Consider the following 70,543-nt stretch of genomic DNA (forward strand, 5'->3'; position numbering starts at 1 on the left):
AATTTTGAACTCAGTGGACTTCAACTATTAATATAAGTGTATATAGGTACTAGGCAATATAACCGAGACAAACTAACCTCTGCTGAAGCAAAGGGCAAACTCACATAACTGCTATTCAAGAAAGTTATGGACTGACATTACTGTGGGTCCATAATGTAGAGAGATTATAAAAGGCTTTCTTCAAAGAACTTTGATAAGGACAGAGAAATCTGTAGGCTCCCCCTTTTTAAAGCTACAGTAACCTATTCAAATGCTCAGTTGGACACACTGCCCAATTAAGGTTTTCTAAACAGTATTCCTGTCACTTTTGTAAATCCATTTTCCCTGGCATCCAAACATCTCAATCCAATTATAGGCAAAAAGTCATCTGAGTAAACATTCACTTCAGTAAAGCTCAGAATCTTTAAACTTGGAGATATTCAAAAGATGTCAGGGGGAGAAGGCCAAATGGTTCAGGTTATTTTTATTTTCAATAGAATGGAAGAATCAAACCAACTTACAGCCTCTTCCTTCTTTTGCTATTCTATTTTATTTCATCTTTTGCTTTCCTTCTGTACTATAATGGATCTCAGGCCCAATCTTCACATATCTTTACATAATTCCTCGTACAAAAACTCCAGATCAATTTGCATGCTAATCAAATTAGAAAAAAACTTGAATGTAGTATGCAGTTCACAATGTCAAACTTTTTTAATAGTCAGTGAAGTTTCATGGACAAAAACAGATGCAAGGATCACCATCATTGTTGCCATGAAATCAACTGAGATTTTGATCAGAGTAACTTCCATTCCTCCTAAAAGGGAACCCACAGGCAATGTTATGTGTGTGCCCTGAGATTTATACCAATGAATACACCCATGTTTGAACATGGACCAAATTCTAGATGAGAATCATATAAATCCATGTCATCAAGTCAGCAAAATAATGACTTAAGAACATATTATTGCAGCATTTCCAATCAGATAAAATTTAATACACTTACTCGTATGTATTATCCACAACAAGCCATGATCCAGCGTCTCTACAAATATCTGAAATCCTCTACTCACAAAGAGAGGAAAGAAAATAAGAAAAGCATATAGAATATCTCTAAGAAACCAAACAGTTTATTCACTCAATCAACACAACAAACTTTTTTGTATGCATACACAATCACAACAGCAAACTCTTTTGTACATAGACACGAATTGAGAGAGAGAGAGAGAGAGAGACCTTAAGAAGAGGGTCCGGAATATAGGTTCCACTTGGGTTGCCAGGATTAACAACCGTAACAAGTTTTGGGGTTGGCTTTGTTTCCGATAAGGTTTTCTCCAACCAGTCTGAAATAACAAAGTAGTATATATGATGTAAAGAAAGAATATTCACTGGACATACTCTACAGTCAATCACATTGCTTTATCTCAAATTCCACAAACATATTAATTCTCCAATCCACCTGGTAGAGAATTTGTGTGCCCCTTTTAATTCGTTCAATTTTAATCTAACATCAAGCACAAGCCCACCTATTTATGGGGCATCAATAGAAGATGCAACTTATATGTATAATGTACCTTAATTATGCATAGAAGCAATCAGACAATCCAATGCATGACAAATGATCCAAGTTGTAACTATCATGCCTGCCCCAGCACGTCCAAGATGGACTGTTGGAATGCACCAATAATTTATCACGAACCTAATGTAATATGTTATGATACTTTAGCAGTCTCAATATAAGTGATTAGACAGGGGAACTAAATATATGCAGCAGTCACAATTTATCATGCAATGACAACAGAAGATAACAAGCCTTTTTACTTGATTCGACCAATGGCAAACATTACACCCTTTCTGATACTGTGTGCTTATATTTATATCCAGATAGAAAGAGTAGAAATATCATTCGATGGAAGTTCAAAAATGTTGTCATTCTTTTATGTCCCTCTGCAATGAGAAGTTCATTAAGCTTCTCACCTGCATCTGGGTAAAGTGTCTCTGGGTGGCTAGGACCCACCAATATATTAGTGACTCCGGTCATCTGGAAGGACATGTAGGCATTGAAGTAGTATGGTGCAAACATAACCACAGAATCCCCGGAATCACACAATGTAAGAACAAGGTTCACAAATGCCTGCATTGAAATTGTTACAAAGTTATCCCAGATTTCTTGAAATGAGTTCTATAAAACTCAATATTTGTTGTCATATTCAAAAGGCTGAGCAACTAGAGATCAAAATAAATTGCAAAGATGACCATAATGTATGATTTTTTTAAGGTTATGTGTCTGAATCAGATGGTGCTACAGCTGCAAATATGAAATTCACCGGGCAACACAATTTTCCAGAGAAATATTTTATTTTTATCCTAATAGGTGCTAATCACTCGAAGTTTAGCAGGGAAGTCAATTTACTCCTCATTTCGGCTGCTAAGTTGCACAAATTATAAAACAAATAATTTGCCTTTCCAAACTTAACTTTGGTTTCTTTTCAAGATAAAGATATTTGTTCTTTTTTTATATGCAAATACACAACATAAAATACAATGATAATCACCTGATTTGCACCTGAAGTAACCATCACTGAAGATTTGTACAACTTATTTTCATTATGCAACTGCAAAATAAAGAAGGGAAAAAAAAAAGAGATGATAAAAGATGTTATAAATTTGTAGTTGCATTGTCATATTTTCAAAAATATTGATCTCAGACAAAGACAACAATCCTTGGCATAGTCCCTAAAGGGTAATTGTTAATAATGACATATAAAACAGAATATGACAAGCCATATATTATTCGAATATAACATTGAACAGAGAACCCCAAGTATCTCAACCGTATTAAGAGATTAAAATCGATCATAATTAGGAGAAACACTGAACTATTTCTAATCATACCTTTTTTACCAATGCCTCCCTGAGTTCAAGTATACCTTCATCAAAACCGTAACGACTAATTGAAGGCTCCCATACAAGTTCTTTCACCTTATCCAAAGCCTGTTTGGGTGGTTGCCAGTGAACTACTCCCTACAGCACATTTCAACCAAATGAACATTTAAGCCTATTTTCCAAACCTAACTAAGGGATAGAGAACACATAAAATAAGCAGTGATGCAAGAAAACTCCAATGTGATGAACAAATTCAAACTGCTTTTTAGAACATCCGTTCTGGCATGCATGCATATAATGCAACCCTCCGTTAAAAAATAGATAAATAAAAATAACATAAACAAGTTAGCAGATTTGGCAAAATATAGATTAAAAAATTGGTCAGGAATTTGGTGAACATAAATTAACATATAACAAAATAGAGTGTTTTATTTCATTAAGTTAACAAGTTGGCTCATGTTTGACAATTGGAACGGACTGGCTCCAATTAGTCATGATTTCAGAGATATGTTATTTGGTTCTCTATAATAGTTTTCAACTTGAAAGATGCATGTTTCAATTATTAAAATATTGGCACAAAAACTACTATAGGAAAAGGTTGCAATTCTTCTCTCATTTTGTGTTTCTTAAAAAGTATTTACAGCCAGAAAAGTAAACCAGATATGCACACACAAAGAGCTTGTTCACTCTTTAGGTGCATAGCTTCCTAGTCAAACACTCATTCTAACATGAATTATCAAATGCCTCTTTTGTATCACATTCATCGTTTCCAGCAATCAGAATCAGCACCAAACACGCCCTCACCCTCAAAGAACAAACTAAACGGTTTTCATTGTCCAATAACTTGGGTTTATCATTTATCTCAACGCCAAAACCAAATAAAAAATCATTTTCACTTCTCAATGCCTCCATGGTTACAGCAAAACATAAAACCAATCAAAATGAGATTTTAGTCCTTGGGATAAGAGAAACAAACCTGGGCCAGTGACATAGCATTCTTGGCTCCTCGAAACAATTGTTGTATCTGCAAAAACAACTACCATTTTCACCAAAACATATACTTTGGAACTACACCACAAACAATTCACACCCAAAGAAGAAGACCCAAAATTTGGAGATAAAGCAGATTTAGTTCAAAGAATTACAAAAAACCCAGTTGGAGTTTTTGCCTGAATACCTGAACCATGATCGGCATCTCAGTCTCCACAGCCCTCTTTGCAAGTTTTCCATATGAACCCATCTAGCCAACCAAACCCAATCCTCACAAATGATCTCCAAAATATAGCTATGCAACCCAATTACTGACCCTCCTCAAAACCCAAATTCTGAAACTTTCCCAGAAGGCAATGAAGAGAAGAAGAGATAAAAATAAAAGCTTTTTGGTTTTTTTGCTTCAAGGATAAGACCTCCACCTACCCAAAAAGCTTCCACCCTCACAACGTTTGGCACTTCTCTATCAATACGTTAACAAAGTAGGTAACGTTTATCAGCTAAGAGAGGAGACCATGTCTGCACGCGTCAACAACCCCAATTGCGTATTATAATTCCTCTCTCTGCATAATAAACAGTCCGAAAAAGATAAGGCAATTATACCAAACGCTTTTCTTTTACTTTTATTTCTTTTTCTTTTCTCTGTTCACTTTCAGAAAACAGATACTGAGTTGCGCATGGTATTTTTGGTACGTTTCTTTGACTTGCTTTTGTCTCCTGCTTGATGAATAATCTCATTTTCTTTTACCTTTTAGCTCTGCCGGAAAAGAAATCCACCGTTTTCACTTTTGCCTGGATGGACTTTAGTTAGGCAAATAAAATAAAATAAAAGCTCTTTCTTTTCCTGTATTTAAATTTCATTTTTGAACCAGAGTAAACCAGAAGAAAAAAAAACCCCCAGAATGAGCAAACTGACAAAGATGAATTATCTCAAATGGAAAATTATGGAATGGTAAGTAAATTATTTTTGAAGTTTATGACCATTTTTTTATGATTGTAATGTGGAATCTCCGAAAATTATGCTTACATTTACCAATTTTTTATCTTCTGTTTTGTTTAATGCAGTTGGGTCAAGTGTCGAAAACAGAGTAGCAGAAACAGGGGATCTACAAGACTTGGAGTTCCCATATTTCTGAACCACCCATTTTCTGCACCAGAATTTGGAGAATAGCAAGCAAAATAAAACATCTTATTTAGAAATTTCAAGGAAAAGACTTTTCCTGATTTGCTACGAAATTAGAGCCCCTCAAAATGACACAGCATAGTTTTTAATTTTTGCCTGCAAGAGATTCTCTATCACAGACTCTCGCCATCTTTTAATTGCAAAATGCAGAGAAAAATGGAGTTTTGAAAAAAAAAACTGGCATCTTGGAATCAGAGCTTAGGAGGCAAACAGAACCATTTGGTGTGATGTTCTATTCTGCAATATGTCCTCTTGATCTAAAGTCCGTATTGTATTTATTTTTATTGTACTTTAAATTTATTTTGTGCGAAGAGCCCTCTCAATTATGTAATTTGCAAAGTTATTCTCCTTTTGTTTCCCAAATTTTCAACTTTACTAGTATGTTTAGTTTAGTTATCTGAAATGGGCATCAGGATTATTCTGCTTCTTGACTTCCATCACGTTTATTGATTTACACAATTCATGACTTTCATATTTCATATAAGTAAACATATCATATGGTACATATGGAGTTATGTCTAAGTTATCGAATACTTGATAACTACTCTCTTAACATGTCTAAATTGTCCAATAATTTTTTTAAAATATTTTTTTAGGATGAGTAGAGTTTATTTAGATGTGTATTAGGTATGATTTATTATGTTTTACAAAGATTTATAATTGTTGATGCCCAAAAATGGATGATTACTGATGGGACCAACTTAAAGGTGTCTTGCCTTCGATTATGGACCTCCTTAGCGCAAAGACGGTGAGACCTTGGCACCAGTGTGGTATTGGCCGAAAGCTCTCTTATGCTTAAGTTAGCTAAGTATAGAGTGAGTAGGTAATTTAGTAAAGTAAGGGTACAATAGCCAAATTACTATTATTTTGTGCATTTGGGCAAATGCCCTATTTATAAAGGAGATGAGAGGAACCTTGAGGTAATATTTCGATGTGGAACTTGTGGACATCACTTGTGGGGCTGCTAGGTGTCCTTGGTCTTAGGAGGGCCTTTGTTGGTCTTGATCAGCAATTGAACTTGCTGATGCTTGTTGTTTTTGGTCTCTTGGTACCAAAGAGGCTAATCAGATACGATACAAACAATAATTTAACATATAAAAATTATGGATTTTTAGTAAAGACATATTGGTGAAATTACATTGCAGTAGTGTTGTGAGGGTCATGCGCAACTATTATACAACAACGTAACTGCGCAATCGGCAAGTGTTATTGTCAGCAAGGTCTAAAATATCGGGAGTTTCAGAAATATCGGTGGTCCAAAAACACGGATATATCGATGGAAATATCAAGGAAATATCGATATCGATAAAAATTGAATAAAAATCACGGAAATTATGAGAAAAACTTGGAAATTTTTATTGACACTTTAGAGGATGTTTACTTAGTCAATTGTCTATTATTTTATCACAAAAAATTGGAAGGAAATGCATGGCATGGTGGGTTTGAGTGAGTTAAGTTGATTATGTAGCGACCTGACAAACACTGTGACTTTAGAAAATATGTAGTAATTAATGAAAGAAAATTAAACACACCATAATTTTTTAGTTATAATAATGTACTTCAATATATTACACTTGATACATATGATAAAATATATGAGCTTAACCAAAAAAACAAAGATAAAATGTATGAGTAACTTAGTACCACATAGAAATAATTCCTATTAAAATTCAAACTTAGTATCACATATAATGAACAATATTAAAACTCGAAGTGAATAATAATAAAACTCCATAATATATAACAACAACAAAATACTACTCCATTATAAAATAATAAATAACATTAAATATATGCTTAAATTTATTCTTAGGGAATTTTTTTAATATGGAAATTTATCTTAGATAATATTAGCTTGCAGACATTTTTAAAGACTTTATAAATATTACAAGTTGAAGGTGTAAACAAAAACTCAGCCACAACTGAGTTGGATAAGGCGCTGGCTTTGATGAGAAAGGGAGGGGGTTCGAATCCCTCTGTGCGCAAGATGGAGGCTTTTCAACATTTTTCTTGTCTTTTTCAGTTTCATATCGCGATATTATCGATATATTGACCATTTCAGATTGAATTTGAACGAAAATATCCTGATATTTCGGCGATATTATCGAGGATATTATTGATAAATTGACGAAATATAAATGGAATGTTGAGAAAATATCCCAAAAAAAACGATATTATCGCTGAAATATCGGCGATAATATCGAAATTTAATTCATTGGTTGCCAGTTGCCAAGCATTATCCTATAAACCTTTTTTGTGTTTAGGAGGTCAAGCAAACTAAAACATAAACATGTGGAGAGAATATAGCAGCTTTTACATGTTGTAATGGTGGTGATGAAAAGACAAGAGAAAGTTTACAATGAGAAAATAACTTTTGTAAGCCAATGTATATGGACCTACTCTTATTCTTCTATCTTATTCTCTTTTTCATTTCTTTTTTTCTTCAAGAGTCTACAATTTGGCATAGTCATTTTCATCATTATGACTAATAGTGGATGCAGAAAAAGGTAATAATACCTATATGTGCACATTCTTCCTTAGTTCCTCGTATCTGTATTGAGACCTAAGAATGATCATTTCCTATATATGCTAATTAATTCTAAAATTCCTACTAGACCATCTTAAAAGGTAACCAAAGAGAGGAGGAGGAAGAATAAGCAAAATAATAATGGACATTGTCCTACATATTACTATGTTGATCTTGTAGTCTTTGACTGCAATACAAGCATCAGAACCCATTGCAAAGTCAAATTGTGATCTTTAACTGTAATTTCGGCCGAGTTGGGCCACCCTTGCCTTTAGTGGGGTTAGCCCATGCTTTACCTAGTTACAAGATTTTTTGGCCCATAAGGTTGAATGGACATAGACGGGCCCTATCCATGTGCTAACATCTATCTCTGCATATTAAGGTGGATTTCTACATTTGGCTTGTATATCCATCATATTTTACCACATAGAACTTGAGAGGACAAGTAAGCAACCTTATTTTGGTATAATGGACTAAATAGTTGCAAAAGAGTTAATAACAACTATCTCTGCACCTTCTTCATCAATTCTTCATTTCTGTATTCAGACATGAGAATGATCGTTTCCTATATATGCTAATTAATTCCAAACTTCCTACTAAACCGTCATAGAAGGTAAACAAATATAGGAGGAAGATTAAGAAGCAGAAGAATGGACATTAGCCTTCATATTACTTTGTTGATCTTTAACTGCAGTACAAGCATCAAAAGCATCCATTGTGAAGCCAAACTATGGTATTTGACTGTAAATCAGCCTAGTAGGGACAGTCCAGCCTGCAGTAGGGTTAGCCTAGGCTCTACCAAGTCACAGGATTTTTTGGCCCTTAGATTGAACAGACAGGGTCGGACCCATCCTACCTTGAATAGGTTAAACCCATGCCTGAACAACTATCTCTGCATATCTAGCTGACTTTCTACATTCGGCATGTATATCCATCACATTTTACCACATAAAATTTGAGAGGACGAGCAAGCAACCTTCTTTTGGTATAATGGACTAAGTAGTTGCAGAAGAGCTAATAACAACTATCTTTGCACATTCTTCATCAGTTCCTCATTTTTGTATTGAGACATGAGAATGATCGTTTCCTATATATGCTAATTAATTCTAAATTTCCTCCTAGAGTGTCATAGAAGGTAACCAATTAGAGGCGGAAGAAGAAGAAGTAGAATAATGAACATTGTCTTTCATATTACTCTATTAAGCTTGTGGTCTTTGACTACAGTATAAGCATCAAAAGCACCCATTGCAAAGCCAAATTGTTGTTTTTTACTCTAAAATGGGCCTAGCCAAGCAATTCAAACCTTGAGTGGGGTTAGCCGAGGCCTTACCTAGTCAAGGGTTTTTCTGGTCCTTAGGGTTGAATGGACATGGTCGAGCCCCACCCTATCTTAAATAGGCTAAGCTCATGCTTTAACAACTTTCTTTGCATATCTAGTCAGCTGTCTACATTTTCCATGTATATCCATTACATTTTACCATATAAAACTTGAAAGGACGAGCAAGCAACCTTCTTTTTATATAATGGACTAAGTAGAAGAAAAAGGTAATAACAACTATCTATGCACATTCTTCATATGTTCCTCATTTATATATTGAGACATGAGAATGATCATTTCCAATTTATGCTAATTAATTCCAAAGTTCCTACCAGACCATCATAGAAGGTAACCAAAGAAAGGTGGAAGAAGAAGATGCAAACGAATAGACATTGTCCTTCATAATACAATGCTCCTCTTGTGGTAATTGATTGTAGTACAAGAATTAGAACCATGCATTGCAAAGCCAAATTGTGGTCTTCGAGTGCAAAATGGGCCGAGCTGAACCAGTCTAACATTGAGTGGGGTTAGCCTAGGCTCTACCTAGTTATGAGTTTTTTGGCCTTTAAGGTTGAAGGGACAGGGTCAGGCCAACCCTATCTTAATTAGGCTAAGCCCATGCCTTAACAACTATCTCTGCATATCCAGTTGGCTTTCTACATTTGGCTTCTATTCTTAAGCAACATTTCTTTTGTATAATGGACTAAGTAGCTGCAGAATAAGGTAATAACAGCTGTCTGTGCAGCTTCTTCATAAGTTCCTCATTTATGTATTGAGACCTGAGAATGATTGTTTCTTATATATGCTAATTAATTTCAAACTTCCTACTAGATCGTCATAGAAGGTAACCAAAGAGAGAATGAAGAAGGAGAAGCAAAAGAGTGGACATTGTCCTTTATATTACTATGTTGATCATGTGGTCTTTGACTGCAATACAAGCATTAGAAGCACCTATTGCAAAGCCAAATTGTGGTATTTGACTGTAAAATGGGCAGAGTTGGGCTAGTCCAACCTTAAGTGGGGTTAGCCTATGCTCTACCTAGCCACAGACTTTTTTGGCTTAGGGTTGAACATACAGGGTCAGGCCCATCCTATCTTAAATAGGGAACTGAAGTTGGCCCGTAGATCGTGAGCTCTGTCCTACATTATCTTTAACCAATTTCAGGTTTTGATGTGGACTATCTGCAACAGCTCAATATTGTATTTCCTCTACTATCATGGGGAACGGGGGTGTTGGTTTGGATCAGTGGGTCCCAAGAATTATTTGTATCATTTTCTTCATTTAAAATATATATATATATATATATTATTCATATTTTAATCAATTTAAAATTAAAAAAAGTGAAAATGTGAGACTTATAATGCCACGTAGGCAACTACTGGGGGGATCTGACAGAAACTTTAACGGTGGAACCATATTGTAACAAATTTAAATATTTATTCTTGTCAATTTCATCATTTTCAATTCAAATTTTTTTTAATAAAAATATTGGTAAGACATTCCGTCTTTTCTTTGCCTAGCATCGTCTCCTTCTTTTCTTGTTTCTCTCTCTCCCTTTTATTCCCCCTACTTCATTTCAGTTTCTTGGTGGAATCGATAAAACCGCATGACGAACTGACTCAAGTTAAACTTAAAACATTTACAATTCACCCAACTTAATTATCTCTTAATTTGCCAATGGGGTTTAGCTCAGTGAAAAGGGTTTTGGCTTGTAAATCAATGACCTCATATTCGAACTCTCATGACACATTAACAATATGTGTGAGAAAATCTCACGCCCCCAATATCGCTTGTATTAAAAATTTAAAAACAAAACTATTTACTTACTTCAAATTTAGCATGAAGATGTCCACCGGGAACTCTCCTTTGTAGTTTGTTTATTCATCACTGGAAAGCAAGAGCCATCCATTCAAAGGTCACGTTCTTGTAAGTTTCAAGTTTCAAGTTTCAAGTTTCAAGTTTCAAGTGTTTCAAGGATTTGATTGGAATGTGAAGCCAACCCTTCAATTATTTAGCATAACATGCTTAATTTAAAATAAGAAGAGCTAGTTGTTCCCTTCATGTGGGGGTCCATTTCAGCTTCAACTGTTAAGAAATCTGCCACAAAAACAGGAAGAAGAAAAACAAACAAAAAAAAGCTGCAAGATCACGTGTTAATTGTAATCAGTTTCCCCTCAAAATCAAAAGCATGGTTTGGTTTCAAAATTCAAAACCTAATCCCCCCTCCCTCCACCGACTCAGTTTGAATTTGGATCAAGTGAGATGAATCTCAGGCACATAATCTGGAAACAATATGTATTTCATCATTATCATTACATCATCACCGTGTGTCACAAGGATCATTATGGGACTCAACGGATTTTATATATAGAAAATAATGAATGGGAATATACATCAGATGTGAGGAAATTAATTATATAATATTTTAATTAATCTTGGTTGTCATTTTAAAGACTAATAATTTGGTAATGATATTGCACTATCTGTGATTAATATAGTTTAATTTTGAGGTTTTCTCTACCACCCCTTTCATCAGACATATAGTTTTCTGATATGCTGATCCAAAAGAAAAAATATGAGAAGAAGATATGTCGACCCTTTTATTATTGCATGGCCCAATTCAAGGTTGTGTTGCTACTAATGAGGCAATCAACGAAAAACTTGGTATTTTTTTCACTTGAATATATATACAGAATTTGCTATGTTCGGACGTATTATTATTGTGTGGATGTCATGTTTATTTTTTATTTATTCTTGTTTTTCTCTCTATTTACAATGATATCCGCATTTAACGTGCGAACATCCATATAAAAATAACTATATATATATTTATTCAAGTTCAATGAGTTGGCACCTCCTTTGGTGGGGTGTCTTTTTTCTTTCTTTATTTTGACCTTGTTTTATTCTTTTTTAAAGAAAAAATTGGGTTGTTTTGATGTTATTTTCTTATTCAACAAATGTAAACAAAGACCATTCAGATTTTTAATTATTATTATCGTTTAAGGGTATGGGAAATTTGGATTAGTCTACTTTTAAGCCTAAACATAAGATTAAGAAGTCTCATTTTCTTATACACAGTAGATCCGAAGTGCATGTTTTGGGTGGGGGATCTCGTCCCCTCAAATATAAAAATATACAAATTGTGGAGTCTTTTTTTATTTGGTCGTTGCCAGACGTAGATTCTAAAGGATAAACAAACTTAAATAATACACCATAAAAAATAATTTTCTGCACTTTCTCACATTCTCAATATCCCTGAATCTAAACAAGCTAACTTAAAATTTGAATGCTTTATGAAATTTTCAAGCAATTAAGCCACAAAAAGTTGAAACTTTCAAGTAATGAAAGATAAATGGTTTTTTAAAAAATAAAAATAAAAATATAAGCGATAGTCTAAACTAAAGGGAATGAGAATTGCTTTCACACACACACAAAATTAAGATGCAATGTGGGTTCGAATATGACAATGTTCTTTTTCATTGATTAGACCCCATTGGCAAATGATATTTTGAGTGAGAGATAAACATGAAATCTAAATGATGTGCGTCTAAATTGTTTGATAAATCTAATCTAGGGTTTGAGTATTGTTAAGAAAAAGAAGTATGTGACAATGGGTTATGTTTTATTCAGTAATTGGTGGGTTTGCATATCAGAAATTGGTGTGCATATTAGTAATTGGTGGTTTAAATAAAGGTAACTTATTATTATTATTATTATTATTATTATTATTACAAGTGATAGTTTAATTACTCTAAATTAATCTAATCTACGAGGAAGAGACTTGAACTCGAGTGTAAGGCATCTCATTCTTGCTGACCTAATCTAGGTATGCAAAATAGGAGACGCTTGAAGAGTAGTTGATTGGGTAATACAGACCACACATTCATTTTTTCTTTATCAAGCATGATGAGAGATTCGAAAATTAGTACGTTTCTGAACTTGAGCATATGTCTTTTTGTTTTAATTTTGAAACTTGAGGCTGAGAAGAGAATGGCTGCATTTGCCTATCAAATCTTTCCAGAAATATTAAAGCAAATCTTTTCCTTTTGGAATGAACCAACAAATGTATCTAGTTTTAAAAATTTATTAAACACAAATTGTGAGCTCTTAATTGGTGTAAGATTCAAATCATTAATCGGCTGCATTGCAACTGATAATAAAATCCTAACAAAATTCTCATGCAGATGCAGAAGATTTGGTCTACCAAGGGCATTATAGGAATTTCAAGTACCCTCCATGCAACGTGCCAAGCAAAACGACGCCGCAGACAAACCCACAATGACCAAAAACTCCCTTCAAACTCCAAATACATAGGAACAAGTCAAACTTTACCAAAGTTGAAAATGTATCTTCCAGTTTACCAAAACAAATAAATAAATATAAATAAAACAAAAACAGTAAATATAATTTGAAAACCTCAAGAGGCTACCAGATTTCACGGTCAATTCAATAAAAAAATAAAATAAAATAAAATTAAACAAAGCCAACAGCACACTCAATGAACTGTCTTTTTACCTTTCCTAGTCAAACAGTCAACACCATTACAAAAAAGCTATTAGTTTTATATTTATCATTAAATCAGTTTTTTCATTTCCATTTTAATTTTCCATTAACATTAACCAAGCAACAACCTTTCACTGCTTTTCTGTGTCAGAGTTTCAAATTGTGTGGCCCATCCCGCTCGCTCACACTTCCCCCCCTCTCTCTCTCTCTCTCTCTCTCTCTCTAAGCTCACAGAGCTCTTCTCTCACCTCCTATATCTGGAGGTCTTGGAGCTTGGAGGAGAGAGATTCAGGACAATCTTTCAGCCCAACAATGCAATGTGTGCGTCTATACGCATCAAAATCTGCGTATGTAATCATGGGCTTTTTAAATTTTTTTGGTTTAGTTCTAGTGACAAATCGATTAGGGTTCGTGGGTTTTGTTGCTATTTTTGAAATTCTTCAACTTTTGGCTCGTTTGACATGGTTCTGTGTACCAATGTATGCTTGGTTAATGAGAAAATGTGGGAAAGAAAAAGGAAATGGATAAATTTTCAAGAATCTTTCTTTATCTTTTTGGGTGAATATTTGAATGATAATGAAAAAAAGCTCCACTTTAACTGAAGCTGGATTTCTCTACTTTTATTTTGTTTCTTCTTCTTCTTCCTCAAAATGAAAAATTTCCAAAGTAGGTCGTATTTCCTTTTGTCTTCTCCCATTTTATTGGGGATCAAACATGTCAAGGTCTCAAATTTCTGTGTTCAATTTGGACATTCTGAAATTGTGGGCTCAAAGCAGAAATGATTTTTACCCGGAAGAGCTCAGCTTGATGCTTTTGCTTGATTGCTGAGAATTTGTGGGTAAAGCAAACGAGCTCAGTTTTTGAGTCCTTTGATGACTTTTGGTCCCACTTCCATCTGATCTGAGTAGCTAAAATTTGAAACTTTCAAGTTCTAGTTTGTTTTCTCAGAAACGATTCTGTGGGTTTGACATTTTTTGGCTATGTCTTCATGCTTTTCCCTGGATTTCCCTTACAATTCATAGCTTGATTAGTGTGCCCAATGTACTACTAGTCTGAATGAATTACCAAAAAATGGGGTCTTAAGAATTTTTTATTTTACTTTACAGCTGCTAAATGGGCTCAAAGCAGAAATGATTTTTACCCGGAAGAGCTCAGCTTGATGCTTTTGCTTGATTGCTGAGAATTTGTGGGTAAAGCAAAAGAGCTCAGTTTTTGAGTCCTTTGATGACTTTTGGTCCCACTTCCATCTGATCTGAGTAGCTAAAATTTGAAACTTTCAAGTTCTAGTTTGTTTTCTCAGAAACGATTCTGTGGGTTTGACATTTTTTGGCTATGTCTTCATGCTTTTCCCTGGATTTCCCTTACAATTCATAGCTTGATTAGTGTGCCCAATGTACTATTAGTCTGAATGAATTACCAAAAAATAGGGTGTTAAGAATTTTTATTTTACTTTACAGCTGCTGCCACCCTTTGAACTTACCATCGGCATTTTTTTTTTCTTTATGATATCCATTGAACATCAAATTTTCTGTGTTTTCGAAACATCTTGAAATGAACCCACTTTGACATGAAAATTTTGCAGATTTTTCTGAACATGTCTATCATTTGAATAGAAATTTGGGTATAAGCTGAAGCAAGTCTTTTCCATTGATCTGTATTATGACAAAAAATGGTCAATTTAATGACTCTCCATGTAATTTGGTACTTTGGGAGTTTGCTCAGAAATATTATTTGCGACGTGACTTCATTCAAATATTTCTTATAGCCTGTTATAGATGCGATCTTGTGTAGTATATGAATAACATTATTTCGTCTGTCTATCAGATTTCAAAGTCCATACAGTTTTCTATGAGTAACTTTATATCCACCATCATAGTGTACTGTTCAACTGCACTAAAAAAGGTGCTCAGTCCATTTACAATCTTACATGCTTATCATGGTTTTCAATTACACGGGGGCCTCAGTTTGAAGTTGCATTACAATTTACAACATACCTGGATATCTTCATAGAAATGCCATATTTCCTGATTTCTTGATCTGTATATCTGTAGTTGCTTACTAATTATGCAGCTTCTTCTTTAATTTACTTGGCCCTGGTTTTGTTGCAGGTCACATTGACTGGTTCGATTTGATGTGGTGTTCTGCTTGTCTCTCATGTCTGCAAACATGAAGAGAGAAAATATGGTCACCTCCAATGTTAGAGAGCTTCCTGGAAGAATAACACGTGCTCGAGCTGCTGCACTTCATACATCTGGACAAATGCCCCCAATAAAACCACCCACACAACAGAGCCAGAAGCAGGCTGTGCGAACAAATCCAAAAAGAGCTGCCACGGATGAGAACAGTACAAAAGCTGCTGGTAATGCATGTATGCAACGTAAGAGGAGGGCTGTGCTTCAGGATGTGACCAATGCTTGCTGTAAACCTTCATATGGGAGCTGCTTCAATGCAACTAAAATTCAGGTCAATGTGCTGTTAGATTTTTCATAAAGGTTGTGCAAATACAATAATACGCTTGGTTTATGCAGATGTACTGCTAAGATTAGTTGCCTGAATGTTAAGCAAATTTAGAAGACTGAGGGAAAGAGATAGTTTGCAATTCTTTTGATTGTTCATAACATGATTAAGACTGAGGGAAGGATTGTTTCCACAAATATAATTTCCACTGTTCAGTGTCTTCCTTGTTACGTAATATATATGTAGATATATATATATATATATTGTCATGAAAGCTTTACTTTCTTTTTATCCCTCAAGATTCTGAATACTGCCTCTTATTTTGCTGAATGCAGGTTAAGAACAGCAAGCCAGCTAAAAAGGGTCAGGCAAAGCTGACGAAAATGGTCCCTTCTGTTGCAGTAGATTCAAAAACGGAGGCTGTGCAGGGAATTGTAAAACCAGAACTAACATCCGACTTACATTCAATTAATTTGGAAGATGGAAACATGCTTATGTGGTCAACTAAGGATGTGAAAGATGTTCATCAGTCAGAAAATCAGAGTTCTGGATCTGGAGTGGCTTCAAAAGTCCAAAGCCCTTCAAATAAAGGTTTGCCATTTCTTTAGTTCTCTCTTCCGAACAGCATACAAGCTCGAGTTGAAATGAGAGATAGGAGCTTGTATATCAATGTATGGCAGCTTTGAGGAATGAAATATGTCTACCCTTACCTTTGTCCACTTTTCCATTCTACCTACCCATAATGTACAAAGGATAATAGGCTGAGAAACATCATGAGTGAAATTCAATGTTCTGATTAGCTGTAATTTGGAACCATAATTCAGTAGTTCTTATGTAGTGCAGAGCTCAATGGCGATATGAGCTTAGAAGGTTTAATCTGAGGAGGTTCAAATATCTGGTTGTTTCTCTTATCAGCAATGAGGCCATATGCAGTACCGACGTGAATAACATATCATACATATGTTTACAGTAAATGCAAATCCAACTCTAAAAGCTTAAACAAATACAGACTATTCATGAAAATTATAACTGACTTGGTTTCACTAAATTACAAGCTGAAGATTTATGAGAGGACAGAAATAGGTGTTGAAAATCATATTAAACTATTTTGGTTCCAACATGATTCCAAAATAAGCATTCTGCAAATCTTTTCCTCTTCTAATATTATGCTTCTCCGTGTCCTAACGTTATATGACCCTTTTTTATTCTTAAGACAGTTGATCCATGCCATTGCAATACAATGCTTTTCTTACCTACTTTGAGTGCTGGATGCCAAATGCTAATGTTTCTTTTAAGGATTTTCTATGGCTTTAGTATGCAGTAGTTTGTGACCTTTAGTATTAAATTGTGCAGCACATGATGGTAGCCTTTCAGTGGACATGGTTACATCGAGCAACCAACATATTGTTAACATTGATGCAGATTACAAGGATCCTCAATTGTGTAGCCTCTATGCCCCTGATATCTACAACCATTTACGTGTTGCAGAGGTTTGTGCTGTTTGACGTTATTTAATATGTACAGAAGCTCCTTTCTAGTAGCACCAGTATTTTCGTTTTGCTATACTTTACAGTGTATAATTATAGTTAGATACCAGTGCTACTCAGTAATGGACAAGATGATGATGTGTATTGAATTGTCTAGTTTAACAAGCATAACTACCTCAAATCACAATGATGTAGTGCAACTTAAGAGGCATCTGAATATCTGATTTATGATTCCCGATATGTTGTATAATACTATTTTTCAGCCTTCTCTATCCATGACAACAATATTTTGTTTAGAGGAATGTCTAGTAAAGGTTAAAACCGTTTTTCTTCTTCCAGCCTTTTTATTTTTGTGACCGATCAGCCATAAAGAATGTTAGAACCTGTTTCTTTCCATACTGTCCTACAGATGCAAAAGGGACATGACTGGATTCTTATAAAAATTTTAAATAACAAATGAATACTATGTTAGATGCTGTTGGAAGTGAACATGTTGCATTCAAGTGGCACGGGTTGCAACTACATCTTTAATACCAAAAACATGTATAACAAATTTCTGTTTCTTAAGTCCAAGTCTGATAATTACTCAGATGGACTGCCTTTATTAAGTTGTATCCAGAAGTGAACTTGTATATATCTCATCTTTATAAAGGAACAAAGGATTCTCGTAAAGGATTCCATTTTGAGGCTACTCCTTTTTTGGTCTGTCCAAGATTTTTCTCATATGATGCTGTTGTTCTGGTATGCATACTAGTCTGTCATGAGTTTTTACTAATTAAAAACATAACTCATTGTTTGATAGTGAATGATAATGCAATACTAAGCTACACTGCTATATGGTCGTGCTATTCCTTGTGCAAGCAAAAATAAAAAACCTATTCTTTTTGCACTCATTTTGTTTCCAGCACAGAGAGTGCAATCAGTGCTGGTTCCTACTTCAGGGTTCTAAACTATGAGCTTTCATCTTTCTATCCTCTCTTCCTCTGTGTGACAATTGGCTACAAAATTTTGTTTTGACAGCTTGACCGAAGGCCAAATGCTACTTTTATGGAAACAATACAGCAAGATATCACCAAAAGTATGAGAGGGATTTTAATTGATTGGCTTGTAGAGGTTTGCATGGTTCCTTTACCTATTAGTTCTAATTTCGTAGTTACATAGCTCATGTATCTGATTAAGTAGGAAAATATAGGTTGTAGTTTATGTAGCTATGTGATGTCCCTTTATATTAGTGAGGATATTACTGTTGTTTTGTACCAAATATATTCATATTGGATATTTCAAATTCATCTTTATGGATTGAACTGAGAATTTCAATCTTCATACAATGCAAGTTAATCTTGGTCAAAACTTTGTATCTTGCTCTGGAATTTGCCCCACATAGTGTCTTTATCAGAATGGGATGAACATATGCTAGTACTATATCAATGGCATTTATGTCACCCTTCCTCTTGATTTATCAAGGATAACCTAATAGTTGTATAATGAAAAGGAACGAGTTCCCTGGTGCATATACTGCAAGTTTTTGGCTCAATAATTGTCTAATGAAATACTGAAAGGTAACTGAGGACTGTTTTCTAACAGTCTTTTTCAAATTATGGCTGGTTTTTGTCCTCTGATGTGAAGTTAAACATCCCTTACAATGCCTATGATTTCACTTTTAGAATCTTGTTATGAAATGTTCAGCATTAAATGAGAAGGCATGTTTAGACTTTTACCTGATATTGCTACCCTGCTTCTAAGATTGTTTTGTCTCTGTTTTATATTGTAATTTTTCTTCACTGATGACTTGCTCAACACATTTATATACAACTTGCACAATAAGTCTTATATTCTAAAGAAGAGCTGTACATAGTGATGCTTCTTATTTTTCTGTTCAATGATGAAATGCTCTATTGTGCTTTACATAAAACGTGTGAATACTAATAGAAGTAATTTGATCCAAATAATCTTTGGTTTCAGGTGTCAGAGGAATATAAGTTGGTGGCTGATACGCTTTACCTCACAGTCTATCTCATCGATTGGTTTCTCTGTCATAATTACACTGAAAGGACTAGACTTCAATTGCTTGGCATCACTTGCATGCTAATTGCCTCGTAAGCTTTCATACCTATAGTAGGGTTAACTGCATTACTTGATTAGAACTTATGATGTAGAGCCATTAACAGGGTATTTTAGTTGTCAAAACTATGGATAAGGTGGATTCTCTGGTAATAATACAATGATCAAACCACTTATATCTTGATAATTGTGATTTTATCTGATGCAATGTCTCTGTTATGGGTAAGTCCAGATCTTAGCAGTTGAAAATATGGAAACATAACTAAGTCCAATATTTTCTGTCGCTGTTTGATGTTGAGAAGTGAATGTACAACGTTGTTGGTTTTCTTTAGATCCTTGGTCAGTCAGAAGTCAGAAGGAATTTGTATTGAAGTTGCCCAACATGCTCTATCAATGGAATATGCTTGGCGTGGACACATTTGGGCCACAATTGACTTGGCTAGTGCAATTTTGAATAATATTCATTAATATTGTATCACCTTAAATTCCAGATTAGTTTCTTCAATATTGCCTGTTTCCTTTCGATCAAGGACCATTAAATGGGGAAGAAGAAACCTTCACCAAAAGACCACATGATTGTTTTGTATGGACATCATCTGAGTTTACCGACACAATAAGATTAATCTTTAATTGTTGAAGATTTAAAGACTATTAGGATCCGATAAATTTAATTCAGTTATGAATCTCTTGCAAGTGATTGTAAAGTTAGAAGTTTCAGGGTTCATTCAAATGCATTTTACAGAACATAGTATCTATCAGAATCTTGTTTAATGTGATTGCTAATGTGGTTCTCTTCCCTGTTTATTATTTTTAAGGAAATATGAAGAAATTTGTGCACCGCGTGTGGAAGAACTTTGTTTCATGACAGACAACACTTACTCAAAAGAGGAGGTATGTGATTGCCCGTTTTTATTCCAATAGATTGGTTAGATTACTATGAGTTTAAGTACTGATGAGAAAAATCTTAAGAGTTAGCCATTTGAGTTCTAAAAAGTACATGCTTGCTAGGGGATGCTCCTAAACTAGTATGATGCTGCCTCTGCACATAAATAGATGAGATGAAAATGAGGAGTTTACGAACTCAAAGAGAGTAATTTCATTTTAAGCGTTCTTTTGTCACCCTGTTATAAATGCAAAGAAGGCAGGATGCCTTTTATTTCCCTGTCATGGGTCTGAAGTTTTATGAAAAATCTTAAGAGTTAGCCATTTGAGTTCTAAAAAGTACATGCTTGCTAGGGGATGCTCCTAAACTAGTATGATGCTGCCTCTGCACATAAATAGATGAGATGAAAATGAGGAGTTTACGAACTCAAAGAGAGTAATTTCATTTTAAGCGTTCTTTTGTCACCCTGTTATAAATGCAAAGAAGGCAGGATGCCTTTTATTTCCCTGTCATGGGTCTGAAGTTTTATGAAAAAAAAAATCTTTAACTGCTCTCCTCTCTCTCTCTCTCTCTCTCTCTCTCTCTCTCTCTCTCTCTCTATACTGAAAACTGGAAACCTGAGGTACTTGTATGTTTATGTTAGTGATACGAATAAATAAAAATGGCAGGTATTGAAAATGGAGAGTCAAGTATTGAAGTATTTTGGCTTTCAACTTTTTGCACCAACAACTAAAACTTTCCTCAGGTACATCTGCCATATGGTATCAGTTTCCTTTATTGATAGTTTCAATATGCTATTGAATATTGCTAATGCGCATTCATTTTCAGGAGATTTCTTCGAGCAGCACAAGCTTCTTATAAGGTAACTTCATTAGTTAAAGTTGCTTTTGGCCTTGGTTTGCAGATACTATGCTCTTTTTGTTTTGACCTTCGGTTTGAAGAACGACTTACATATGTAATAACAAATTTTTTGCAGACTCCTAGCCTTGAACTGGAGTACTTGGCCAATTATCTTGCTGAACTAACTTTGGTTGACTATAGCTTCTTGAATTTCCTTCCTTCCGTCATTGCTGCATCAGCTGTTTTTCTTTCCAAATGGACCTTAGATCAGTCCAGCCATCCATGGGTTTGTCTTTTCTTCCTTGGCGTTTCACTATTTTCTTCTGCATGTTGATTATATACTGGAAATATGACTTCAGTTGTAACTCTTAACAGAATCCAATACTAGAACACTATACCCGTTACACGCCATTGGATTTGAAGATCACGGTTCTTGCTCTGCAAGATTTACAGTTGAACACCAATGGTTGTCCTCTGAGTGCTGTACGCATGAAGTATAGGCACCAAAAGGTATCAAAGAGCAAGAGTATAAAGAAACTGCTGTTTACTGTAAACCTTTCTAAAATCGGTAGAATTTTTTCATTATACAACAACTGGAACACTATGTGAATTTTCTATTAATGAGGTGGTTTTCGTTGTGGCAGTTTAAATCCGTAGCGGGTTTGTCATCCCCAAAACTCCTTGAAACACTATTTTGAAGATGATTTCAAGTGACAGCTAACAGAGACTGAGACATGTACACTTTCCGGACAGAAGTTACCTCTGGATTTTGTCAATCACTCCATGAGGTTGTACTTGATGTGCCACCTTAATCCTGTCTCCATTCCATTTATATTCATTTTGTCCAATTTCTTAATTCTTGTTTATAGATTTTCTGACCTGGTTTTGTGCTTGATCCAACCTGTGTCTTTGTAAAATTGACCTAGGGATGTCTGGCCACTTAAGTATTAAACTTGGTTACATGAATTGTTAATAGTCATTATGTTCAGTTTAAACTAGCTCTTAATCAGGCCCTGACCACAATTTAATTAAGTTGTAATGAGTGAAATGTAACTTTTTCCAGGCAAAGCTTTTAATCTAATGAATCAAATTTATTTGCAGTTGTCTTGTGATTGTGGCTCATTACTCTTCTTATGATGAACTTTTAAGTTTCTTCTCGTTTTCCATTGCCCTTTTCCCCCCCTTAATTAGTGCTCCTTGCCCAAAAAAAAAAAAAAAAAACTACTTGGCTCCTTACAGATTTGTGAGATAGCTTCTTCGAAAACATGCTTAAGCTTTGCCTTAGAGTGATGAAGAACGGTACTACGTGAAATGACATAACCACCCAAATCAGGCCTCCATGAAGTACTCAACCTTCCGCTATAAGAACATGAGCTGAACAAAAACATTGCGAGTAGCCTGCAACCAAGAGACATCACTAAAGTCGCAGATAACCAAACTAGATCAAGATTTCATTTCGAAAATCTGTAATAATAAGGTTGCCAAATGTTGGGTTTCTGACTATATGATATCCATTTAGGTCGAAACCTACCGTTTTGGTCTTTTAAACAATTATTAAATTACAAAGAGCTTGTAGCTCAAATTGTTAAAAAATATTTATCTTTGCAACCAAAGTTCTAAGTTCGATTTTCCCTCTTCAAATCTCGATTGTATAACAAAACTACTGAAAAAAACCTACTATTCTTATTTATTTTTGGATTTCCTAAGGAATCCTTTATATTTGTATGTCTTTGATTTGAAAGTTAAACGGTTTTTCTGTTTTTTTTTTTAAAAGCTTGGGCTTTTTTCAAAAATAATATTTTTTTTTTTTTTTTTTTTTTGTGGTTAAAACCTAAATTTACTTTAAATTTATCCATTTGTCACCCTGCAGGTAATAAAATATTGATTTTGAAGTGGTGGATGTATACAATTTTTGCTTTTTCATATATCCACTACAAAAGAATTGGATTTTACGACCCAAAAAAGAGAGAAAACAGTGAAAAGTATGGGTAGTTTAGTACTTTCCAACAAACAAGATTTTGTGTATCGTTACCCTCGTTACCGCACACAGAACTACCATGACCATTGGTTATATCTCCTGCACTGCTTTGGGAAAACATCATCAACAGAGATAGCGAGAGAGATGAAAATGGCGGCCTTGAATATCTTATCTCAGCCATGGCCACCTACGCCCTCTCTCTCTGTTTCTAATTGTTATTATTCTTTCTGTAATACTAGTAAGTCCAATAGTAGTAATAAATCACATTCTTTGTCTCATTCTTATCACTTCTCTCTCCTCTCTTCTCTCTATGGATCAAATAGACCATACCCATCATCTAAGCTCTCTGCAATGCCTACCCATTTCTCAAAGTCTGGTAATTTTTCTATTTCCAGATATAATTTCATTTACTTCTTCATTTACTTTGCTTGCTACTCAATGTGAATTTGATTCTTGTTACATACATTTTATCCTGCATTCGATAATTGCTCAGGAAGAGTAAGAATCTGATCAAAATAGAAAGCAAAATGGAAAAAAAAAAGAATGGGAAGTTTGGAGATTTATTAAAGTCTCATGCTTTGTCCCTCATGGGATAGCTGAATGGTTTAAAGGGTCCAATTTTCCCATGCCAAACCCGGTTCAAGCTGCAGTACGTAGTTGTTCTTGGGTAATTTTAGGAAAAAATAAAAGTATTATGATTTTAAGGGTTCATAAGAAAACGGGACAAAAACATTGTAGAAAGTTAAGATAGATTCTTGCAATATGCATATATTCTTCAGCTTTTCGTGCCAGAAGTACTGGTTAACATGTATAAAGTTATTTAGATGCAATGTTGAATACTTCTGGTTAAATGGCATCAATGGAGTGCTCAACAGGATAAGTCCTGACACTTGAGTGTCCTAAGAGCAGGCCGTAGATATCATGAAACTGGAGCAACAATTTGAGCCCTTGTCAATGAAGTTTTGAAATATCAAAGTCCACATCATTGCGGTATCTTTGGAATAAAACTGTATTTACTGGAAGCAAATTAGCATGCAATCCATACACTACTGAAAAGCCACTGTTCTCTTTTTGGAGGTTCGTACATAAGATATTGGCATTTTAGGGAAGAGTGTTTGATTGGTCACAATTTACTAAAGCCGTATGGATGGATTCCTTCAATTCTTTAGAGCTGTGAGCTTATTTGTCCTTTCTCTTAGGGAGCTTGTTTAACTAATTGCAGTTGGACATTTGTAATGTCTCCTCATCTCTCCATTTTTGGGGTCTAGCCTTGTTATTAAAAAATTTATGTATCTTCCATTGGTTGAAAGCTGGTCCTCTTCCTCGCAAATCCCATCTCTTTCATGGGTTGAACCGATAACTTGCTCTTGTGAAAAAGGAGAGGAACCACTTTGTTTGAAAGTACTGGTGAACTAACAGAAATTTACAACTAAGGCTTATACCTCAGTTACTTAAGGTGGATCAACTTAGCTGCTTTTTTTCGCCTTGTAGGACATCATTTCTTTCCTCGTGACCCCTGCCTGTGTTATTTACTATTGTGCTTTCTTTATGCTTACTCAGATACAAGTACAATCTTCTTATTAAGGCTAAATATCTCTTCTTATTAGAGCTAAATATCTTCTCCTATCCACTTTCTAGCTTATTGATCGCCTGTATGTTGAATAACTGATTTGGAAACTTAACTAACCTTACTGCAGTTTTAGGGCTTAGAATTTTTACATTTATGTCTTGCACTATCTTTAGTTATATTCTGAATCTATTTCCATGGGGAATCTTTTCTTTTAACTTAACAAAAATAGAAGGAAAAAGCCCTTTTGTTCATTGGTGATCACATAGAATATGGATATAGGTTCGCAGATATATATACCATGCAAAATATTTTTAATATGTAGTAATGGGTGAAGCTGAATAGTCTGAATATGGTCTATATCGTGGCTGCAATTGGAAGTGATCACAGCAAGACTGTTCTTCACCTCTTCTCTTTCAGGGATTCTTCTTGCAGGCAGTGGATGTTCCTGGATGCAAGACAATTCTATGCGTCACAACAATGCTGCCGGCAGTGAATGTGGGCAGGGCCAATTGTATTCTGTGTTTCCTACACAGCCTGCAGAAGTTTCTTCTGTGCAGGACCTTTTTAGCTTTATATGCTCAGGTCCATTGATAAACAAATTGGGTCTGACCCCAGAAGCAGTGGCTGAGTGCATTGACAAATGGTTGTCCTATGGGTTGCACCTCTGTCGGCTGTTTCAGCTCAATGAATTGTATCTGACGGAGCCTCAAAAAGTTAGGCTTTATCACTACTATATTCCGGTATTTTTTTGGTGTGATGATCAGATTTCTCAGCACAGATCCTTGTACAAAGATGGAGAAGATATACCTCCTCTAGTGGTACATCATTTCTACTCCAATTATCCCCTCTTTTTTTGTACTCTTAAGTTTCTGTATTGGGTTGAATTCTATTGGCATTTGAAAAGGTATATCTGTCTCCAGAAATGATTGCATCTATGAAGAGCGATTGGTGCCATTGTTTATTTTTAGTTTTTGTTTCGTCTTATGGTGCTGATTTTTGGTCTGTGATGCAGATTGGTTTTAGTGCACCACAAGGTTGTGGAAAGACTACACTTGTGTTTGCTCTTAATTATCTATTCCAAATTACGGGCCGGTAAGCTATGAGAAACTGATACTCTAGATGATTCATAGAAAGATAACGGGATTTGGTATTGCTGACAATATGTTCAAATATCAGGAAGTCTGCCTCAATATCCATTGATGACTTTTATTTGACGGCAGAGGGTCAGGTATTTTTTAGGAAATTTGTGGCACATTTTTCTTTATTATTATTTTTTTTGTCTGATGCGATATTGTATTATTTGTAGGCCAAACTACGAGAAGCAAATCCAGGAAATGCACTTTTAGAGGTAGCGATCAACATATGTTCCAAGTAATTCAACTTAAGACAGTTCACAAGTTGATTGTAACCCATTAGAAACTGAACATGCTTTCTGATGCAGGACGCATATGACCTAAATTTATTAGTTTCCTAATGTATTTGTTAGTTTCCTAGATTCTCTAGTTTTCCCAATTCTAGTAGGATTTCTACTTTTCCAGATTTCCAGATTTTCTAGTTTTAAGTTTCCTATTTTATTTGGGTTAGGATTTCTGTTTAAGCAAGGGATTTTTATCCTATTATGTCTAGGTTTTAGTTTTCTATAAATAACCCCATGTAGTTCTTTAAAATTCAGATTTGAATGTTGAGTAAACCTTTTCCTAGAACTCTCTGATTTCGTCCCTTCGATCTATATTTCTTCTCCTCGATCTCCGATATTCTTCTTTGTTCTACTGTTTCTGTCCTTTATCTTGTCTTTTCGATCTCTATTTCTTCTCCTCGGTCTCTTATATTCTTCTCTGTTCTATTGTTAATTGCTTAATCTAACACCTACGGGCTGTACTACCTCACTTTCTTATCAATAACACTGTCTATTCTTTTATTTCTCGTGGCTTGTAGTTACGTGGAAATGCAGGGAGTCATGATCTTACATTCTCTGTTGAAACCCTGTCTGATCTAAGCAAATTGAGTAAAGAAGGTGATTCTCCTTCATTCATTTTCCTCTGCTATAAATGCATGCCTGTTTCATAACTATCCACATCTAAATTGTTCAGGTATGAAGATGAAGCTACCCCGATATGATAAGGTGCACTACAGTGAAATTTTGCTTTTCTTATTCTTATTATTATTTTTTCCATCAACCAGTTTTTAGTTCAAAGTGGCTCTTTATAACTTGTTTCATGTTGCAGTCTGCTTACAATGGAAAGGGTGACAGGGCTGATCCGTCAACATGGCCAGAAGTTGAAGGGCCACTTACAGTAAGTCTGTAAGAGGATTTTCTGTAATGTCTGGCAATCAGTGGGCTTAGGTTGATGCAAATTGGGGGGCTGATACTGTATGGCCCATGTAGCAACCTGATTATATGAAGATAGATGTTTGAACATATCAAGAATCAAGATCTCACAAATGCTATGTTGAAGTGTTTTTTAGAAGTAATAATAGGGTTTGGATGTGAAATCAATAGGTCAAACCCAAAGGTAATTAGTTAGGTGGTTTCAGCAAGCTTTGTACAAAATTCTGGAAAGAGTATTTCACCTTGCAATTTCTTTGTGTTTTGGCTGGTTATGCAGGTTGTTCTATTTGAAGGTTGGATGCTTGGTTTCAAACCCCTTCCTGTGGAAGTTGTCAAAGCAGTTGATCCGCAGGTTAGAGGACTGGAAATATATTGTGGGACTTTGTTGATATTACTTGCGCCCAGTACAAATTCATTAATTATTTTAGTTCTATTAAAGACAGTTACAGCTCTAATGTAATTTTTCATTAAACAGCTGGAGACAGTAAATAAAAATCTTGAAGCTTATTATGATGCATGGTATAAGTTCATCAAAGCATGGATAATTATCAAGATCAAGGATCCAAGCTGTGTGTACCAGTGGCGTTTGCAGGTGGGGTTTCATGTTTACATCTCGTGCAACCAAAATGCAGTGTTTCTCTTTTTAAGTACTTTTTCTCATTGTCATTGCTAAATTAACAAGTGTTTCCCTGAACTTGCAGGCAGAGATTGCCATGAGAGAGGCAGGGAACCCTGGAATGTCCGATGACGAGGTTGCTAGTCTATCTATATTTGTATCTTATAAACTGTCTGCTGAACCTGCAGTAGGTTCCATAACCTGAAACTGATGCTTTTTGAGAGCTTGTTTTGCAGGTAAAAGATTTTGTTTCACGGTACTTGCCAGCATACAATGCTTACCTTCCCACCCTTTACTCGGAAGGACCAGAAGGGTCGGACCCAAAGCGCCTCATCCTCATAGAAATTGATGAGGGAAGGAACCCTATCCTTGGAAACTAGGTGACTATGAGCCATTAAAGTCCAATTTTGATATATTGGAGATGTCATTTGCTTGTTAGAGAAGCATCATGTAATGGGAAAAATGTCAATGTAAAAATGTAATGTGAAGTGTAACTTTACTCGAATGAAAAGAATCATATTTTATGATTCACATAATAACTCATGATTTTCCTCATACAATCAGTAGCACATATATTGAAGTATAGAGATCTAAGGGCAGCAACAGCAGACGCCGTTTAAGCAAGGTTCACAAGTCTTATAGCAGCAACAGCAGCAGAAAAATGCAAACAAACTGCAACATAAAATGCAATCCAATCATAAGTAATGCATAAGACGAAGATTATGGAGGAAATTGGAAGTGAAGATTAATGATAAACAAACCAAGAATAGAAGGAGCCTTTCTCCTCCTTGCGCTTCTGGACCTGATCACAGCATGACATCCTTTGTGTAGGTGGTGCGCCAGCCATTGATTTTCTTCGATAAGAAGCTGTAGAAGAACATTTCAAAGGAACCACGAAATGGTATATATATATAGGCAGCAAAGGGAAAAAAGATGGCCTTTGCTTAAAGCTAATACAGTTTTCTCACTGCCAAATTTATTATGGTTGTTAGTAGAGCATAGAAATGGATGAAAGCTTCTTTGTCTTGGCTCTCTTTGATGACCCATGATAATGAATTTTTGCAATTGAATCTCTCCATCTCTCAACCAATCACATAATGGTCCCAGCCATGAGAAAAAAACTTCTGCCACCTGCTGCCACATGGAAGCTTTAAATGTGCAATTAGAGCAGAAATATGTAACTATCTGTATCCGACATTTTTTTCCTTTTTTCTTTATAGAGCACTGCATGATGAGTGATAGGTCTCATGAGTCTCATGACCCATTCAGTGGCTCCTCATTTTGCAAAACATAAAATCAATTTCCTTTATCCCTTTTTTTTTTTTTTTTTTTTCCTTCTTTCGGGATATTGCTTCCCTCCTGAAAAATTATAGTTTGACACATGTAAAAATAATTCATCAAAATCCCAAAAAGAAAAAATTATGCACACATATCAAACTGCTATTAGCAGGAATGTAGGAGTTCCTACTTATGGGAAAGGAGGGAAGTATTTCCCTTTTTTTCCTCAGTGAAATGCAGATGTCCTGTACTTTTCCTGAAAGGCATCTGTGCTTGGGATATTGCTTGCATGTTGTGATTTCTCTCATCTTACAGAAGCAGCTTGGTAATGAAATCTAGTAAAGCATTTTGACTTTGCTGCTTTGTGGAACAAAATCTTGTGGTGCGTAGAGTGAAAAAATGATGCTCTGGGAAATAGATTGGGTTATGAAGGATAAAAATTGGGCTTTTTTTTGGGTTTACAAGTAAGCCAATGGGTCTCTATTCTGCCCATTTTGCTTCAAGATTTTGGGAATTCAAATCTAATTATATCCCAGTTGTCAAACCGATGGATATGAGATATGACCTCTAATTGTTGATTGTATCTAGATGTTTTTCTCATTTACGAAAAAAAAAAAACAAAAAAACAAAAAACAAAAAAAAAAATAAAACAGCAAAGAATGGGAATTGAAGAATATATATGGCATCTGAAAGCAATCAAAACTGAATATGCAGAAAGAAAAATTGGTCTTATCATACATCAAACTTACTGTGTATATCCAAGTATGGAATCCAAGAAAAACTGTGATGAACCCAAAAATGGGGAGAAAAAGCCTACAACATCAAGTGCATTCAATACCAAAATGGAAAAATGCAACTTATAGAGAATCACAGATCGATCTCTTATTCTTGTCAACTTTTCTATCTAATCAAAACCTCCCAACCAACAAGAAAAAGCCTCTGTACATGCATATATTTTTTTCATTCATTCATTCAGTCTCTTTATCATATGTTGAAGGCATGTCTTTCAACTCGTGCTTGTGGATTTTGGAGGTGTCCTTGGAGCTAATCCAACTGCCTCAGAGCTTTTCATCAACCGGAGCCGCTTGCATGATTCCACGAACATTCTGTTCAAAGACAAAAAATAAAGGATTGATGTTAAGTAAATATGCACGATCTAGTAAAACAAAGAAAAATTAAAATCCCTAGGCATATATATTTGGCCGAAAATTTTCTCATACAATCTGTTGTCAGATTATGAATAAGAACCATTAACATTTGGGTGTACGGTCTTAATTCACAGTCTAATAACATTGCGGGGAGACATGGTTAGGATTTATTTGAAATCTTACTTCCATGGTACATCTCCTACAAGCATCCAATCCCCATCTCTGTCCTCATAAGTTGGTACATACTCCACTCCATTTGCAGGGTCCATGAGCTTTCTCTCATTCAAATAATTACCTGCATCAACAGTAAACATCAACCATTAACTCCTGACATGAAAATTATGACATAGGTTTTTAACTTTTTACAAAGAAAATCAAATCTAGAAGAGATATGATGAGATAAGATACATACGGATGGTCAAGAAGGAGAACATGTCCTCAAGAGCACCCAACAGCTGCTGATAGCTATTGTACATCTCAAGATCCACTTTGCGCAGATATGGAGCTCCATCTACTGCCACTTTCACGTACTTGCAAGTCTTCATCAAGTTCTTCCTTGCCACTCTCACTGGCGGCCACCCCACCACTTGTGACCTGAAATATTCACACAGAACTTCCATCAAACACATTGTAAACTTAAAAATCAAAGAAAACCCATTTCAGTTTTCTTGTAATTGTACCCAAAAAAAATGAGGACCATGAAAACTAAGGAAACCCCACTTCAAATTTCATATAATTTTACTAAAAAAAAAAAAACATGTTGACCATCAAACTTCAGTTTTCATATAATTATAATTTCATCAAACACATTGTAAACTCAAAGGTTAAAGAAAACCCATTTCAATTCTCACTTAGTTAAGCAAAAATAAAAAATAAAAAAAATCATGTGGGCAGTCTTACTTTGCTGCTGGAGGCTTATGAGTTTTGGCCCCATCACCATCAGCACAATCTTGATCACAACATTCAACCCCTGATCTTGACGACGATGAGCTTGAGCTCCCAAGACTAAGATCAATGGTCTCTGAAAATCCACGCTTAGACCCCGAGCCAGGCAACCCCAAGGTCAACTTGGTATCGTCGTAGTTCAAGCCGGCCGGCGTCTGCTGCTCATTTTCCGGTGACATGTTTCGAATGCTTTGCTTGGAAATTTGATGGACCAACAACTTTAGCCGACTCTGCGTGCATAGCAGCTTATATATAATGTTGAGGGGGAGAGAATGTGGCCGGCAAAATGATTCGGCCAGTGGGTAGATGACACGTGGCTCGGAAAGAGCGGCTGTGATTCGTCCATGTTGGTGGTATTAGTGTGTGACGGAAGCGTGTGGGTTGTGATTTCTATGCTTGAATGAAGCTGAAAGCTTGGGGCCCCCCTGTCGGTCCAATTCCGACCTGGTCAATTTTTATTATTTATTGTTTAGTTTATTTTATTTTATTTTATTTATTTTTTAATACTGCTAATTCATATAATATACAATACCAATGGCTACTAAGCAGTATAAATGTGTAACCGGCGGTAAATAATTCATAGTAAAATATTTGTTTTGCTAGGGTTTAAAGTTTGTTTGAAAGTGATTCTGAATAGGTCAGAATCGCTTCCTGCGAAACCATCTCCATGTAATTCTCCATATAATTACTGTAAGTGATTTTAAGTGATTATGAGAATAAGTACCGCCTATGTGCTTCTCCATAAAATCATTTATTAGAACCACTTGAAGTGATTATTTGAAAAGTGATTCCCCATAGAAACGCTTTTTGGTCTATTTAATATATATGCGCTTAGTAGTTTACTAAGGTATTTGATGTGTTCCAATTCATTGAATGAATCGATTATCATAATAAAAGCCTAGACCTAGCTAAATATGTTTTGTGGTTTTCAACATTAGCATGAAAAATACCATTACCATTATAAAATAAAACCTATTTTTGTCATATAATGTAAGTTAGTGACAAGAAAGAAAAACCAAGCAACCTACTTAAAATCAAGATTGCCTTTACAAAGTCTCTCTTGTGTGTGTGGATTGGAAAAAAAAAAATCAAATGCTTGGTTTTTTTTCTTTATTTTCAATCAAAGAGACACTTGTGTATCAACTTATTGCTTTTGGCTCTAATAAAGGTATTCGTCAATTTTCGGTGGAAGGGGGGATTCCAAACTGGGGGCTTGTTCCATGGTCGACACATCAGATTTATTTGTTAACGTTTTAATGTTGTGCAGTTTCGACATATTTTTAGTAGATTTGTGTCATCCTAGTTCTAGTTGCCATGTTTTGGATCACGCTTTCCTTGCTTGTGCAGTACCTGCTTTTAATAATATAAAAGGCAGTGCAACGAACCGGACAAGTGTTACATCAAAATATTAAACAGTGGGTGAATGCCTAAACGAAGAAGGGAAAAAAAAAGTTTAAGAAAAAATTATTCTCACCATCAGCGTCTACAATCTATCGATTGATCCGTAAATTCTTGCTCATTTCTAATTAAAAGTTTCTAAATAAAACCTAAAAATAATATTTTCCAAATAAGTAGAAAATCACATAAACCTATATAACTATGGAATCTTTGGTTTGATATTGGTTACAATTCATTTGATAGATTCTTTTAATTTTGGCCGGTGCTTTGCAAACATTCCCATGCATTGAAATTCCTATAAAATTTCAAATTCAAAAGGCTTCCAATATTTTATTATTTATATTTTTGTTTTTTCTAATTAGCATAGACACGAAATATTTTTGCTGCTCAAAAGAAATCTCTCTGCTCCTTCCTCTGTAGAACACAAACAAGACCTGCTAATCTACTAGAAGATGAAGAAGCCGTGAAGAGAGAGGAAAGGGCAGCCATCAATGCCCGCGTGGGGCCAAGCGGGACCCACATGCCGTGGTTCTTGTCTACAGGTCAACTTTGTGGAACTTTCCATGTGGGGCCCCAAAATGACTTAAACTCGAGAGTTTAGAGCTCTGGGACCCACCTAACATTTTTCATGTGAACGTGTTTGCTTGTCGATAGCCGACACGTGTGCAGTTCCACAGGTTTCCGCCCGCGGTTTACAGTTGATAATCGGTTTGCTCATACCGGGATCTCCGGGCCTCCTGTCTGGCCTTCCCTTTCTGGTATAATCCATTTATTTATTCATTTTATTTCAAATAATAAAGAAATTGCCCAACTGTTTGACTTGCACTTAATATTTCCACTAACAATTTTATTTAATAAAAACTACCAACCTAATATTTAAATCAACAACCACCCCTATATTGTTTAAAAAGAAAAGGACTTAAAAAAAATTAATTGGCACTCTTTTTAAAACCACAACCACAACTACGCGGTTGTAAAATGACTTCTATAAACTTAGGAAAAAAACCTCAATTCATGTAACTCACCTATTTTATCATTTGATAAAAAGAAAAAGAAAACTAAAAGGTCCATAAAATCGAAATATTAGACTAAAATATATATATATATATATATATATCCAGTCCGTCAAACACAACTTGATTCTCTCCATATCTCAATTACTAATAATTAGCAAAGAGAATTTACTTGAATGAATAATTAAAGAGTATTTTAGGAATAATGGTGGATGGAAAGAGATGATTGTGTTTTTTCAAATTTATATGGTGAGTGAGAAGATACGTTGGGTAGCGAAATAGGACGTTGGTGGAAATAGCGCCACTCTAATTATATAGTCAATATCTTATGGTATTACAATATTCATGTCTCATGAAATTTGTTTTGTTAGATCGATAATTTGTTGCTGAGCATCTCGTTTTCTAATATGAATTAATGTTGAAGATATTTGACAGTTTAATCATTAAATCTTGTATGGAGTATCATACCCGCTACAAGAATTTTTTTGTTGAAAAAAATCAATGAGTAGCAGAATTTAAAAAAATAATGCAGAATACTATACAATTGCAGTCGACCAAATGATGAAAGGGAGAAAAAGAAGAAGAAAGTGCATGCCTAAAGAAGTTCTCTCGTTATAGTGGGGCATCTCAACTTGTCTATCCAATTTGATTTTTCCAAAGAAACCCATCTGTATTGAATTGTCTTTGTTGAAATGGAGCCAGCAATGTCGAAAGTTCATGTCCCCAAGTAGAAGGTAGGCAGCAGATGTAGCAAGAGATACCACTTAGTGGACCCCTATTTCTTATTATGAAATTTTTGATTTTCATGCTCTCCATGATAGCAATACCTCATTCACATGGAGCTGCTTTGAAACAGCTAGATAGCTTCTTTATATGGTTAGCCAAAGGGGCAAACACGTATGTGGTAGGGCATACATCAATTGGTATATGTACATATATGCCTTGTCATCATGAAAATTAGGTATTATCTATTCTATATATACTAATGAAAAAGGGTTTTGTGAAAATAACTCTTCTGTGAATGGAGAGACTAGTGTAGATAAAATACATTTGGAAGCTGACAAAGAAAAAAGCCACTAATCTCATATGTTTCACCATCAATGGGGTGTTAATTAGTTGAATTGGCCCATATTTTTAGTGTGTTCCCAAGTGGTTTCGTGTGTATGAGTTTTCTCCCCTCCCCCTTTCTAATTTGGCCCAAAAAACAAAAACAAAAACAAAAACAATCTCATATGTTTCACCCAATACTAGAACTTTCTTAATTTTTATAAGACAGATTCTTTCGCAAGGAATTGGTAATTTCCTATCATTCTCAAGAATCCAAAGTTGGGTGGTTCAAATTCTTCCATCCCCATTAGATGACAATTTAGCCCCTGTAAAATGATGATATTTACAATATGATGGTCGAGAAGATACCCCAATACGACGTTTTTCAGAATCTAACTCAGTGAGAAGAACTGAAATGAGGTGATCAGAATTTAGAATTGATATTAGTTTACAAATTAAGAATTTGGGAATAAGTAATTGGAATCGGATCAACTACGGTATTTGATTATAGATTTTACCATGGAATTCTCATAATTTTTTTATTTTATTTCATATGTGTAAGTAAGTGTAGGAGAAGTAAAGAATTAGAATCATTTTATTAATAACCATGTGTTAGTAAACACATGAGAAAAAAGGAACATGAATGATTCTGATACCTATTACTGATAAGTAAACATGCCATAAATATTGGACCTTATACAATGTACCAAATCATAGTCTTTGTTTTGAGTCATCTGAGGCTAAATTCGAGGAAGGCAGATTTGTAGAGTTAGAAGTCAGAAAAATTCATGCATAATCTGCAAAATTTGCTTAGGATCATGGGGGGTTGATTAAATTTTTCGAATGAAGATAAATTAAGATAGGGGGGCAACTTGACCCAAAACAATGTTATGGATCTCATTGATAATATCTATGGATTAGAATGATAATATCTAAATTAAGATTAAATGTTGGATTTATATTATAAATAGTAAATGCTACATATGCACCAAACTATCGGGACATGTGTGAATGCAGATGAGACCAAAAAGATTCTGTACCTGGAATTATGCTATGCACTAATCATGTGCCTAAGAATCACACAATTAATGTATATGCATGCAAAGAATACGAGAACATGACTTTTTTTCTCTAGAAGTTCTCCACTTGTTAATTTTCTATGTAGTTTAAAGTCAAGAGATGAGAAAATTTGATGTTTAGCATGTCTCCTAGATTTAGCTGACAAGTTTGTTGATTTCGTTAAAGTACGGTATTAAATTCAAATTCCTGATGATATAGCGCATTAGTGTGAGTGGAACATAACAAGGGAAGAAGTAAATGAAATAGGCAAAATTGTACTATAACAACCTAGGTGGCATGTTGCCTATCCATTTGCCTCATGAAAAAAGTTGGTCACTCCAAAGGACTAGACAATGCAAGTCTACAAACCATTATTATAGTATTTATTTTTATATTGTACATTCATTATTATATTTTATAGAAAGTAGGTGAGAGAGTGGAGATGATATTTTATTATAAAAAGTAAGTGGGGCCTAATATATCTCTTCACTTTAAAATAGGCAATATTGCCTTGTTGGAGAGAGTAAATATATTTTGCCTATCCATTTGCCCCTTCCCTTGGAGAATAAAAATGCTGATGTGGCAAGGCAAATGAGGTTTACCTACTCTTTTGCCTCTTCCCTTAGAAATGCTCTAACTAAACCAAATGTTAATTGGTTCATATCTAGCATAAATACTTCTAATTATAAGTATTTGAAAATAATTTTTATTATTTTATCAAGGGAAAATAGGGATTCTTTTAGGGCAATGATTTCCCCACTCCTATTTTATCCACTTACACTCCTTTTTTAGTTATAAAAAAGGAGTGTAAGTGGATAAAATAGGAGAAAAAGGAGTGGGGAAATCACTACTCTTCTTTTTTTATGTTTCACTCTTTAATATAGATTTTAACTTATTGGCCAACTTGCTTAACCCACGCCTATGAACATAAGCACATTGTTTGATTAAGTACAAGGGTGCTTCTATTTGAACCCTCATTTTCTTTTTTTCTTTTTTTGGCAAGACCCTCATTTTCTTTGATAAATTGATCAAGTTCTATTTAGCCTCTGAAAGCACTTCCAACGGGAAGCCCCAACCCTGGCAAGAGCCCCCCCACTGAAGACAAGACTTGCTTGGGCAAGCAAACCTAATGCTAACATCATTAGACAATTTAAATAAATAACAAAAAAAAAATGAAAAAAAGAAGGAAAAAATACCAAAAATTTCATAATTTTTATGTATAATAAATACCTAGCCATATTCTTCACTTCTCACACCAAAATTCTATACAAATTCTTCTCCTCATATCTCATGTCAATAGTGGTTATCCTTGGGTTGCCATGGCAATGAGTGAAAAACTAATGCAAGAGCAAGTACTATTCACATGAATAGTAACAGCCATTGCCTCATCTTGCCTTTTACTATGACAAATAGATGCAAATGCTCTAAAATTAAGCTGAAAAGGTCTCTCTTTGGGGGATAATGGATTTACTTTAATGCCGTTTACAAAAACCACCAGCCATTCTAAACCGTGTAAAAAGTGATTAACTTTACCCTTAATTTCAAATGAATAATATAACAGCAGTGCGCAGTTACATCATTTTTCTTGTTCCCTTGCCTTCCTTTTCAAACGAATAACCCTACCGCAGCAGACACTTTGGTCCACTCCTTTTTGATTTCACAAGTCTCATCAGAGCTGTGATTAACAGACAATGTAGTCAAAATCTGCGGTATACGGTCATTACTAAGGGTGACAATTTCCAACATAACCCGTTAAACGACTCGAAATCTGCACAGAAAATTAGGTGATTAATCCGCACGATTAAAATTGTGAGTCAAATTCAAGTTAAATTCAGATCAAATTTGAATAAACCCATCATGACATATTTAATAAACAATTGGATTTTCAGTCAACCCGCCAACCCACAAAATGACCTACGTAACCCGTTTATTGTTTAATTTTAAATTATTATTAATAATAATAAATATGTGACGTGCATATATTGATCTGTTCTACTCTATTCCACCATGACCCCTACTAAGGTAGTGGATTTAAACCCACCCAAATGAAAATTCTACCCAACTTTTTAACTTAATTTTTTTTTTTGAATAGCCAATGATGAGGTCTAGTCTAGTGGAAAATGGTCTTGACTTGCATATTAGTAATATCAGGTTTGAACCCCCATAACACAGTAATGGTAGTGTGTGTGAGAAACCCCTTCTCCTGTAATTTAGACTATTGATTGTACTAAAAAAGGGTTTTGATTAGGTTTTGTGTACAGATTACTTGTTAAACATGTGACATGTTCAATAATTTGTTAAACAGGTTACCTATTTTGGACCTAACCTAAAACGACTCGAACCCGACGATACGACTCATTGCCACTCCCTAGTCATGTTTAATTACTAATGAAAGTAATTAAATGATCAACAATAAAGAAGGGATATGTTTGGTTTTAGACTCGATTCATTAGCATATGGGCCTGTTCTGTGCTGCTCATAGGTAAACTCGTGATATATTAATAAGAAAGGTAATTGTGTGCTCGTTACTACATGGGAGGTGGAATATATGTCCTATAGATGTTTTGGATTCCTATGTTGTTAAGCTTGGACGGTTAATTACTTGTGTTAGAATAGTTGGGCTTTTCTTTGATGGATGGGAAACTAACTTAACACATATATATAGCAAGGTCCCCTCACAAGCAGCCACACTGGTTTATGCATGACTAGTGAGGAAGATTGTACTACAATTTATCAGAATAGTTGTATCTCAGGTTAGTATCCGAGGTTGTGTATGGATTCTTGAAAGGAAGGAACAGAGAAAAGTTTATGTGCTTAACATTAACATATTTGAGCGAGAACTAGAATTCATCATTAAACTGAAGCACCAAGAAAATAGTAAAATAATACAATGGAATGAACTGTCGTTTTAAACACATATATGAAGGAAATGATGAAGGTGGAGGAAAATGATCTCCCCTTAATTTCTAGTGCCTTATACCAATCTTAACATCAAAGTTTCACGTTTGTAATTAAAACAAGAGCTTTCTGCTTAAAGCCAGCAATTAACTACTGATTATATGAAGAAAGAAAGAAAAAAAAAGCATGCATATCATGACATGAGGAAATCAAATGCAGTCAAATCGATCTCCATTTTTGACTTCTTCTGGGAAGAGATTATATAGGATCATCTTTCATAGTTGCCTTGAGGAAGCCCTTGGGCTGCAGTCCAAATCCCTTGGCATCCGATCTCTTCATGATCCTCAGCCTCTTGCATGACTCAGTAAACATCCTGCAAATGACAAATATAAGTTATTGGATTATTTACTTCAATTTTTTGTTTTGGTTTATACCAATTTGATATAATTCAAATAAGATCCTCTAATTCAAAATCGATTAGTTATGGGTGGAGAGATCCAGGGCTGTAGGTAAATAAATGTTGAATTATCATGATGCAAAAACAAAATGAATGATGCTATAGACTCTCATGATCATGATGTGAGTTCCGCGTGACCCTATAATATCACGAGCCTTAATTTTGTGAAGGTGTTAAAAGTTAAGGAAACTATTGGGATCTAAATCATTTTTTATTTATATTTAAGTAACAATAAACACTTTCACGACTTTTTGTTGTTGTTGGAGCAAATGCTACAACTTACTCATTCATGATCAAGTACAAGGTCTTAAGATAAACCATGAACAGTCATATCATATAATTATATATAAACTACATATGCTTCATATGTGTTTTTTTTCTTCCCTTTTTCTTTTCTCCAATTGGTATGTGGTACAATTTTTTGACTTTGGAAATGTGGTAAAATGAAAGTACCTTTTATTCTCTCCTCAAAATAATGCACTGCCATGACTATGCGGTATGGTGTCAAAGGACATTTTGGTATTATTGTCCCCGACATCATTATATGAAATGCTTGTGTCGGTAGTATGGCTATGGGTCCAACGTAAGATATTCCAATAATGTGAGAAACTATGGAAGGACACTAATATAATTCTATGTCCCTTATATCTTTATCAAATCGACAAAATTAATAGCATGCATGCCTAATTAGTGCCGGATTTGTGGACTTGTGTTAATTAACCCTTTACACTTTACGACTAATTAGCAACCAATTTTGACCCTCTAAGAACAAATTGATGATTTGTCATACAATTAGTAAAGATCTCATTATTAGATGAACATTATACGCCAATTCAGATGTATACAGTTTTAGGCCAATCCTAATTTTATACAAGTGATAATTTATTTTAATATAATCTAAATTATAAAGAGGGGAATTCGAACTCGGATCGAGGCGGTTTGCTCTAACTAACATGTCTGCACTACTTAATTTAACATGAAAGGTGTTTAGTCTCTCCCTTTATAAATTTTTTAAGAGTCTTTCGCTTAGTCAACATGGAGACTTGACTCAATTAGGTCATCAATTGACTCGTGTCAATTTGGGTTAGGGAGAGATTTTTCTCTTCTCGAAGGTATCTGAACTTTTGCATCTCGGCCATCTAACACCTCTGCTTGTTCGTTAGACTTTTATAAAAAATTTAAAATTGAGCAATGTCAAAACAGATAAAGAATTCATTTCCATATGTCTAACTAGAATTTTAGTGCACATACGTGGGATCAAAAGTAGTAAAGAAGCTTGGTTTGAAACACTTACTCCCAAGGGACGTCTCCCACTAGCATCCAGTCTCCATCTTTGTCTTCATAAATAGGAGCAAATTCGCAGTTTTCTGCATCCTTCAACACCGAGCCTGTCAACGCATACACAAAATTTTAATACCATTTTCTTTAGTTGTTTTTCTTTTTGAATTTGTGATGCTTTATGTGTTCATGTAATATTTTTTGGACAATATTTTCCTCCTTACCCATAACGAGGAACTCCTCCTTACGTTATATTATGGCTCAATCACAAAGTGACATATGTCCTCTTTTTCCGAATTATCAAAGCGAATTTTTTTTATAACTTTTATTGAAACCTTAGCTTTTTACCAAAACAAAAAAACAAAGGGCCACAAAGACTTAATTTTGACTGAGGAAAGAAAATTATTATTATTTTTAAAAGGTTGAGAAAAATAAAAAAAAAAATTTGGGATTTTTGTTTTTTTTGTTTTGGTAAAAGAATAGGGGCTCAGTAAAAGTGGAAGGAAAAAAAAACTGTTTTGACAATTAAAAAATAGAGGACACATGTCACTTTGTGGTTGAGCCACAATAGAAGGTAAGAAGGGACGTATTGTCCATATTTTTTATTATTCTAAAATTGAAGAAATCAGCTTCTTTTACCACATTTATTTTTTCAGAGCACAACTCATTTGACATATTTGATTATATATATACAAAAGCGTGGTATAAAAAAAAAATTAAAATAGCGTTACTTCTAAGTATTTTGATTTTCTTCATATAAATATCTTAGAGCCTGTTTGGTATTCAATTTGAATCCAACTTTTCAAACTCAAAAACAGAATTTGAGTGCAAAACAATGAAAACCTGTTTAGTAGTCCTATTTTTAAAAACTAAAACTCAAGAACAACTAAAAAAAACACCCCAACTATTAAAAACAAAAAATATATATGTTTTTTCAGTTTTTTTTTAACAACCGACTAGTTCTCAAATTTTTAAAATTTGAAAACAGTTTTCAAGTTGCATACCAAAGAAGTTTTTGAATCTTAAAAATAGATTTAAGAACTTTTTTTTTAAAAGAAAAATCTAAGTTTTTGAGTTCGCTATTTGAATAGGATACCAAACGTCCCATGAATGTTTTCCCATAAAATTTATATATGTGTAAGTTTAGTTTCATGCTATAAGAGCTTAACATTTAAAACTTTAAACAGTAAAGACCAATTTAAATTCAATTGTGCAGAATATTACTACTCACCGATGCCAAAACAACCAAATAGCTTCTCCAATGCCACAGCAAGATCTGCGTACTGGTTGTGTATGCTCAAGTCAATTTTACGAAGAAAGGGAGCTCCATCCATGCTAACCTTGACGTACATTTTGGACGTCTCATTTAAGCTATTAATCTTCCTCCGGTAAGAACACACCGGAGGCCACCCCACAACTTGGTTCTTCGTTTCGCTTTTCCGGTCGTCATCACCGGATGTGCTATTATTATGTCCATCTCCGCCAGCAATCTCTGAAAAAACCCTTTTCTTCTCGTTTTTGTCCACCAATCTTGGACCACTGGAGAGCCCCAGCCTCAGCTCTGTGATTTCAAGCCCTAAACCTTCTTTGGCCATTTGGGTTTTGATAGTTTTAAGTAATTTTGTTTGTGTTGCTTTGCTTTTTTCTTGATCAACTGTTGATTGGTGGGAGATTGGGGTTTTTGTGTGTACAGTTTTTAAATGACTAAAAGCAAGTTCTTATATTAGGATGGAGAAGTTTAGAGAGGACATGGTGGGAGCAATGACAGGTCAACTAGGGCTTAGTTGGTCGGTCACATGAGAGGCAGAAGTGGGGAATATGTGCTCCCTACAAACACTAATAAAGGCCGGCACCATAAGGTGGATATGGGACAGATCCTAAGGCTGTTGGTGCTTGGTGATATGGTGGGATCGGATCTTCACCGTTTGATCTTGTGACTTGGGACAGGTCATGTGATTTCCTTGATTATGGTTGTGCTTGCCTAATTTCTTGCTGATTGTTGGGGTCTTATTTTAAAGAAGGGGCTGGGATACATGGCTGTATCGTGAAACATGGGAGTATGTTTTGCAACATATATGATCATTATTCATGCCATTCATCATGCATGTATGCATGAGTACTAGTGAATCATGGTGCATGCATGTTACATACATAATTATGGCTGCTGGCTAGAATTATGTACCTATTTGTGTTAGTATATGTATGAATATAATTGCCTGTGTGCATGCATTGATCCGTATGATGGCATGATGGTAAATGGATATGTGAACATATATATACTAGCTGTAATTATAAAAATAACCAAGAGGCTTTCAATTTGCAAAGGTGTCACAAACAATGCTTTGCTAGGAAGAGAGTATGTGCGACTATTTATGGAGAGAGACTTTCATACGACGAGTGGAATGATACGCGGGATAATTTTTTTATGTGTTATTGTATTGTTGACTAGAGATAGCAAAATAGTGTTATCCCCGTTGCATATGATGTGACAGTACGGCACATTTTAATTAAAGATGATACGTATGCAAAATTTAATCACCAATTTTGAACACATGTCATCTTTTACTGTATTGTAATTCTCACTGCCACATGCCAAGAATAATGAAGTGGTGTGGTCTGGTTTGGATCAATTTTACCTCCAAACTGTGACCATTTAATCCATCGTTGAGCGGTACAGTTTGATTCGGTCTAACTGGTTACCTAACTTTCAATTAACCCCTTATCTTATTTTTTTAATAAAGAAAATTAAGGATATGATCTTCTTTTTTTTTTTTGTTAATATCGTCAACATTTCATCTAATTTGCCGTTAAATATGAGGACAAATTGGTCATTTCATATGCTAAAAATAATTAAATAATATAAAATAAAATAATATGAAATATAAAATGAAAAAATCATTTTAATAAACAAATGGTGGGCGCCCACCCCCTCCACCTCCTCTCTCTCTCTCTCTCAATTTTTGCCTCATGAGTCAGAAAAGGGAGGCGGCGACAATGGAAGGAGGGGAAGCAGGTGGGGAAAGTGGTGGTTTGGTTATGGGGGAAGAAAACAGAGGAGAAGGGAGGCACAAATAGGCCTAGGTTTGTGGGTGGGGATAGGGTTTTCATTTTTGTTTTTGTTCTCTTTTTCTTCAATTTTTTCATTATTTTTATTTTTATTGATTTAAAAAAAAATTGGATGAAATGTTGAGGACAAGGAAAACTTATGTGAACCTCTCTTGGAACAACATGTAGTCAGAGCCAAACATATGAACCAATATATTAGGGTTGGTATAACCTCTCTCATGTAGGATGGTATAGTTTTTTTGTGGATACACTAAATAGACTTTTTATCGTTAGTGTAGCATGTTCTAGTCAATGGCTGAGCCACAGAGGCGCAAAGAGGATCTGCACCTCCACTCATCGAAAAATCTTTTGGAGAGGTCCGAATTTGCCATTCTGCTGGTGGCCACCATGTGTTGACCGAACAAATGGTGATGCGGTGAGGCACTGTTGCGAGGTGATGAAATCTCCAAATCGAGACAGAGAAGGAGAGTAGAGGGGAGAAGAAGACGAAGAGGAGAACGAGAGGAGAGATGAAAACGACTGGGAAAGAAAAGGGAGATTGATGACTGGAGAAAAAAAAAAGTGTTAGGGTTTTTTATTTATAATATTTATTCTGCTGTAAGTAATTAAATACCATTGTTATACAAAAGTTATACAAGAAGCTTACTGATAGGACTCTATCTTTCAACCTTTGACATTAACCAAGAACAGAGGGAACCCAAAGAATGTTTTCTGTATATTTCTCAACAATACGTACAATGGCTCCCCAAATTGGTAATAAAGCCACCTTCAAGGATACAATAGTAATTGTAATAGATTCCCCAACTAACACTTGACACGTGGCTAACTAACTATCCAAAACTGTTTTACAGTTTTGGCTCTAACTCCTAATTCCTATCATTACCCCCCCTTTGAAGCTAAGTTTACAAGCATTGAAAACTTAATTAGAACAAAAAACAGAGTTGCTACAGCAATTGCAACATGATTCATCTGAATTGCAATGGGCAATGAATTCTGGAAATCGCAGAGGCCATGGTAGTCCTCCCACGTGGCATCCTCTGGTGTGTGACCCTTCCAATGTACTAGGACATCCACCCCCGCAGCATTACCACGTTTGACTAACTTCCTTTCCAAAATAGCCAGTGGCTCATCTTGCACAATACCATCTTCAGTAATCCGAGGTAATGTTAACGAAGGAGTCACGTGAGTTCCCAAATGCTTCTTCAAACAAGAAACATGAAATACAGGGTGGATCTTACAACCAGTAGGCAATTGGAGTTTGTAAGCCACTGGTCCCAACTTCTCCAGTATCTCATAAGGGCCATAAAATTTGGGCAAAAGTTTGTGGTATGAGTGAGCAGCCAAGGACTGTAACCGGTAAGGTACCAAACGCAAATACACCATATCCCCAACCTGAAATTCCCTTTCAGAGCGATGTTTATCAGCTTGAGTCTTCATTCGAGTCTGTGCCATAAGGAGATTAGATTTCAGCAAGGTCAACACTCTGTCTCTGGCAGCCAAGCTTCATCAACATTGGCAAATCTGGTAGTGCTTGGCTCATATGGTGTAACCCTGGGTGGGGGCTGACCATAAACAACTTCAAATGGGGTTAACTTGGTTGATGTATGATAGGCTGTATTATAGCTAAATTCTGCCCAAGATAACCAAAGCAACCATTTTTTGGGCTGAGCAGCAGCAAAGCACCTCAAATAGGTCTCCAAACACCGATTAACCACTTGTTTGGCCATCAATGGGGATGATAACCAGAGCTCATCCGTAAAGCTACATCATGCAATTTGAAGAATTCTTTCCAGAAATCACTAACAAATACTGGATCCCTGTCGCAAACAATGGAGCTAGGCATACCATGTAACTTAAACACATGGTCCACAAAGAGCTGAGCAATGGTAGCAGCTGAATAAGGATGGGATAAAGCAATGAAATGGGCATACTTGCTCAGACGATCAACTACTACAAAAATGACAGATTTCCCTTGGCAAGGGGGTAAGCCAACAATAAAATCCATTGAGATATCAGTCCACACCTTATCCGGTATAGGCAAGGGTTGCAATAATCCAGCAGGAGTCACAGTTTCATACTTATGTTGTTGATAGATGTGGCATTCAGCTACCATTTTTTGCACATCATGTTTCATACCTGGCCAATAAAAACTCCGAGAAAGTCTTTGATAAGTCTTCAAGAACCCAGCATGACCAGCCGTTGGAACTGAGTGATGAGCAGCAAAAACTTTGGGCTTCCAAATCGAATCAGGACTGAGGACTATTCTGGAGTTATATTTAAGGAGACCATTGTCAATGTGAAACTTGAGTAATTGATTTGTTGTAGAAAGAGATGATGCATGAGGGGATTGTGTAAGACCAGCAACAGCTAGAACTTCATGTTTTTTACTAAGAATCCAAGGATCACCCTCATTGTACCGTCGTAAATCATCCATCCAACTGTGATAAGGATATGTAATTGCCAAATTCTCAATATACTGCCCAGAAACATCAGTTCCCATGGGCAAGTTGTCCATGGCAAAGACTTGAACTTGGTCAGTAGAAGAGCTGTGACTGATAGGAAATCTAGACAAAGCATCAGCTGCTTTATTATCACTCCCTTGCCTATAGTGTATCTCATAATCATAGCCCAAAAGCTTGGTGACCCATTTTTGCTGAAAAGGAGTGTGAGCCTTATGATTGAGAAAATATTTAAGACTATGGTGATCTGTCTTAATGATAAAGTGTCTTCCTTGTAAGTAATGATGCCACTTCTTGATGGCATGAACAATTGCCATCATTTCCCTCTCGTAAGTGGAAAGGGCTTGGTTTCTAGGACCAAGAGTCTTGCTGGTAAAAGCAATAGGCTGCCTTCCTGCTGTAACACAGCTCCTATACTAGATCCAGAAGCATCACTCTCAATGATAAAAGGTTTTGTAAAATCTGGCAAGGCGAGCACCCTAGGAGATAACATGAGTTCCTTGAGCCTGTGAAAGGCAGCAGTAGCCTCGGGAGTCCACAAAAATCCATCCTTCTTAGTTAACTGAGTCAAAGGGAAACTTTCCCTACCATAGTGAGGAATAAATTTCCAATAATAACCTGTGAGACCCAAAAATCCTCTCAAACTTTTAACAGAAGTAGGTACAGGCCAGTCAGCCACTGCATTTAATTTGGAAGGATCAGCTGAAACTCCTTGCCTAGAGACGATGTGACCCAAATATTCAATAGTAGAAACTCCAAAGGCACACTTGGACATCTTGACAAAAAGTTGATGATGCTTTAAAATTTCCAAAACAGTATGTAAATGCCTCAAATGATCTGACCATGAAGTACTGTAAACAAGAATATCATCAAAAAATACCAAGACAAACTTCCGTAAACAATTCCGAAAAATCTCATTCATCAAACCTTGAAATGTGGCAGGAGCATTTGTCAAACCGAAGGGCATAACAAGGAATTCATAATGTCCCTCGTGAGCCCGAAAAGCTGTTTTTTCAATATCTTCTGGATGAACTCTGATCTGATGATAGCCACTCCTCAAGTCCAATTTGGAAAAATACTTTGCCCCATGCAATTCATCCAACAGATCATCAATAAGTGGAATTAGGATACTTATCTTTTATAGTGAACTCGTTTAACTGTCTGTAATCCATGCACATTCTCCATGTGCTATCCTTCTTCTTGACCAACAAAACAGGAGAAGAAAAAGGGCTATGACTGTTTCGTATAAATCCAGAGTCCAGCAGCTCCTTGACACACTTTTCAATCTCTGACTTTTGAAGTGGTCCATAAGCATATGGTCTAATGCTTGGTGGTTTACAACCAGAAATTAGTGGGATCCGATGATCATGTTCTCTCACAAGAGGTAGTGTAGTTGGGGTGCCAAAGACAGCAGAAAAAGAATCCAATAAGGCTTGCAATTCATGCTGTTGTGGTGAGGATAAATCATCTGCGGGTTTGGCCATATTTTCACATTCTACAGCACAAAGAATCACACTATAACAACATGAATGCAACAACTTGTCCATTTGTTGACAAGAAATAGGCTGTGGAGGCTGAGGCTTAGAACTGGACAAACAGATTTGCTCATTCCCATGCCAAAACTTCATAGTTAATCTCTCAAAGTCCCACAAGATTGGACCAAGAGTTCTCAACCACTGAACCCCAAGCACAATGTCACAGCCTCCCAATGGCAAAGCAAACATATCAGAGGTATATACATAAGTCCCGATGGCTAAAGGAACCGCAGCACAACAACCCTTACTCTGAACTTGTCCACCATCAGCTATCATGACATCACAAATATGAGACTGATCTAACTTCCAACCCAACTTCTTAACCATGCCAAGATCGATGAAATTATGAGAACTTCCAGAGTCTAACAATACCACAACCGGACAGTTTTTAATTACAGCAGTGAGTTTCATAGTCTTAATAGCAAGAGGAGCCGGAGTACCATACAAAGCACAAGCTGTGATACAACAAGCAGTTACCTCAGCCACTTGTTCAATCTGTTGTAATTCATGAACTATTTCCTCTTCTTCAGAACTATTATAACCCATATCCAACAACAAGATTTGTTTCCTTGCACACTTATGACCCCTCACAAATTTTTCATCACAATAAAAACAAAGATTATTCTGCCGTTTATATTGGATTTCTTCTGGGGTTAATTTCTTGACAGGCATATCCTTCCTAGGAGCAACTTCATTTTTAGCAGGAACTAAATCATTTTGAATGGGTAAAAAAGGCAATCTTGACTTAAAATTTCCAGCAGAATGTGCATACCTCAACTTCTGAAGTTTAGCCTCCACTTCGTGAGCAAAATTCATGGCCTCATGAACTGTAGCAGGACGAAGCAGCTTGACATCATGCTTGAGTTCTTCCTTTAATCCTCCAACGAAACAGCTCAATCGAAAAATAGGACTAAGATCACGGATTCGAGTTGCCAATCGTCGAAACTCAGCAATATAATCCTTTAAGGGACCTGTTTGACGAAGCTTAAAGAGTGACTCTGCAAAATCCTCAAACCCATGAGAGCCAAATTCTCTGCAAAATGCCCTGGTAAAATCTTCCCATTTGGACAAAGAAGAAGCACATTCCTCCCATTTATACCATTGCAGAGCCTCACTATCCAGATGGAAAGAAACCATTTTTACCTTTTTCTCAGAAGGCACCGAAAAGTAATCAAAATACTGCTCCGCCTTGTAAATCCATTCAATTGGATCATCCCCATCGCTGAATCTGGGAAATTCGATCTTGACAAAGGGCATCCGATTCTCAGAAGAAAAACCCTTTCCTTCCTCGGTGATCCCTCTCTCGCGCCACGAGAGCCGTCACCGTCGTCGTCATCGATGGAGGCGGGAATGGCTGAGCAAAACCCTCACGACGAGAATCAATTGAATCGAGGCGTTTGTCGATGGAAGCGAACTTATCCTCAAGAAGACGCTGAATTGTTTCCAAAATGACTTGGTTTTTGGAATTAGAGGTTTCCAGCGCAGCAACACGAGCGTCCATTGTTAACGCACGAGTACGAACTCGAGCACGGGTCATATACTAAAGGAACAGCTTAGAGGATCAATGGCCTGATACCAATGATAGGACTCTATCTTTCAACCTTAGACATTAACCAAGAACAGAGGGAACCCAAAGAATGTTTTCTGTATATTTCTCAACAATACGTACAATGGCTCCCCAAATTGGTAATAAAGCCACCTTCAAGGATACAACAGTAATTGTAACAGATTCCCCAACTAACACTTGACACGTGGCTAACTAACTATCCAAAACTGTTTTACAGTTTTGGCTCTAACTCCTAATTCCTATCACTTACTTGCTCCAGTGGCATGGGGAGTTGTTTGAAACATGAAGGTTTGGGTGTTAGGCGGAAACATTCCAAGACCTTGTCGTTGGTGGACTATGCAACGACATACACACAAACTCCTTTGAGAAAAAGCACACGTACATCGAAATGAGAAAACAAACACACAAGAACACAAATATTTATAGAGGTTTGACCTCGTGCCTACGTCCTCTTAGTGATCCACCTGAGAAATTCACTAGTTATGTAATAACAACTATGGTTACAACTTGAACCCCCTTAACTCTCACAAGAATCCTAGCTCTCTTTTCTCTCACCCTTTGCCCAAACCCTTGAGATGCCCTTGAAAACACCCTTGAATTCCCTTGTCATTAACCTAGCCCCTAAAAGTCCTATTTATAATGTATAGGAATTTTTGCTACAAATTAACTAGGAATAGGAAACTAAAACCCTATTAAATTAAGCTAGAAAACAATAAAAAATAATAGGAAAACCAAGTTAAGCACCCCAAAAACGCCAAAACACATTCAATATTATTCACGCAACCGACCGGTCGCTTGGAGAAATTCACGACTTCGCTGCTCTCTGTCAAAACCGACTGATCTCCCGACTTTTCTCCTTCGCTGCAACACCTTGCTACGGTCGCTTTCTTCTTCCTACTGCATCCTATGGTGAGCCAATCTTCAACAGTTTGAAACCCTCTAAAAATTCCTTACTCCGCCACAGATTCTAGTGGACATAGCTCGACAAACCCCAATTGGGCTTGGCCACATAATTCAGTTCGTTGCTTTATCCATATTTGGATAGAACCAAAGCATTTAACAATTAAGTGCCTTAAAATTTATAAATACAAAACGAAAAAAGTTACTAGTTTGAGCACCATTTGTATGGATTACATGCATGTGATGGGAGCCACACCTCCCATGTTGATGGTTTATTCAAGACACAGGGCAAACAAGAGGACTAATTAAAAGGATGTACGACACTTTGTACATCCAGCATTTGTTGTTGCCATAAAATTTTTGCATGTTATGTGTTGGGAACCAAAAGATAATCGTACTGGGAACCAGAGTCACGATAAAGTGGTTCAATGGGTGCTTCTGCTGAACCCTCAAACAAAGTCTCAAAGAGGGCCCTAGCTAGCTAACTGTAAACAACCTGTCTGGCTGAAATTTGCTAAGCTAATCAATTTGTTTTAAGTTTGGCATTCATTTGTGACCCCATGTGCTTTTATATTGTTCCCAAATGTCGTCTTGCACACACCTTGGTTCTATTCTCCGGCATAGATTAGAAAGACTTTGAATTCATGTTCCACGAAGAAGATCAGTTTGACTATTCATTTAGAATTTCCATTCTTTGATAAGACTATTTTTTTGTTATTTTTTTAATACTAAGCTCATGTTAGATTAATTGGATTTTGATTTTGGTCCTTTTGGTTAAGTGCGTTATTATGACTATACACGAAGGTGTGTGTGTGTATATATATATATATATAGAGCAAGTTTTTAATCGATTTTTTGCTTTAATTTATGCGTGGAAGGTAGTGTAGAGATGTAGAGAATAAATAAGATAATTATCAGAAATTCAAACATGCAAAGCCAAAACCAGGGATAAGACTATAATGAAACTAAAAATGATATAAACGATAACATTAATATTTAGCAAACTTACATAAAGGCAGAAGAGTAGTAGTGCTTAACAGAAGCTTCGTAGAAGCAGCACTTGGAATAAAAACACTCAGACAGTCAAGCACTCAAAACACTCAAAAGTACAAAGTTCATTTATGGAGGCGATGATTTTTTTGGTGCCCTGCAACTGTGGAGAGGTCCTCCTTTTAAAGCCTCGGGGCTGTTGTCGTGTCAAATAAAGACAAGAAATCACAAAGCAGCCTACAGTAGAGTGACATCTTCACTTTGAGAATCTTCGCTAAATTTTCCAACAAACAGCCAAAAAAGGAAAAACACACTTTTACAAGAGAGAAATCTGAGTTAAAGCAGGAGAATCTTGCTTTAACCGAACAAAACTATAGGAAAGCATAAAATTACAGTTTTTACAAGTTGTCTTTATATCAGACAGAAAATTACCGAGGCCCACCATAAAGCTCTAAATGGAAATTGTCCAGTATGTTTTCATTGGCAAAGGGGTCTACATCATCTTTACGTTGGGTGGTAGATGCCGAGGCCATAGATTCGTCGTCCAGATCAAGAATCTCGAGGACTTTCTTTTTCAAGTCTTCTTTAGAGGATGATGATCCTGGCTGATCTATCAACAGTTGTAACCTTTTGGAAACACCTAAATCAGAAGAAGTGACCAAAGGCTGAGCAGCAGCAGAATCGGGAGATGGGATAAGAGTTAGGACGATCTTGGTGGGAGCCAGGTGATCCCTAGTGAATTTATCCCACCATCTGATTAAGATACTTCGGACTAGATTAGGAATATAAGCCCATTCTTCATCAACATCCTCCGAAATAACATACTCCCATTTTAATATCTATGGTAGTTCATATATTATCATGAACCCCATGAATAAGGTCCTTTGATCAGGATGGTTTTTATTCCATTTACAAAATTTCATTTGAAAAGATTCCTTAATTTCAGGAGGAAGGTATTCCAAAGTAAGACCCCAAATCAGAAAAAAGCTCTTGAACCAATTAGGGAGTTCTTTCAGAGCTCTAAGCTTGAACTGGATAAACCAAGTATGGGAATAATTTTGATTTTGAAAACATAACACATATTCCCATGCCTTTTTATAATCCCAGAAATTATAAGAACATGGCTAATTTTAGAATGAATAAATCTTTTGGCCCTTTCAGGACTAGGGCCCCATTCTTCCAGGGAAATGACATTTAAAATTTGAAGTTTAGAAAATGCTATGGTGTTAGCATTTCCCCTATGACGATGGACGATGTTAACAGACTTAGTTTCAAGTAAAAAGTTTCATAGAAAATTCGAGGCTTATTCAAGGGAGGAAGATTATCCCTTAAATATTTTTCAGCCAGAAAATTTGGGTGTTTATCTAAATCATTCATTTCAATGATTGCAACCGACATATTCATATACTCACGAAAAGGATTTTCAGCGATCTGCTTCTCCTTACCCTTATTGTATGGAGAAGAAGTCATCAAAGGCTTTGGATTATTAGGGGATGACTTGATAAGAGCTGAGGAGCTCTTACTTGGAGTCATCTGGCTTGAACTTCTGGTTCTCACCCTGCAAAAATTATTGAGTTAAAAAGTCGGGAGTGCATTAGTTTCACCTTTTATAAATTCAATATCAAAATCGAAAGCAGAAAGAATTCTTTGCCATCTTGCAAAAATTTGTTTAGATGCTAGATTTTTAACATCCTTAAACAAAATGTCTTTGGCAGCCTTGCAATCCACTCTTATTAAAAATTTCTTATTTAAAAAATCACTTTCAAATTTAGAGATAGCATGGACGATGACTAGCATTTCTTTCTTAGCAGTAGAATAGTTCTTTTGAGCTAGTTTCCAGACTCCAGAGGTGAACCTAACAAATTATTCTGAGTTATCAACTTTCTGTTTTAAGATTCCCCCATATCCTACTTCTGAAGCATCGGTTTCTACAATTTTAAAGGCTTCTGGGTTGGCTAAAGCTAAACAAGAAAGTTCTTTGACTTTTACTTTCAATCTCCTAACAGCTTTAGTGTGTTCATCAGACCAAGGAACTAGGTTCTTTTTCAACCTTTGATATAATAATTTTGAATCATGAGCTAGGTCTTTATAAAAATCTTTTATGTAATTGAGACTTCCTAAGAACCTTTGTAACTGTTACTTGTCCCTAATTTTATCAGGGAACTTATTAGCAAATGGATATTGCTCGATCAATCGGAACTATTAGTCCCTTATTAATATTATGTCCCAAAAAGTGAACTTTTGAAGAAAATAGTTTCATTTTCTTTGCCGACACTACTAATCATGCATGTTTCACAACTTTCAAGAAAATATTCAGATGTTTAAAGTGCTGTTCCAAAGAATTAGAATAGACTAAAACATCATCAATATAAACAATGGTGAAAGCAGTGTATGGATTAAATATATCATTCATAATATTTTGAAATTCAGAAGGAGCATTTTTCAATCCAAAAGGTAGAACGTTCCATTCATAATGTCCAAAGGGGACATTAAAAGCTGTTTTGTACCTGTCATTTTCTACGATCTGGATTTGCCAATATCCTGATCTCATGTCGAATTTTGAAAAAATTGACTGCCTTATTTAGTCTATCCAAAAGATCATTCTTATTAGGTATCGGATATCTAACCCATTTCAAGGCTTTATTTAGAGGTTTGTAATTTATCACCAATCTTAGTACTGCTCTTTCTAATTCAACTACATTTTCAACATAAAAAGTGGAACATCTCCAAGGAGATGAGCTTTTCCTTATTAACTTCTTATTTAATAAATCTTGTATTTCAGATTTACAAATTTCCATCAGCCTATCATTCATTTGAATTGGCCTGGCTTTGGTTGGGATTTTCTTTTCATCAAAATCATGCCCATATGATGAAAATGGTACTTAGGTGACGAGGGGTAAATTTAATCACACAAACAAGACACAACAACACAGCAATCTTCACACACTTTAAACCTTGACCAAATACATATGACTAGTCATGCTAGTCATGAACAATCACAATCAAGAGAACACAGAGCATGCCACAATGTTGCAACCCTAGAAGATTACTAGTGACAACCTAGGCACTCAAAGGACCCACAATCTAGGCATCCTGTGCTAGTAACTATGGTGAAAGTGTGTGAAATCATCATCATCATGTAAACATCAAACAACAGATAAAGATGACTAGTCAACCACGAGAACCCAGATGACTAGTCAACTATCAAGAACACAAACCCAGAAAATTTACAGATATGCAAACCAGAATTTGTTCACCTGAAACCCACCATTGGGAAAAACTGGGGGTCATCAACCGACCAGGCAATCCACTAAGTAGAAAAAGATTCTTACAAAGAACATTAGCGAGCTCAAGAAATTCCTAGGTCTATTTAGGAAGATGAGTTATACCTCCTTTGTGCAATCTTCTTCTCCAACTTAGCAAAGCTTGAAGCTCTCCTTCATGGCAATGGCAGCTCCTTCTCCAGCTCGTTCATCCCATGGCACTAGCTTGCAAGCTCCAACACAAACCGAAACCAATTTGGATTCAAAGGAGAAAGACCAATTTCTTCAAGAAACCATACTCTTGAAGAAATCAATCTTGAATCTGACCTAGATATAAATGAAAGATGATTTAAGTAGCTAGAATTTCGGGTTTCAAAAGCAGTTTTCAAAAGATATTAATTGGAAAACTCATAGATGAAATATTTGGTTTTCTCTTGAGGAAGAAGAAGAGAAAGATCGCAAGCCAATCTTTCCAAAACTTCCTCCCCAAAAGAGACAACACCAAATGAGAAATCTCGTGGCTTTTAATGTCCAATTCTTAGGTCGGACAACCCACTTGGTGAGAGAAAGAAAGAATAAAAGGACAAAACAGTTTGTTATCCAGCTTGAAGCAAGGATGACTAGTCATGAGAAACGGATGACTAGTCATCATTTTATGAAGATGTTTAATGTAATGATATGCAATGCTCAATACCTTTGTCAAATTGCTTGAGCCACCATAGAGCAGAGATTAGAGAAGAGCACCAATAAAAGTTTTCCCTAATCTAGACTTGAGCTTGATAAATTACATTACACATCCTATTACAAAGTTGTCAAGGGAAGCCAAAAGAAAATAGTAAAAACCATACATTAACATATGATAATTCAATTATGTGCATTTTTCTATTCCAAAAGGCATTGGGTATTTCAGCACAAACTTGACTTTCGAACATCTTTTGGATTTCATCAATTTTATCTTTTATCTTGCTATTTTGCAGCTGCTCTTCTATTCTCTTATGCTGCATTTCTTCTTTCAAATGGTACAAATAGTTTTCTTTTCTTTTTATTTTTTCTTGAATTTCATTAATATACTTATGCTTTGGTGGTTGAGAAAACCTAAAGATTATAGGTTGACCTTCTACCTCAGTTCTAATTCCTTCTTTCGAAACAGAAAAAGGATAAAGCATATTAATGAATGGTGTTCCTAATATAAGAGACTGGTTTAAACCTTTCACCAGAACAAAAGGAGTTTCAAAACAAATACCCAGATTGAACACAGCCACATTAGACAATTTAAATTGAATTTTCATTTTTTGGCTATTAACGACTGTATGTAGAACCTAGGTAGTCTTCTTAAAATACACCAAGTAGGTACCACTCCCTCATTTATACAGTTAAGATCGGCTCCTGTATCTATTAGCCCCTTCAATTGTAAATGTATAAGTTCTATCAATCACAACAGTTATCATCGCATACCATTTCTGAGCTATCACTCTATCTATGCTATTAATGAATTTCATGGTATTAACCTGCTCTTCTTGTAAGGATTCTTTTCTCACGGGTTCTATCTTTTCTTGAAATTCTTCCATTAGATTTTCAAATTCTAATTGTTCTGATTTTTCTTCTGTATCTTTTTCCGAAAAAGGGCGATAAAATTCTAGAACTCTAACCCTATTTTTTAACTCTCTAAGTTCTTCTTTCACATCATGAACTTTGCACTGAAGATCATTGAGAGTAGGTTCTTTCCTGTGAATTTTGTCATTCATCATGTTTACTATAGTTTTAAAGCTATAGTTTTCAACTGGTTGCCTTACATTAGTTACAGCGGGCTGCAGGTTACTAGGTTCTGCTCTAGCTAATGAGATATAGCTTTCTAGCGCTTCTTTCTTTTTATCTGGATATTCTATTTTGTCAATTAAGTCTATTATCAGACTTTCTTCTTTGGTTGAAACACATATTTTGAGATCATTAAATTGAAAAACGCACTCATTTTCACTATTTGAACTAGTTTCAGTATCAGATTTAGGTGGCAATGGGTCGTGTCGTGTCGGGTTTGTCTCGTGTCGAGATAATAAACGTGTCAAGAATGCTTAACCAACCCAACCCATTTAATAAACGTGTCGTGTTGGGTTTGGGTTGTCTTTTATCATGCAGATTTCGAGTTGTGTAACGAGTTCATAAATAATAACATGCATGTTACAAAACTCACAACTGAAAAAATTTAAATAAAAAAACGGAGAGAGGAGAGAAAATATAAGGAAAAGAAAGAACGAAAAAAAGATAAAGAGAGAAGAGAGAAGAGAGAAGGAAAAGAAAAAAAAATAGAGACAGAGAGAGAGGAGAGAAGAGATAAGGAAAGAAATAAAAAATATATAAAAAAGAGAGGAGAGAAAACTAAGGAGAAGGAAAAGAAAGAAAAAAAAAGAGGAGAGAAGAGAGAGGAGAAGATAGACGGAAAACAAAAGAAGAAAAAGAAACATTGTAAATATCAAAAGGGCATAGTATATAATCACAAAGTTGTATGTAGTATGGTGGATAAAGTGTTGGAGAGGAATGAGGGTAGTAGAGGTTCGAAACCCCTTGTGTGTGTGCTGAACTCTACATTTCTCTTCATTTTTTCAGGGGTTGGCGTGTATTACACAGGTTGACACAACCCGTTTAATAAACGAGTTAGACAAGTATTATAGCGGGTTGACCCGAAACCCACCCATTTATTAAACAGGTCAGAACGGGTTGACTCAAAATTGAAATATTTTTTTATCGTGCAGGTTGAACCCACTAATTTCTTGTGCGGGTTTCGAGTCGTGTATCGGGTCATGTCCGAAATTGCCACCTCTAATTAGATTCAAATAATTCTTCATTTTCTAGCTGAGCTAGTTCGTTATCACTATCTTGCTCAAAGTCAGAGGAATTAAGCATTATTTAGCAAAGTTGCAGCTTAAGTTTTTTGCTAATGCTTAAGTTACTGATTTTATCCTTCATTTTACATTCGAATTTATAGTGTCCTATTTTTCCACACTTGTAGCATGTTGGGACCTCACCTTTCTTTCCTTTACTAGCCTTCTTACTAGTTTCCCCTGTGCATTTCTTTTTCTTAAAGGTTCTATATGGTTTCTTAGGCTCAGACTTAGACTCGTATTTTTCATATTTCTTAGTCCTACGCCCCCCAAATTTCTTTCCCCTTTTTATGTGGTTTATGTGAATAAGATTTCACTGGCTCAAAACCAAATTATTCACAGAAGTCTCCTAATTCTTTTCTTCCTAGAGTTTTCTGCTTATCAAGCTGTTTCTTTAATTTCATGTATGTGCAAAGAGCTAATCCTTCTCTGCCGATCTCAAAGGATAATTCCCCATAGGTATATGACCCATAAGGAATGACACCACCATTTTTATCTTTAATTCTATTCCTAACCTTTTCAGCGAATAGAATTGGTAATCCAGAAAGAAATTTCTCTTTCCAAAAATCAGCATTACAGTCTTGTCTTGTAAACACCTTATAGTAAAATACATCCTTATACCATCTAAAATGGGACAGCGTCGGACATTTAAGATTCATTAGGAGTTCTTTAGACCTATCATGCTGCAATTCTGTAGTTCCTACAAAATGTAGAGTGATGGTGTAAATCAGTGAATTTACCACATCTTCCTGGTAAACGTTTTCACTTTTAATGACTCCAGTTGTTGGATCCTGTACACTATGTTGGCCAATGGCCACTTGATCGTTTAAGATCTGGGTCCTAGCAGAGTTGCTAGGTGAAAATCTCACCATCCTTTCAACTGACCAACAAAGCCGGTGATAATGGCTTCAGCCACCCTCCTATCTCCATTTCCTTTTATCTTAGAGGCTGTAGCGTACATCATCATATGTTTCATTGTATTAATGATCTAGTATTCTGTCAGACCATCAATATTCCACTCCACTATGGAACTCCCGTCATATTGAGTGGAATTCCACATTCCATCTTCCTCAAACTGTAAATCAACTGGTGTGGGTCTAAGGTAGTAGTTTTTAGTCTTAGCAGTGTTGAGTAAATCTATTTTCAGTCATTAACCTATTAATTTCAGGTTGCTCTTCCTTAAATATTGTTTCCAGGTTATCTATTTCTCCTTCAGTGAGAACTGACACTTGAGGACCCTTTCCTTTATTTGACAAATTTAACCTTGATAATTTTTTGGCCAAGACGTCAACAAAGTTTTCGTCTTTAGATAAGGTCCTTCCCATCTTAATATTTTTATTATCTAAGGTAGGAGGTGGTTTAAAGAACGCTTGACTTACTTCTCTATTTCTTTTGGTTTCTGGTCCTGGTACAAATTTCTGTTCCCCTATTGAAATAGATGTTTCAATCCTAGTAACTTGCTTTCCTAAAAACTGCAGAAACAGGTTGGTGTAGTTATTCTGCTAAATGACAGCACCTAAATCTTCTTTATTAGCTATGCAAAAATTATTGGCACTATCTTCAAGGAAAGTGGTTTCTTTGTAGGGAGCTGCAATTACATCATTTTGTTTAATCACCATTTCGAGTGGATGTATGGCTTTGACTGACTTCCCATCTTTGGAAGTATAAGTCGAGAAGGGCTTCCTATCATTTCTATATTATTCCTATATTCAGGGATGTCATACTTTTTAGCACACCAGTCTAACCACGCAAAGAAAAAATAGTTGAATTTCTTTTCTTCTATGAAAGCGGTGTGGGCTTTGTAGAGATGGTCTTGCCTATCCTTCCTAAAGGTTGTTTCAAACCAAATTCTTTTATCAACATTTTCAATACTCAGATAATCTCTTTTAATCTTTTCGTGTTCTATTTCAAAAGATTTTATCATATTTATTTCAAATTCTACATATGAAAATGTCGGTTCAGGTTGAGGAGGATTTCTTCTAAAACCTAAGTTTGGAATGGTTTGTTCGAACCAATAGGCTGGCTTCTATATTTGTTCTTGAGTTCTCCTAAGTCTTGCTAGAACCATTCTTTCATGTTCTAGGTCATAAGCTCTATCAGAGAGGTGCTCGATCTGTATGGTTCTATGTTAGATCTAGAGGGTGCCAAATCAATCATAGTTCTTCTAGCACTAGAAAATTGTATTTCTACCTCTCCATACGCAAATTCCGAGATCCGTGTAGGCTCCTGATTTTCAAAGGGCCTTTTTGGAGCTACTTCATCCAAGATCCATTTTTCTGGCAGAGTTATATCACTCCACTTTATCATTTTTGGGACTGCCACATTTGATTTTTCAAGATTGGTTTAGAACAAGGTAGTTTCATCTTTACTGTCTAATTCTTTAGCTTTGGGACAGACAATGTTCATAACCTTATATGAAACCCTGTAAATGATGGCTAGATTTTGGGATCCTGGGTCCATATCATAACCTTGAGTTTGAATATTCAAAGTTAAGGCTTTTAAGACATTTATATCAGAAAGTGCAACAGAAAAGTTGGAAAAACAGCTAAAATATATTGGGCCTTCCCCTAAGGTTGACTCGACTATTCCTAACAAGAAATCTGTGAACTTTCTATGTCTTCCATCTCTTACACATAGCAAGATTGAACTGGGCAATCCTGTTCTTGTAAGTGGTTTCACCACTACTTGCACCAAGCCTATGTGCCAATAGTTATATTTTCTATCCAGATGCTGTTCGATTTGACATTGAGTAAATAGCTGGAAACTATCATTTTTATCAATGACAAATATGGTTTTTTCAACAGTTTTTATTGCATAATCAGATCTAAATTTGAAAGATCCTTTATAGTAGATATCAGTGATGGGTACTTGGGTATGTCCCAGTTGGACAACTCCTTTTCTACATCCCACATGGTTATTTCTTGAGAGTTTTTTACCCTTAAGGTTCTATGGCTAGAACTGCTACTAGCGCATGCATCTCCAGAAGAACGGGTAGACAAGATTCTTCTAAGGCTTGCCATTTTAATAGTCTATGTTTTATGCTTTCCTTCTGTTCTCCTCCTAATTCAAGGTTGCTAGTCCCTGCCTAGGCCTCTTCAATGCCTTACGCCTCTTTGGCAACAACTAATGAGCCTATCCGAACAGCTAGACAACTCGATGACTAGTGAGTAAAGGAAACTTGACAAAAAACCTTCAAACTAACAACTCTTCTATGGACTTTAGGCTCTGATACCAAGTACTGACCCGACCTCTTATTTTAAACAACTTTGTAATCCAAAATAATGTATCTACAAAGAATGACTACGTAATCAAAGCCTAATCTAAAATTGGAATTATAAAAATAAATTTAAAAAATTTTGCAAGTGGTCATTGAACTTTTTAAAGACAAAAAAGTCATTTTTCGTTCTTGTAGTTTATTATTATTTTTATCATTAAAGTCCATGTAGTTTCATCAATTTGATCAATTTTGTTCTTGTATAGTTTGAATTCCAAGCAATCTAAATATAATTAATCCCTAATTTATATCAAATTACTCTAATTTCTTTTCACATATTGGGGCATTTTGGTCCAATCTTGCAGCCCCTCCCCAACCTCTCCCACAACCACCCTAGCAGCCCCTCATGTAGGTTTCTTCAACTCTCAAATCTCAAAGTCCCTTATGTCCAATCTTATGACTTTTTTTAGTCTTAATCTTGAGATTTTGTTTTTGGGAATTTGGGTTCATGAGAAGAGGTTTTGGGCAATGCATGGAATTAGGGTTGGAGTTTGATGAGAGAGGGGGGATTGCCCCTCAATGTGAATAGAAATTAGAATAATTTAATAGAAATTGGGGATTGTCCTTGAATTGCTTAAAATTCAAACTACAAGGACAAAATTGATCAAATTGAAACCACTAGGGACTTTAGTGGTAAGAATGGTAAACTATAGGGACCAAAAGTTATTTTTTCCCCTTAAAACTCCTCATTTTAGATCTCAAACTCTCAAATCAATAAATGTGGTCTTTCATTTTTTGGTTTACACATCTATTTGGTCCCTACTGTCACATTTTCGACAAAATTTTGAATAAAAATTGGCCACATGTCATGGTGAGACCAACTTTAATGGAATATTATCATATAAATATAGCTCATTTTAGTCCTAAATTTGACATTTTTTGCTCAACAAGTTATGTTCTCTCCAACTAGGGTTTCACATTGGGTCCACATCAAGTAGAGCATATTGCTTTGTTGAGCAAAATACGTGAGATTTACTTTGTGTCATGGGTGGATAGGTTGTATTTTGACAAAAGAACCCCTTCAAAGTTGGTTAAGTGACCAATATTAACGAAAATTTTGATGGAATACGATAAGAGGGACTAAACTGATGTGGACCAAAAAATTAAAGACCGCATTATAATTTGAAAGTTTGATGACTCAAATGATGACTCAAATGAAGACTTGTGAAAAGTTCATCGACTATTAATTGGTGATAAAAACCCTTAAAAAATCATCTTATCTGAGGGTGACAATCTAATTTTCTAACATAATTTACCTGGACAATTTAGAAAGAAAAATTATTGGTGAATTATCTTGGGACTACTGCTAGGGTCAAGGTCACCACGAATTCATTCTTCATACCAAATAATGTAGATGTCTTTATTGATTCAAATCTCGGGTACTATTCTTCGGCTCATGTATTTTTAACAATACGTAAAATATTGATACATCATTTAGTGAATAAGTTTTAAGAATAAATTTGGTAAGTTTATAACAAGTATATTGAAAGGTGAAGAAAAAGAAACGTCAATTTGGGTCAATGAAGCTTTTTTTTTTTTTTTTTTTGGGTCAATGCTCTAATGAATCTATTCTTGCACATGTTGAGTCGAAATTTAGCAAATATAATCATCAACGGTCCTACAAACTGCAGACAACGATATATATATATATATATATATATATATATATATGTATGAGATCAATAAAAAATTACAACTGAAAAAAATAAACACAATCTAGAGATTCTACATCAATAATACCATGGGATGACCTCCCCTAGAAAGAAAATTGATACTTAAATCATCTAGTTCTTAATTAGCAGCTCTATTATTAAGCTGTTAATTATTATCCTAATTAACATGATATAATCATTAGAAAATCTAATATATTTCAAGCTCCTTCACATAATTAATGCCTAATTATATCCTTTAAAAGATTGTTGTATCAGAATGATCGGGTATATAGCTTCAGTTTGAAGTCTAATTATGGAATGGTGTATGGTTGATGTTGGACCAAATCAAAGAGAGCCTAAAACACCTTTTAGTACATTGCATATGACGCATGTGCATGGACATCGATCTCTTAAACTGATTTCTCCTACAATAATAATTGCGATAATGGGAAGAGAGACAACGACTTAATTAAACCAACAAAACTAATAGAATAATGCATTGTCCGATCGTTAGGGTTACAATAACTTAACAACAGAAGACATTCTAGCACATGCTCCTCTTATTCAGCACATTTTGTCCAAAATTTAATTAGGTCTCTAAAGAAACTCCACAAGCCCTAAATTCCTAATGTCGAAATTACTTCCCACACCCACTGAATTATGAGGCTATAATTGTTTGTAAGCTTAATGATTATGATCCTAATTGATAACAAGCGAGGGGAGATTCGAACACAAGGCTTCAAGTGCATGGGTAACTATTCTTAATTACTTGCGTTACAAACCCCATGCTATTTGGTTCTGATTTTGTACCTATAGTATTACACAAGTGTGTCATTTTTGGGGTTTAAGAGTTAAAAAATGACGATAACATGCTCTAATACCATATTAAAATGTTAACATCCAACCCAAAATCAATTCGAAATGAGTGGAGAGGCCCAAGATTATATAAACTATGGGAGAGCTTCTATAATGAGGGGCTATGTTGAGGGGTTATAACGAGGGTATTCAACAGTCTCATAACAACTCTGCACTTGATCAGATGGCTATTAAGGACTCCCTCATTATAACCTAACCTATCATTAAAGTACTAGACAAAACTCTAATTCCCCGATGTTGGCATCGTTTAAGCCTAACATGTGGACAATATATATTGGGTGGCATGGAAGCATGTCGGCCGTTGGGTCTCAACACGTGGATAATGTGCTCTGATACCATATTAGAATACGAGTATCCAATCCAAAATTATTTGGCAATAGGTGGAGAGCCCAATTTTTTTTTATAAATTATTTCAAAGCTTCCATCCTCTAATGTGGATGTGTGTCGTAACGGCTTTAGGTCAGCACTTTCAGACGCCACTGCCTCTAATGCTTAACTGAAGACAGGAAGAAAATGAAAGGTAACCTGGACACACATCCGCATGAAAGTCACGGAGGCCTCAAGTCCTCATAACATTTCACCTACTAGTGAATGAGAACCATATTCTATACAAACACATGCAATTCGCCCTCTATCAAATGCGAAAGACTATTGTAAAAGAAACGTCGTATATAGAGATACGTCGGTGAAAAGAATTATTGTATATAAAGATATATACATCCGTTGTATGCAAAAATTATTAACCCTCGGTACAGTTGACCTCTTCAAAGCCCTTAATAATTTTGAAAAAAGTGAAGTGCTTGATTCCAGCCATGCATATGTTTCGTTTGTGTTTGGCAAGGCAATATCCCCACAAAGAGGCACACGTGAAGGACTTGTCTCCGGCACATAACATTAGTTTTGGTTGATATAAAATATAACTCCAAAACACACTGAACCTAACCATACACAGATTTGCCTTCCAGGAGATCAGTACTGCAGGGTTGGAACTTGGGTGAACATGCACTTCCTCTTCATGCATGTGGTCTCATATATCCTGGAGGAAAGCAAGGAGGGCCATGGCCCCGAAGATTTTAAAAATATTTAAAATCCGTATAATATTATATTTTTAAAAAGTAAATTTAAAAATGTAGTCCACCACAACAATATATGCACTTGGATCTCCCAAATAAAATATCTGTTTCCCGCATTAAAATATTTAGCTCCCGTCGAATAAAATAGTTTGTACCAAGTAGCTCTCGAACCGCTAATATCTCTTTTCAATATTGAAAGAACATAGTTGAAAATTTTTTTTTTCTAACAAATTGGGTGATGAGCATTCATGATTTTCATGTATTGTGTTAAATTTTATTTTTTGGGTAGTGTTCATTGAATTTGTGAAATTTATTTCAGTTTATCCTTCTTTTGCATGCAGTCTAACAACGGGCAATTTACCTTATTCATTTTTCATGCTGAAATTCTACTGTGATTTTTTTAAGGTCCTTTTTTTTAACAGGACTGATAAGAGCCTTCTCTATAATTTTTTTTCCTTCATTCAAAAACGTGTAGCAAGTTTTTGTCTCGAATGAATAAGCTCCATTACCAGGTGGCAGCAACACGATCGAAATGGACGAAATAGAGGTCACAATATAATGGGCAGGCCTATGGATCCTTTAACAACTTTCTATAGCCTTCTTACTTTAAATTCCTCATTAAAGCCTTCTCATAAACAATAAGATATTAGGTAAATGACCCATAATATTTATAGATATGGGAGTCATTCTATAGTAAGGACCTTATATATGGTCCTTAGGTAAGGTTCTATTTCTTAACCGTTGAATCAAGTTAATCAATTTAATCCAACGATTAACTAATTTGATCTTGTAAGACCTTATAGAATTCTTGATAGATATGGACCCCATCTGGTTTCTTTGTTGTTGATGGAAGATATTGAAGTTGTGCTGGAAGTTTATGGGTATTAAGATGGTCCATTGATTTGATATCACTTGATGAATATATGGCCATCAACTTAAATAAATACAGATGAAAGTACTTATGTATTTAACTAAAAGCACACAGGTAAAAGATAAGATATTTATGCCAAAAGTAGTAAAAAAACTTGCATGCCTCGGAAATATATGATCATCAACTTAAATAAATACTGCTGAAAGTACTTATATATTTAACTAAAAGCACATAAGTAAAAGATAAGATATTTATGCCAAAAGTAGTAGAAAAACTTACATGTCTCGAGAATATATGGCCATCAACTTAAATAAATATTGTTGAAAGTACTTATGTATTTAACTAAAAGCACATAAGTAAAAGATAAGATATTTATGCCAAAAGTAGTAGAAAAACTTGCATGTCTCGGGAATAACATTGTTTCGCTATCTCTAATCAACCATGTTCTTCTGCCAAGCCCACATGGTGGAATGTGATTGAATAGAAATAGCAAAACAGTGTTATCCCCATAACATACAAGTTCTTCTTGGGAGTTGTATATCAAACTATTATGTTTGCGACTCGAGCTGCTTGGGATTAGCAAAAAGTCCTTAATCACTCCCAAACTTAATTTGAGCTAGAAAGAGAGTGCAAACCAGAACATCCGGTAGAACTAGAATGTTAAGAATGGAACTTATTTTGATATAAATTTGCATCACTTAAAATCTGCCAACCCTTTTGGGTCTGCCATTTCTTACTAGTTTGTTAATTGTTTCGATTTGCCCAGTTATGGAAGAAAGTTATCAAGTTTGAAGTGATGCATTCTGTACAAGCTCTTGGCTTATTTCCAAGTAAAATATACTCGAAAAACGTAGTACATTTATTAAAAACCAGTTGCATATATCAGGATATAAGTGACTGCGGGTAGCAGTTATTCAATAAAACTTAGTACAATTAGAAACTAGTTACATATAATATTAGGGTTCCATCAAGTGCAAGTAGCAATTATTCTTTTCTCCACAATACGTATGTACATCCATTTGTTGCTGGAATCTTCAGTGTGCTAAAAAAGTCATCACATAATTGGCTTCCACAAGGTCCTTGCCCTCAAAACTTTCGACCCTGTCTCGAGGCGAAGCAAGTGATCAAACTCTACCCCTTGGTTATGAGTGGAGTCACCTGTTCCATCTCTAGCAACTGCAGTCAGAGACTGCACCACGCTGTCCCTCCGACACTCACTTCGATACTCCAACGTCATAGACGAAAGCTCATGAGTCTCCAGCACTGAGAAGGGAATGCTCTGAAACCATGATCATGAATTTCCAATTAGAAGAGAGTATTTTTGAAACAATTAATATATGTTCATATTTATATATATATATATGAACATGAACTATAAGTTATGAACAAGTAGCCCCGGAAAAGGATTCACCTCGAAAACCCAGTCTATGTATTTTGCATGGCTCACGTGCTGATTGACATCCAAATCACTCCAACCAGGCTTCTGCGATTTTAAGATGCTAAGAATGTGTCAGTCAATTGCTTCAAGAACAAAAGACAATGTTTCAATGTCTCCATGTTTTAAGCATAAGATATACTTACTGCTACAGATGTTTGAAAGTAGTTTCTAGCATCAATATCCAATCGTCCTAGTTTAGCATTTTTGATGTCAATGAGAGGATCAGAATCCATGAGACCAGATCTTAACTCATCTGTGATTTCTGCTGTAACTTTAGAAAATTTCCTTGTCTTCATGTCCATCATCATATAAAGACTGCATATAGGACCAATATCAAACCAGAGCCAAAAAGACAAAAAATAAAGATAGTATTGCATTTGAGAATCTTAGTTTGGATCCCAACCCGGTTGCTCGAATTAAGATCTCTCCGGTGCTGTAATCACGAAAGATCCAATCCCGGAACAGACCATTGTTTCCTGATGCACCAGTCCAGGTATCTATTTGAATTACATCGGCCCTTCAAACACAGAACAGAACTGTTTGATGAAAAATAATTTCTACAAATTAAGTTCCAAACATAGAAGTTAAAATGGCTGTTCATATACATATATCGGAATGAAAGAAAAAAAAAGATGTTAAGAGTAGTAGAGGTTATAAACAATGAAAGGCTAGCTATATAAACAAATAATATTCAAAGTTTACCAAGAAGGATATTTTTCCACTACAGTCTGCAATTTACACAGCACCCATACTAGGCCTCTTTTGCTCATTTCTGGTGTCGAACCAAAACCACCAGCATAGAGCCCAACACTCCTACAATGCTGAATTGATGTTTCCTACACATACAAAAGCCATGAAGAACTAGCCACATATAAAGCATTAGTTTTAGCACACTACTTATGCTATCTTTTAATAAAGATAAAGAAATCCAAAACCTACCTGTAAGCGTTCCATCAAGCACCCTATGGTTGCTTTGCCATTAGGGCCTAAATCATATGATCTAATTGAGAAGTTCTGTTGAAAAACAAGCCCCCCCCGCCCCAATTTTCCACCAAAAGTGTCATAAACCCCGTCCAACTTCCTCGATTCCCAGTTCAAATGTTGTGGTATTTTCTTAGCTGCGGGTGTGACAGTTTTGTCATCATCTTGTTTGGGGGAAGTGATGACATTTTCTTTGGGAAAGACCTTTGCTTGAAAATTAATAGCAGGTGCAGAATTAGGCTTACTTTGACTAGAGCCATAATTTGTTCCTCCACAACATGATATTGATTTATTTGTAGGAAGGGTTGATAGCAACCTTGGCATGGGCAGTGTTGGTGGAGCAGATGTAAGCACCATTGTGATATTCAAGCAAATCAGATCAAATTCTAATCTGCCAAAACAAAAAATGTGAAAATATATGATGGGTTATGAGCAAACAAATTACTTATGCACACTCAATCATGAAAGCATTTTCATACCATCAACAAACTTATATATAAGTTCATGGGGTGAGTGAGTGAGGTGAGATTACTTACAATCCATGCTGTTATTGTTGGGCGCTCATCATGTACCCTGCCAAACAACTTATAGCCTTAAGCCCACTTTTTATGAATATGCTACCAAATCACCTCGTAGTGCTAACATGCCATATTTTAATTATAAATACAACTTCAAAGGCGCATGTCACTATATTTTTAGTATTAAAATGGTCCCTTCTCTATTGTAGGATTAACTAACAATTTTTGGTTCATAATTCTCAACAGTTGTTTTGTATATATTGATTGTTCTGTGACCTTCCCTGAATACCAAACAACACTCTAGTGGGCTCAATACCCTATAGCTTTTGTTCTTTTTTATATTCCTTTAGTTCAGCATGGCGGCAATGACCCTACTTATTCCTTTTTATCACTCACAACACTTTTAAATACAATTTACCAAACACTTCACTATTTTATTTCATAACTAATTATTCTCGCAGTACGAAAAAAATAGTTTTTATTTTTTTATTTTTTATAAACATAGCAATACCAAGAGAGATTTTATTGGCACCCCATTATTTGCTCTTTGCACTCCATACTAATTTTAAACATGAATAATTTATTTAACCCTTGTACATAATTACCATTAAGGACAAAAAGCATTTATAATAAAAATGAAATTTGTTCATTACCCCACATATATTCTTGCAACCCTAGTTAAACTTTTTTCTCAAACCATCATGTTTCTACAACCCTAATGAGGTTTATATGCTTATATTGGTGAAAAAATATATTGTATTTATTCATGAAGGGTGAGATTGAAGTTAGAGAGGCTTCGAATGAGGTATAGTGAAGTTAGAGAGGCTTCAAATGAGGTATGAGTTTATTTTTTGGAGTTTTTCAAGCTTAGGATGTCATGATGGTTCGTTGGTTGCGTTCAGACACCAGATACCGAACGTGATAGGTAAATTCGTGGGATGCCATCGACCGGCCGTTAAATTCATATGCAGTGGAGATCCACCATCATATGGAACGGTGTTCGGTGGTGTATTACCGAATTTTTGCCTACAATTCAGTGGCAACGAATCGAAATATATTTATTTTTTCAGTAACTTATTGTCGTCCACAAATTTAATGTAAGCCATTTTGACCTTACTCCCATTGAAGGAACAAAAACAAGGTGACGCCCTTAAAATAGATGACACATCATCTAATGTGATGGTCATGTAAAACCCCGACTCCAAATTTATTGCCCATTTTAATTTATTTAGGTGAAATTACGAAATTGCCCTTGGGGTAGGGGTAATTTGGTCATTTCTTATCCGGAAGGAATTTGGAAATTTTGACTATACCGTTGCGTATAGCACGGCGAGATGAGTCCGTAGAGACGTAGTGGGCTTAAATCGGAGCTGTAATGAAGAAGTTACGAGCAAAACATCACTAGTGACAAAATCGTAAATATTTTGAAAAGGGTTTTGTTAAAAGTCAAAAAATAACCTCACTCTCTCTCTCTCTCTCTCTCTCTCTCTCTCTCTCTCTCTCTCTCGCTTCTTGGCTTTTGGCGGCCGTTCATCCGACCACCAAAGTCGGGGGTACCAAATGGGGCGCCGTCCTATTCTTACCCCAGTCCGCCGCCACCGTTGAGATTTCGCGGAAAATTGAAAAGAAAAGCTCGGTTTCGCAAACTCACTGCCGTTCTCCGTCTTCGGATGCCATTTTGGCGATCCAGGTATGGAAATCTATCCTTTCCTCATGATCTAGCTGATGTATGGGTAGGATTTCGTTAATTTTGAGCATAGATTATCTGATTTTTGAGTTAGGGTTCGGCCGGTTTTGAGTTAGCGATTCCAGCCACTTATGGTCAGTTTTTGGGGTATGCCCAAGAACAAAAGTGGCTCCAAATAGGGTGTCTTACCTAGGGTAGGAGTCTTGAGCCTTGATTTTGGGTTTTTCCAAAGGGTAATCGCTTTGGACACCCACGCCGGCGTGTGGCGGCGCATGGGCACTATAGCAGAAGGGCATTTTATCCCAATGCGATCCCCTCAATGTCCCGAACGAGTAGGTGTGCTCGAATTTCAATTTGGATACCGTTAGAGACCCTAACGGATATCGCATATTGCGTATTTTCCGGGTTCGCTAGGTTTGGACCGTTGGATGGTCCTAAAGTTAGAATATGTTGATCTGGGTATTGCCAAGATCGTATAGGATTCAACGGATCGTAAAACGGAGTCCCGGATGCTCGAAATGCCAACCCTAGGGTTAGGGTTTTAGTAATCGTCGATCGTGCGATCGTGGCGATCCGACCGTCCGATCTGGACCAAACTTGCGGACGTGCATCCTAGAGCTTGTAGAATCTATAGGAATTGTCTGATCGAAATTTGGAGGTCGTGGGCCCCGCGGGCCCGTTTGACCAAGGGTGGGTAGTTGACCCCGAGATTGACCGTGAGACTTCCTAGGTAGTATTACCTTCCTAGGAAGATTGAACTGACCATAGAGACAGGTCTTCACCGTTAGTTGAGTTAAATGGATATTGTGGCTTTAGGATATTAAATGATGATTATTGATGGGGGGGTTTATCAGATGCTAGATGGTTGTTAAGGTGTTTACAATATTAGAAATTAGTGTATATAATTATGTGTGTGTATATAAAGGTATAAAAAGAGTGTAGATTGTCAGTTTGAAGTCTATATGCACCACTTTATGTACTTCCCCTGGATTTTGATTACACTGTAAGTACCGTCCTGTGATTGTGTTGAGGCCTTTAAACCCGTGCGGGCTGGTGAGAATGTAGCCAGGCCCAAAGCGAACAGTTAGATGGTGGTGAGAATGTAGCCAGCCCAAAGCGGACAGATTATGTGATATTGTGTTGAGGTCGCACGTGTCTTAGGAGTAGCCGGCGTGTTGACAGACCATACGAGGCGGATGCGTCCCGTCGTGTGAGGGGTGATGTGATATTGTGTTGAGGTAGCACATGTCGAGAAGTAGCTGGCGTGTTGCACTCCATACGAGGTGGGTGCGTCCCGTCGTATGAGGATTATGTGATGTGTTTGTGAGGTCGCACATGTCGTAGGAGTAGTCGGCGTGTTGATGACTCTATACAAGGCGGGTGCGTCCGTC

At 35.8% G+C, this 70,543-nt stretch overlaps 8 protein-coding genes and 2 long non-coding RNA genes across 10 annotated transcripts in view; 3 read left to right on the forward strand and 7 right to left on the reverse strand.

Annotated features, from left to right (window-relative positions):
• LOC103328004 (Pyridoxal phosphate (PLP)-dependent transferases superfamily protein) overlaps positions 1–4,410 on the reverse strand; it is a 5,868-nt gene extending 1,458 nt beyond the window's left edge. The window contains exons 1-7 of the mRNA XM_016793875.2: positions 4,040–4,410; positions 3,839–3,886; positions 2,872–3,000; positions 2,532–2,591; positions 1,954–2,110; positions 1,213–1,319; positions 983–1,041 (exon numbers count right to left, since the gene is read on the reverse strand). Coding sequence (XP_016649361.2) covers positions 983–1,041; positions 1,213–1,319; positions 1,954–2,110; positions 2,532–2,591; positions 2,872–3,000; positions 3,839–3,886; positions 4,040–4,102 — 623 coding nt within the window. The 5' untranslated portion in view covers positions 4,103–4,410. The remainder of the gene's footprint in view (positions 1–982; positions 1,042–1,212; positions 1,320–1,953; positions 2,111–2,531; positions 2,592–2,871; positions 3,001–3,838; positions 3,887–4,039) is intronic.
• On the forward strand, positions 4,402–5,056 carry LOC103328003 (uncharacterized). The gene is made up of 3 exons (XR_513828.2): positions 4,402–4,541; positions 4,725–4,804; positions 4,918–5,056. It is a non-coding gene; the product is annotated as an uncharacterized LOC103328003 (long non-coding RNA).
• An 8,472-nt stretch (positions 5,057–13,528) lies between these two features.
• On the forward strand, positions 13,529–22,212 carry CYCA2;4 (Cyclin A2;4). Its single transcript, XM_008230390.2, has 12 exons — positions 13,529–13,731; positions 15,493–15,847; positions 16,177–16,432; positions 17,195–17,331; positions 18,349–18,441; positions 19,291–19,424; positions 20,205–20,280; positions 20,941–21,017; positions 21,101–21,134; positions 21,249–21,398; positions 21,488–21,622; positions 21,757–22,212. The coding sequence occupies exons 2-12, from the start codon at positions 15,539–15,541 to the stop codon at positions 21,808–21,810; spliced, it is 1,455 nt and encodes a 484-aa protein (XP_008228612.2). The 5' UTR covers positions 13,529–13,731; positions 15,493–15,538; the 3' UTR covers positions 21,811–22,212.
• A 960-nt stretch (positions 22,213–23,172) lies between these two features.
• Positions 23,173–28,165, forward strand: LOC103328001 (P-loop containing nucleoside triphosphate hydrolases superfamily protein). Its single transcript, XM_008230389.3, has 12 exons — positions 23,173–23,466; positions 25,078–25,478; positions 25,673–25,752; positions 25,837–25,888; positions 25,967–26,008; positions 26,596–26,674; positions 26,751–26,782; positions 26,886–26,954; positions 27,267–27,341; positions 27,465–27,581; positions 27,691–27,741; positions 27,842–28,165. Exons 1-12 carry the CDS (start codon positions 23,235–23,237, stop codon positions 27,983–27,985), a joined length of 1,374 nt encoding a protein of 457 aa, XP_008228611.2. The 5' UTR covers positions 23,173–23,234; the 3' UTR covers positions 27,986–28,165.
• On the reverse strand, positions 28,085–28,505 carry LOC107880949 (uncharacterized). Its single transcript, XR_001677632.2, has 2 exons — positions 28,367–28,505; positions 28,085–28,277 (listed from the first exon to the last, which is right to left on the reverse strand). It is a non-coding gene; the product is annotated as an uncharacterized LOC107880949 (long non-coding RNA).
• A 1,087-nt stretch (positions 28,506–29,592) lies between these two features.
• Positions 29,593–31,206, reverse strand: IAA15 (indole-3-acetic acid inducible 15). The gene is made up of 4 exons (XM_008230388.2): positions 30,932–31,206; positions 30,444–30,625; positions 30,215–30,326; positions 29,593–29,989 (listed from the first exon to the last, which is right to left on the reverse strand). Exons 1-4 carry the CDS (start codon positions 31,153–31,155, stop codon positions 29,890–29,892), a joined length of 618 nt encoding a protein of 205 aa, XP_008228610.2. The 5' UTR covers positions 31,156–31,206; the 3' UTR covers positions 29,593–29,889.
• A 7,115-nt stretch (positions 31,207–38,321) lies between these two features.
• Positions 38,322–41,829, reverse strand: IAA19 (indole-3-acetic acid inducible 19). Its single transcript, XM_008230387.2, has 3 exons — positions 41,358–41,829; positions 40,143–40,236; positions 38,322–38,764 (listed from the first exon to the last, which is right to left on the reverse strand). The coding sequence occupies exons 1-3, from the start codon at positions 41,719–41,721 to the stop codon at positions 38,650–38,652; spliced, it is 573 nt and encodes a 190-aa protein (XP_008228609.1). The 5' UTR covers positions 41,722–41,829; the 3' UTR covers positions 38,322–38,649.
• Positions 41,830–44,071: 2,242 nt separating this feature from the next.
• Positions 44,072–44,644, reverse strand: LOC148917883 (uncharacterized). Its single transcript, XM_089050432.1, has one exon. It carries the CDS (start codon positions 44,642–44,644, stop codon positions 44,072–44,074), a length of 573 nt encoding a protein of 190 aa, XP_088906558.1.
• A 1,323-nt stretch (positions 44,645–45,967) lies between these two features.
• LOC148917884 (uncharacterized) lies at positions 45,968–48,443 on the reverse strand. The gene is made up of 2 exons (XM_089050434.1): positions 46,783–48,443; positions 45,968–46,502 (listed from the first exon to the last, which is right to left on the reverse strand). Exons 1-2 carry the CDS (start codon positions 48,441–48,443, stop codon positions 45,968–45,970), a joined length of 2,196 nt encoding a protein of 731 aa, XP_088906560.1.
• Positions 48,444–65,366: 16,923 nt separating this feature from the next.
• On the reverse strand, positions 65,367–67,390 carry LOC148917885 (palmitoyl-acyl carrier protein thioesterase, chloroplastic-like). Its single transcript, XM_089050882.1, has 6 exons — positions 66,906–67,390; positions 66,669–66,802; positions 66,370–66,483; positions 66,110–66,281; positions 65,940–66,011; positions 65,367–65,807 (listed from the first exon to the last, which is right to left on the reverse strand). The coding sequence occupies exons 1-6, from the start codon at positions 67,302–67,304 to the stop codon at positions 65,583–65,585; spliced, it is 1,116 nt and encodes a 371-aa protein (XP_088907008.1). The 5' UTR covers positions 67,305–67,390; the 3' UTR covers positions 65,367–65,582.
• Positions 67,391–70,543: the final 3,153 nt, after the last annotated feature.

Source organism: Prunus mume, linkage group LG4 (assembly GCF_029339155.1).
Source record: "Prunus mume cultivar Tortuosa linkage group LG4, ASM2933915v1, whole genome shotgun sequence".
Taxonomy (NCBI): Eukaryota; Viridiplantae; Streptophyta; class Magnoliopsida; order Rosales; family Rosaceae; genus Prunus; species Prunus mume.

Excerpts from the sequence above, each read along its gene's own strand:
- LOC103328001 (XM_008230389.3), top strand. The coding sequence starts at position 23,235 with ATGAAAATGGCGGCCTTGAATATCTTATCTCAGCCATGGCCACCTACG. Across the intron at positions 26,009-26,595 it reads CAGGAAATGCACTTTTAGAG|TTACGTGGAAATGCAGGGAG; the intron begins GTAGCGATCAAC and ends CGTGGCTTGTAG. Across the intron at positions 26,783-26,885 it reads AGCTACCCCGATATGATAAG|TCTGCTTACAATGGAAAGGG; the intron begins GTGCACTACAGT and ends TTCATGTTGCAG.
- IAA15 (XM_008230388.2), bottom strand. The coding sequence starts at position 31,155 with ATGTCACCGGAAAATGAGCAGCAGACGCCGGCCGGCTTGAACTACGAC. Across the intron at positions 30,626-30,931 it reads CATAAGCCTCCAGCAGCAAA|GTCACAAGTGGTGGGGTGGC; the intron begins GTAAGACTGCCC and ends TGAATATTTCAG. Across the intron at positions 30,327-30,443 it reads GTTCTCCTTCTTGACCATCC|GTAATTATTTGAATGAGAGA; the intron begins GTATGTATCTTA and ends CTGTTGATGCAG.
- IAA19 (XM_008230387.2), bottom strand. The coding sequence starts at position 41,721 with ATGGCCAAAGAAGGTTTAGGGCTTGAAATCACAGAGCTGAGGCTGGGG. Across the intron at positions 40,237-41,357 it reads ATTTGGTTGTTTTGGCATCG|GCTCGGTGTTGAAGGATGCA; the intron begins GTGAGTAGTAAT and ends ATGCGTTGACAG. Across the intron at positions 38,765-40,142 it reads GTGGGAGACGTCCCTTGGGA|GATGTTTACTGAGTCATGCA; the intron begins GTAAGTGTTTCA and ends TGTCATTTGCAG.
- LOC148917883 (XM_089050432.1), bottom strand. The coding sequence starts at position 44,644 with ATGGCACAGACTCGAATGAAGACTCAAGCTGATAAACATCGCTCTGAA.
- LOC148917884 (XM_089050434.1), bottom strand. The coding sequence starts at position 48,443 with ATGCCCTTTGTCAAGATCGAATTTCCCAGATTCAGCGATGGGGATGAT. Across the intron at positions 46,503-46,782 it reads GAGTTCACTATAAAAGATAA|TACTTCATGGTCAGATCATT; the intron begins GTATCCTAATTC and ends TCTTGTTTACAG.
- LOC148917885 (XM_089050882.1), bottom strand. The coding sequence starts at position 67,304 with ATGGTGCTTACATCTGCTCCACCAACACTGCCCATGCCAAGGTTGCTA. Across the intron at positions 66,803-66,905 it reads GCTTGATGGAACGCTTACAG|GAAACATCAATTCAGCATTG; the intron begins GTAGGTTTTGGA and ends TTGTATGTGTAG. Across the intron at positions 65,808-65,939 it reads ACATAGACTGGGTTTTCGAG|AGCATTCCCTTCTCAGTGCT; the intron begins GTGAATCCTTTT and ends TCATGGTTTCAG.